The following is a 57,801-nucleotide window of genomic DNA, read 5'->3' on the forward strand; positions in this document are numbered from 1 at the left end:
TTCTTCGCTATTACACCAAAGGAAAACAAAAGTTTTCGGAGCAAATCACTTATGCGAACAAAGGCTACAGCTACTGGACTCCAGTGCACACATGAGAAACTGATCTCCAGGGTTACTGGCGGCATGTGAACTGGAGCAACATTAACATTCTGCACACACTTGTCATGTCTTGCAAATTCCAAGGTCCCTCTGACAACAGAAAAAGGTGCATTTAAATAATTTTTAGCATTTCTTCATTTCCATAAGCCATCATTAGTACATGGAATGATAAATATTCTTTATAAGACTTAAACAGTGGTCCCAAGGGTAACTTCTGACCCCAGCAAACAGAACTGATAAGCATAAAACAACTAAAAATGCGTCTTACTTTAAAAATCAAAGGTTAAAAATACTACCAAATACACAGAAAAATCAACCGTTAGAGTCAAATTTCATTAGCTCCTTTAGCAGCCCTAGATTTAGAGGGAATGTACCTCACCACCACAACCTGCATTCCTCATGCTTCTCCCATTAAAGTGAGCAGAAAGGACATTTTGATGAGAGCAACCTCGAAAAGAAATAAGCATGATTCTGAGACCTTATCTGTGAATACAGGACTGTCCAAGTAGCTACAAAACCTACAGGAAAAGCACTACAGAAAGCTGATTTCCAAATTCATCGTGTAAAATCTATTTGCACATATAAAAATGAAAGATCCCAGGGCTCCCATAAGATTCTTAAAAAAAATGGATCTGCTTTGCTTCAAGCAGCTGAACAGATTTCACAGATTCTATTGGGTTCAGGAACTGTTGTCATACACTTGGACTGTCTGTTTTTAATACTACTTATGAAAAAAACTTCTACCCAAGTACTCCCAAGGAAAAAAAAACCCCACCAAAAACAAACCAAAAAACCTTGAGAATTTCTCCACAGTCCAAAAATGATGAATAACATGAACTCTGCTGTATACTTGTAAGCTTGTTTTTTGTCAAACACCTTACAATGCAGTATCTGAACAGGAAGGGACAGAAGAAAGCTGACTTAGAATTATACCTAATGTGCTCAACAAGCTTTCCCAGTGCCCAACCTCAGAAAGCAGCTTTCAGTCAGAATACCTGAGTCTAACTGATGCAAATAATATATAAAACGCACGTGTAGTTTCACTTGTGTTTCACATTATCTCCTGCATTCCTGCAGATAAGTTAAAAAACTGCAATAGCTCTACAAAATTATATACCACTTTGAACCAAAGCAGCAGCAAATTCTCTTCCATCATTCATTTCAACCAAAGTGCTCTATAAAACTAAGATGCTGTCCAACAGACGCTTTGCTGCTGCTTCCTCCAACGTGACGCAGCATAGCCGGGATGGTCGGAATGAGATCAGTGTCAGTAGCAATACTGACAGCTTTGCTTCTACCTGGGACAATGTCACAGTTCTTGGCTTATCCGACTTAGCACCTTAAACACTGTATGTTCTCATGAAGAAACAGCGCTGTAACCGAGTATTTCAGTGAATCCAGAACTAACCAGACACCTGTAGGCTTATTCCTTCTCTTCAGGAACAAGCCTGTGCTGTCAGACAACTCTCTGCATTCCCAATATTTAATGAGCATTTAGTAAGACTGACGTTGAGTTCTGGTTCACCAGAACCCCATCATTTCATGGTCCATTATTCTGTGAACCACATCATTAATACCAGGAAAACCAGCCTAGTATGGCACAGCTTGTCCATCCGAGAACCAGAGATTACATTTAAGACTGACACGACTTCTTCAAACCAGAGATGCTTTCCTAAAGGTTTTGTTTGTTTGATTTAAGCCAAAAAAGGTGCAATAGAGCATCTCTCCTCAAACCCTGAATAATAAAGTGACTTGAAGATAAAAATGCCACCACTGGAAGGTCTACTGACACCCAGTCTATGCTGGCACCCAGATAGGGAGTGGATGAGCTTCTGTGTTAAATACATATTTGTCAAGGTTGATTAAGTCTATGTCATCTGAAAACAGCAGAAACATGTATTTGAGCGTTTCCCCAAGGAAGAAGCTCTCCATTTTATCTCGTGGCTCTGGATTACTGGGATTCTGGACGTTATTAATGGAGGTATAACCACCTGTAGGAACCTGTGCAGAAAAAAAAATAAAAAATATATCAGAAATGTATATTTTGACAATCTAAATTATTTTCATTTCTTAATATCCAGATGCACTTGGAGAAGATAAGTGCTAAGACTGGCATGTTTTCATTCAATGCTTGTTTTTCATTCAATGCTTGTTTTTCATTTGCATGTAAAACTTCAGTTACTGAAAAAAATCTGTACATTTTGAAAGACGCCACGAGGTTAAAATGAAACAAAATGTCTATTTATATTTCATTTAAAGAAGTATCAGAAAAAATACATGCCCTTGAAGCATCTGGACAAATGTACAGGAAATAACTAAAGCAATTTCTGCATCAGAATTGGCCAACGTACCATGCCTATTTCTTAAGTACAGACCATGGATATCACTGGAATCTAGGCCACCCTTTACAGCATGTAAGAGTGCCTGTATCTCCACAAGACTGTAGTCAGAATGAATACAAAACCCCCTCTATAAAGGAATTAATACAATTTTGTGGCAAGTATTTTGGGGGGGTGGGGGGAGGGGCAGGGTGGTGGCAATTTTAACCAAATGATTTTTCAATCCAGCCAGGTTCCCCCCAGCTTCTTAATTCTAAGAAAGACCACAGTAGAGGTTCTAACAGCTTCCAAGAGGACACAGAGACACTTCGGTAGTCTGCATGCAGCTTCTGCATTTTGCTTTTTAATCAATCTAATGCAAGTTCTATCCCTGAATGTATCTAGTAGTGTATCTCAAACAGTAAGGCATTTCATGAACTGAGTTTCTGAGTGTTGTTACTAATTTCCCTGCAGGTTTTTAATGACTGTTTAAAGATAGCAGGTTACTAAAGTTCTTGTTAGAGAGCAAGTGAGCAAACACAGTGCTGACAGAACAAGGTCATTATAAGCTGGCCTTACCCGTGTGTATTTATTGAAGTTCTGCAAGATTTCCCAGCCCCAGTCTTGGTATTTCTTATCACCAGTGAATCTGTACATATAAAAAAGGCTTTCCACAGTTTCTGGTCGCAGTAAGTTGTGCCTGTCTGCAGGCTGCAAGAGGAAAGAAAAATGGCAAGAACAATTCAGACGTGGAATTTCCTCAAAGGGGGCTGAACTGGATGACCTCCAGAGGTCCATTCCAACCCTAACAATTCTGTGATTCTGTGACTTATCCAGGAAGAAAAATAGTGATTCCCATATCCATCTACTCCAAAGAGTGTTATTATGCATACCCTCAGCTTCTATATATACTACAGGGGTAATTAAAGACAAAGGCTAGGGTGCATCCAGAAAGCAAGGCAGCAAAAGAACAAGCTACTCTACATCAAAGCACATCCCCCATACCCAGGTGGGAGTTTCAGCCACAGAACAGAGACACAGACGAACCACTGAAGTACAGTTCAGGCCAGCTATCTGTTCACCTTGATTTCCACATCTTTGTGGCCCTTTTGTGCATGAAGATTGAAGTGTACAATCTCTGGACTGAGGCCTGTCTCCACTTGAGCATACATCTGGTAACAGGTTTCTATAAGGGCTTCAGCCAACTTCATATGATCTGCAGTCAGTCCATTGTGAGCTCCCAATGCCAAAGTACCAGGCAAAAAGCAAACTAAGTGATCCTGCAAGACAAGACAACCTTTATTGAGTAAAAAAAAAAAATAATACATAACAAACAGGTATTTGTATGTGTCTTTTTTACCCCCTTCATTACCTTCTTCAAAACACAACTTCAGGTACCAAGAACGTGAAGGTAACTTTTTAATACTCTGATGCAATGTAGCACAAGGCAGGAAGCACTATTCCAAAGACATCAATAATTTGGGAAAAGTACAAGACTGTTTTTATGTTTCTGGACAAGAGGTCCCAGATCAGGGTAAGGGGGAAGAGACTTTCTTTTGGTTTACAAGAAGTACATATCTCGTACCAACTGATGAAGCAAAATCACCTACAGGTTATTCAGAAGAGACACCTAAAGGGACATCATGAAGGACAAACTGACCTTTTGCATTTAATTTTAAACTTAAAGATGGGAATCAGAAAACACAGCTTTGGGGAAAGGCAAGAGATCAGCTGAAGGTTTTCCTCATTCTCAAATAGTCACCTTAGCATTACTGTAAGAGAGACAACACCTGCCAGAAATCAGTCAGATCCACTGATAAAACCAGGAAACACTGATAAGCTTTCAAGCATACCTTCATCTGAAAGCTTGCCTCCTTCTTTCAACTTTGTTATTTGGGATATGAAAAGCTATTACCTCTCACACCTCTAGAGCACCAAAGGTGCAAGAACACCACTGTTCTAGAGAGACTGGAATGCTACTAGCTCCCATCCCCACAACCAGCTCTCCTAGACTCTTGTTTACAGCCAGCTGAATCTCACACATTCCAGGCACCTCGAACAAAACATCTTTGTCTCTTTGTCTATGTAATGGAAGAGGGGCACCAGACTGCATGAAGAGCATTCCTGCTTGCTTTCTTAAGACAAAGCAGAAGCAATGAAAGAACTGAAGGGACATTTCTTGCTTAGTTTTTACTTGCTACAGCAAGCTATTTGTTCAAAAGGCAAGAGAAGTATTACTCCAAGAATTGTACATTTGTAAACAACAGAAATTAACTTCATTTTTCAAGAAAGCTCAATCACCAAAGTCAACTGAAGAACATGTCAGAAACCAGATAGTATAAAATGACCAAAACTCAGTTTCAGCAAAATTCAATTTGCAGTACAAAACTGACTGTCCTCTTTCAGCAGCTAATCCACAACTTATATTGGGAATGTAAGAACTGCAGATTCCTGTCACATACAGAATTTCAAATGATTCGTATCATTCAGAATGAAAGCTTAGCTCTCATCAATCAAAACCATAGTAACACCACTCTGGTGCAAAAGGAGCACCCTAAAGCTTTGTCCAGTTCTCAAGGAAATATATCAGGGTGGTGAAGGTCAGCACAGACATAGGAGACAAACATCACCAACCTTTCCAGGGTAAGATACCTGTCAAGACTTTCACCAAACCATCACTGATTGAATACCAGCACTTTGGCTCGCTGGAACAGAAGCAAGTGTACAGACACATGCAGGAGCCTAAGCCAACTCTAAGAATTCAATTCTGTCACATCTTGGGATGGGGGACCTCCCCTCTCCCCAAAACCCAGACTCCAGTCTTGCTCACAGCAGGTTTGGAGAGACCCTATGAAACTCAGATGCAAGAAACGCCAGCTGAAAACCAGAACTGAACATCTCAAAATCACTACATTAAGAACCAAACAGGTCACAGAATTCACTAAAGATCACTTCAGGTATTGAAAAACTACGTGTAAGGCTACACATACACTGGTAATACACCACTCATCTTCAAAAGAAATCATACACGATTTTACATTTGCATGAGACCTTTAACAGAAAGGTCATAAAATGCACTTTAAAGAGTACTGGCTGCACAAATTAAGAGCAGGAAGTTGAGCTCAATCAATTCTTCCTATAGCAAACAGCACACAGTTTACTGAATAATCCTACATGTAGGAAAAGAAACAAGTGTCATGGACAGAACTCTCCACAATTATCAGTAACACAGTATTAAATCACCTTGTTCTTTTTTGAAGGTGAATACGACAAGCCCACTGTGCAAGTGTCCATGTACACTTTTTAATTATGGAAAATAAATACTACATACAATAGGCACTGCCTTAGCAGTTTTAGACACTGGGATGTTATGACCAAGGCAGAAAAAAAGAGAAAGAAAATTTGACTCCAGCCCCAAAATTTTCAGTCTTACAGGAACATAAATTGACTTACTAGAAGAACTCAAAGAAAAGGCCCCTGGTTTGCATGGATGATTAGTATCTACAAACTAGTTACTCAGCACTGCCATCACACTGGCTATATATGTGTCTATCTATGGAGGAGGGAAGGGGGAAAGACAGCACAGAACCTTTGTGTTTGCCTATCCCCTTGTTGATTTTTTTTGGTGGTGGTTTTTGTTTTCTTCTATTGTTTTTTAAATGCAGCTGTACTTCTCACCATCTTGGCACTGAAATGGCCATGAGCAAGTTCTCCTACAAAAGTAAGCTTCTTCGGTTGAGATCTCTGAAGAAGATGCTGTTTCACTCCTTCTATGGCTCTCATATAGTCTTCCAACAGCCTGTGAATTAAAATCATTCACAGTTGGCTCACATATTTAATCACAGATAATGTTCAGCACAATCCTTGTGGAGACTCTTATTTCAGGCTAAACAACAATATTTGACCAAATGTGAAAACTGACCTAAAAGACCCTCAAAGTCACCACCAACTGGCTATTAATTAGGTATCACAGTATCACAGTATGTTAGAGATTGGAAGGGACCTCAAAAGATCATCTAGTCCAATCCCCCTGCCGGAGCAGGAACACCTAGATAAGGTTACACAGGAACGTGTCCAGGCTGGTCTTGAATGTCTCCAAAGAAGGAGATTCCACAACCTCCCTGGGCAGCCTGTTCCAGTGTTCTGTTACCCTCACTGAGAAGAAGTTTCTTCTCAAGTTTAAGTGGAACCTCTTGTGTTCCAGTTTTTACCCATTGCCCCTTGTCCTATCATTGTTTGCCACTGAGAAGAGCCTGGCTCCATCCTCGTGACACTCCCCCTTTATATATTTATATACACTAATAAGGTCACCCCGCAATCTCCTCTTTTCCAAACTATAGAGACCCAGCTCCCTCAGTCTTTCCTCATAAGGGAGATGCTCCACTCCCTTAATCATCTTAGTTGCCCTATGACTACCATCTAGCAATATTTGGTTTACTTTTCAAGTAAACCCAAAATTTAAACACCAAAGAAAACAGATCTCCAACTATGTTTCTAGGCAATAACCAAACCTTATTTCAGGAACACTTAGAAGTACAGTAATTGAAGTAAGAGAAAAATCTCAGCAGGTAAGGAGCTCTTGGAGGCCTCTACTTCAACACTGTGCTCTGAAGCAGATCCAATTAGATCAGACTGCCTGAGACTTATCAGAGCAATTTGTTAGTTTCTCCATCCAGAAATGCAATAGTATCTCCATCCAAAGGTGGACATTCAACAATTTTGAGCAATCTTTCCCAATATTTGACTACTATCATTGTGAAATTTTGTTTCACAGTATTTCATTAAAATTTCCCTTGTTTCAGAGTATTTTTATGTAGAAAAAAACACCTCCTGAATAATTCCATACTGAGAGTCACAAAATGCTATCATTCATGGTCCCATGGTCTGTTTACAGTGAGGTATGGCTTGGGAATAGCAGTGATCAAGCTTTCTTTGTAGAGATGCACCTGCTCAGATACAAAGAAAATGCCTCAGAGAGACACAGTGTCACTGCATGAAACCCCTCAATGTGAACAAGCCCAACATAACTGGCTTAGAAGCAGACAAAAACTGCTTGGATTTTTTTTACCTTGTTTCGGAGGAAACCTCCTTTTCCAATACCTCTAATTCCTCTGCTCCTTGCAAACATTTTCTTTCATTTATCCAGTGCAGATAAAAGAAACATAAGAGACCTAAAGCAAAGTTTACACAAACATCAAACTTCAGACTTCTCTTCTTCTGAAGGGAAGTTTTTCCTTATGGATTATATTTCCCACCTCAACCATCTTGTAAGACACCTTTCCCTGACAGACCAAGGGGAAACACATGGCTGGTGAAATTAAGTACCATCAGTATTTCAGAAGTGTCTATTCTCTGCAAAGACTTAATTCTCCTCTATGTAACACTCCTCACATCTAACGTGAAGAAACATTTGCTGAGGAGAAGTTCTGTGACTAAGCCTAACTCTCACCAAGCTACCACAGGTTCTTCTTGCTTGCTTTTAGCTTGCTTTTAAAAACAAGGATATTTGCAGTTGACTGTTGGGCACACGAATTATTTTTCTTTAAGTAGCAAACTATGACAATGTTTTACAGCACATACAATTCTCACACCAATATGAGAAGCAGAAAGAACTTACTCATTTTCTTTTTTCCCACCCTGAATCCACTGCTTGAGCAAATACTCATAGTAGCTGTCAGCTCTGGCTCCCAGAGTATACACACCCAAGTGAGTGAACTGCCCGCTGTTGGTGTTTATGAACATAGGCACTAGTCCATCATTTTTCCCTGAGAGGGTGTGAACATGCTTCATCACCTCATCTACAGCTTTCTAAAAGAAAGAAAACAGAAAATATGAATTACAGGTATAAATGAGGCACAAAACTGTGGCTTGTAACTTCAGGCCAATAACAAACCTTTAACTATTCTTCCTCAAATTACCATCAGGGACCTCAAGTTCAGCTTATGCAATATATTATATACAGGATTTTATGCAATATATTATATACAGGGTTTTATGCAATATATTATATACAGGGTTTTACGCAATATATTATATACAGGATTTTATGCAATATATTATATACAGGATTTAAAACTTTCTGACTTTCAAATCATGAAGTTCTGGGTACACTTAAGTACTCTGAAATAATTAAACTATTTCCTTTCCATCAAATAAGCCCACTTGAAAGCCAGTACTATGGCAAAGGACTCTGATGTGACTTACTCATATTTGCAAAATAGAAGTCCAGCTAAAGTAACAGCTACATGAAACAAACAATAGCTAAAATTCCCTTAAATAACTGCAGTCTTCAAAACTTGAGCTGTGGATAGAGTTTAAAACAATAAAACAATTTAGCCAAACAAAAGAAGATTGGAAAATATTGTTTTCTCTGGAATTATTTTTATTTCAACTAACTTTTCATTATACTGTGACCTGCTGTCAGACCTTTACCTCGTGAGACACATCTAACTTCTCTGGATAGCAACACTATGGTTTTGTTCTTGGTATTTAGATAATGACATCAAGAAATGGCTCACAGGACTCTAACATCTTAAAAAAAGAATTTTAACAGTCCCCTGCTCAGGGGAACCTATTTTCTCAAAATCTGACAACCTAGTGTTAAACAAAAATGTCAATGAGAAAAAACTGGGGGGCTGCGAGAGGGGAAGGATGGCATCTGCTCTCATTTTGTTGTGGTCTGAGTTTGCTGTTTGTTTTGTTGTTGTAGTTGGTTTGGGTTTTGTTGGTGGTTGGTTGGTTGGTTGGTGTTTTGGGGTTTTTTTTGTAAATCAAAATCTGTTTCTGAGGAGAAAAAGTATTTACCTCCACTAATCCTTTTTTAATATTTAAGACAATAATTGGAAATTCACTGATTCTTTTCCTTCCCTCATCTAGAGTTTCACAACTCATTTATCACTTAGAGACTACAGAGACCATGTGTATTGACGGAGAGTCAGTGGTGGAGCTGTAGAGAGGTGGAAAAAGAGAAAAACATCAACTGATTCTTCCATACCTGGAATTTCTGATCGCCAGTGAGACGAGAGAGCTCCCTAAACTCCAGCTGAATACTAGTCACCTCTGCCACAGTGCTGTCAGATGTCCAGCGAGGCGGATGTGCAGTGCCCCGGCCAATGTTGACATCAGAATATGGTATCTTGGAGGGGGTCTTGAATGCTGGCATAAGCCTGTTTCCAATGTCTTTCTAAAGAAAACCAAAATAAGCAGGACAAAACAACAAATGAACAAATACACACACACACACCTTTAGATTTGCTTTCACCAAGCAGAACAAAAAAAGAGAGAACAGCAGCTTAGTTTTATATGGTACAAGAAAGCCAAGAATTAAAAACGTCATGGATTTCCTCATAATAACGACTACAGACTTTCTACCTTGTTTCTACCATGCCTCATCTGAGTCTGCAATCCCTGCGCAATGTGAAGTATTTTGAAGTCAACTTCACCTAGGCAATCTAAAGAGGTGACTGATGCTCTTAAGGCACATAGAAAAGGTGACAAATGACAACTATTACTCTTTGCCATTTATTTCTTTTTATGTTTTATCAACCTTATTATGCTCAGCTCTTCATCAGCAGAAGAACAGACATATAAGAGTACCTGATACAGCACAGATCTGAAGTTATCCAGAGACAAAAAGAAGCACAGGCTTAAAAGAATAATGGTAAATCCCTTCCCCACCACTTTAAATATGAAACTGTCAAAAAAGAGCAACATTTAGCTTGTTGATGAATACTTCCTCAACTTTGTCCAATGTGGAATACATAATCCAGTCCCACTTGTAAAACTAGTCACTCACAGCTTTTTCCAGGAAGAGGCTATCTCCGGAGAGATGGTAGGTGCTCAGCAAGCCCCCCAGGATACGAATGGTGCTCTCAAAAAGGTTCACATCCACATTTTTATCAAATACTAAATTGTTTGCTACCCATTTTCTTGCTTCTTCAAACTCTGCAAAGTATAAAAGTAGTTCAGTTATGAACCTCTGGCATGTTCCAGACACTAGAGGTATCAGTACTCCACATATCCATGACAGTTACTTATATCTATTTAGAGTGATCATAATTTTAGATGGAAAACTAAAATGAAGAGCACATGCTAGGAGGAGTTTTACTACCATTGGTTTAATTCTTACTCAGTATACATGACATATGCAAACACAGAAATACCTAGGAAAATAAAGAGTTCCTAGTAGTCTAAAAAAAGAAGAAATTGAGGAATTCTTTACTAAAATAGTCCAGAAAATGACATTGCCCAAGTTTGTCCATTTGAGTTGTCAAAAGAATTCATTATACTTCCACAACAGCCTTATGAACTTTTTAATTAAACCTTTTTAAACAAAAGCTGTTACCTACCAAGGTAACAGATAACATTTTCACTTAAGAGCCCTTACTGCCTTTAGTCTAGCCATGTCCTGGGGAGCCTGCCTCCTGCTTCAGAACTTAACCCCTATAATCCCAACAGTCTGCAAGTTTTTCTGCAGAAACAGAAAGAGTTGCTTACCATGCTACGAATTCAAAAAGGAATGTAAAAAAGACAAAACAACCCATTTTAGACTCAACAGTCAGTTTAGCAGCAGCACCACTCAGTGATTATTGAGCTCCATGGCACAGATGAGTTGGCTCACACCTCGTAACTGTGAAGACTAAGCTATCTCAAACTCTCACACCTTCCAGGAACTCCTACTTGTGAGCAGCTGCAGAATAATCACCAGCTTCCCAGAAATGGAAAGCATTCCATAGGAGCTTAACTCCAAAGCAAAAAGATGCCTCTGTGTCCCCATGAGAAAAAGATGTCTTGGATGTTGGGTAAATACTGGATGTTGGTCCACTGAGAACCACAGCAGAAACCACTGTCAGATGCCAGCACTATCCAGTAGTACAACAGAAAATATAAGTTCCTCTTTCACACAAACATCAACATTTACCAGCTTATAAGAAAGATTAACTTTCATCTATATAGCATTTGTTATTCAGAAGAATCCCAGGAGCTCTCTAAGGCAATCATAAGAATAACTGCTATAAAATATGAAGAAGCCTTCACCAAGAACTCATTTTCAACACACCTAAATTACTAATAATTTATTTTAAAAGCTCTATGCAGTTAATCATTAGATTTTTATGAGGAAAAACAAAGAGCAGCCCACTGTCAGTGTAGTGAAACTTTAAGATAGGCTGCTCAGGACTACAGCTGCAGACACATAATATGGAGTTTTCATTTGATTGAACATTTTACACAAACTTCAAAGTTAAGAGAGACAGAACCATGAAAATTTTGTCTTATTATTGTCCCCTTGTGAGCAGCTCTGTTCTTCCTATCCCGACACAAGAAACTGCATGATCAATACAAGCTGACAGAGGTGGCCATCTACCAAAGTTAAATAATGCACTTCCAGAAACTTTTAAATTACCACTAAAAAAAAAACCAACCCTGCACCACATTAAAACAACCAACCCAAGAAAAACACCCAACCAGCCAACAACAAAAAAACCCTCTGAACTACTGATTAAGCAACTTTTTTGCAAAAGAATTGCAGCACCTTTTACTAAGTTTTTAAAATAGGTTTGAAAGTCTTCAAACATCACCACTTCCAGAATAAGCGTGAAAAAACCACAGAGAGCAGAACAGTTCTGGAAGGAGGTACTGAACACCCCCTTCTCCATCCTTTGATTCCTTACAGAAACAGCTTTCTTAAATCCAGGCATGAAATACTGATATTAGGTGTGATAAAACACAACCTAGGAGCTTACAGAGCTACTCAAGACTGAAGGGAACAAGGACAGCACTAGAATCTTAGTAGAGAAGCAAAAAATCACGAGGCTTATTAAAATGTTCCTCAGTTTCTAGCAGATATAGCCCCTGCTAAAATGCAACAGTGAAATATTTTCTTTTCTGGTTCAAAATGCTATTCCAAGAAAAATGGTGTCCTATAATATAGTTGTTGGGGGGAGGGAATTTATTTTTATACTTCTATATATGTGTGTATTTACCCTCACAGGAAAACTAAATTCATTGGCCACACATAATAAATGTTACCCTCAGAACTCAGAACTGTACTACCTGAACAGAAAATACAGAATTCTTTTGGAGGGGAAAATATGGAGGAAAAAGAAATAGCTACCTTCTTTTAAGCCTAAAATCCACATGGTATCCAAGGCGTCTATTAAGGTAAGCCCAAGTCCAAACCACTCGTTGTAGGACTTGGACAAAGGCTTCAGCTCATCATGGCCCCAGGCAAATTCCTTATATCCTTTCCATGCATGGCGGAATGCTTCTATCACAGCCATCTGACGGTCATTTATGGGCACTGCAAAAGGGAAATAGCAGCTTGTTCAAGACTTCTGCAGGGGAGTTATGCAGCTATACATAGTTATGGAGCTATACTGGACACCATTTTGCTGCATTCTACCCAAAATAAACTTTCTTCCAAACTCAGTGATCAGTGTAATGGAAAAGCTATCCTCATGTTATTCTTTCCAGTACAGCCTTTCTTCTGTGGAGTAATCAGTGTTTCTGCTCAGCAATTCAGCCAGTTGGAAACCAATATCTTTCCCTGGCCAAAAAAAGTCACTTTTACAAATAAAAACATTAAAATAATCACAAGCAGAGTTGTTAGGTAAGTGTCAATAAAGCTCAAAGACTTGAAAGTCAGGAAATACTGGAATTAAGATTGCTTAGATCACCTGTAATTCAACTGCTAGATACCTATGCTTAACAAAACAATCCTCAGCTAATTTACCACCTAGCAGTTTTGCTTCAGCTTCCCTGTCTTATTCATTGCTTTCTGCTAAATTTAAAATCACTTATACAAAATGATTTCTCTTGTGTTTTTCATTTAATGCAAAAAAGAAGGAAAATTTACATTTTCCATCTTGGGTAAAGCCATGTCTTTTTTCCATGGTTCCACTGAAATTTTTGCTTGCAACATGCCATGAAGTTGAGCTCATCTTAAACATCCACCATGAAAAACTTCAAGCCTACTAGCTGAAATTTTCAAAAACGATAAAGTTTGTGTAGAGTGGGAAACACCAAGCAGCATAACTAATCCCTTACATCTTCTGCTAGCAAGAGTCAAATATATAACAGGCTGTATTTATCATATCAGAACTTCCCTGCCTGAACCCAGAAAACAGAACAACAGGCTCTTTACTCCACAGGACAGCAACTGCAAAACCAGCTTCTACAGCCTTCTGTTAAGCGCTAAAACTACTTACAGTTTGATTCAGGGAGGAAGTCACTTTCCCTGTATTTGAACAAAAGGAAACCACTGCTGAAAAAGGCAGCTGGACCCTTCAAGCTCTCTCTCTTCAGAGTATCTTTCCCTGGGTAAAAGATGGGAATGTCTGCTTCCTCCCAGAGGCTATGTTTCAAAGATTTGTCACTAAAATTATTTTCAAATTCTGAAGGTGAGTGAGAGTGAAGGCTGTCATGGTGGAATATGGATACTGAAAGGCTTGGCTGTTTGGGGTAAATCATCTCTCCTACACTTTTTGTTTCCTTTAGTTAAAATAAATAAATACAGCAGATTTATGTGGGGAGGAATGGCACAACTTCAACCATAAAAGTGAACAGATATAAAGGTATAATTAACTGTACTGTTTACCTGGTTCCTTCTGGTCTTCAGCTTCCACAGATGAAGGTTTCTCTGATTCCTTTTTTTTACTAGAAGGAGGTTCAGTGCTTTGGTCAGGTTCTATCACTGCTCCTCTCCAGCTGCAAATCCAAGAGATTATAATTAAAGACTTAATCTGATACCAGAAAAGTCATGCAAATTAATGGGACTTATTTCTGCATTTCCTTTTTCTCACAATACTTTGATAAAACAGGAGTTAGTTATTTTGATTCATGATACGAAATCCATGTTGTCCACTAGATAATTTTTCAGTTCAGAGAAAATTTGCATCAATTTTACTGGATTAAGAAATTTTACAAGTTCTTGGAATTCCATTAAATATCTTGGCAATGGAACTTAATAAAGTACTTCTAAAAAGAATTAAAACGCTTGAGAATGGTGTATTAAAAGCACAAACACTAAATGGTACCACAAAAATGATCATCATAAAAAAATCATGAATAAGCACAAAGGACAAGCCACTTAAAGCACCTGCTTTACTACCAAGGGGTTCACAGCTTTCCCTACCACCACAGATGCGTGTATCAGTTCTTACAGTGTTATATTAAGAATCTCCTGAAGGGAAAGTCTTTCAGAATCGACTTCAAGCCAAGTCAAATTCGTACCAAGCTGAAACTATCTCAACCTTGCTGTTTAATATACAGGTGTGTTGCCTTTGAGTTCATAATACACCTCCTAAGGGAGCCAGGCTTACAGGACCTCTGAAGTTTGTTGTTTACTGTCAGCACACCTTATGACTTACATAAATCATATCATTTCATTTCTCACTTTCATCCTTGAAATTTGTAGCTAGTCTTCACTATGCTTTCATTGCTCTCCTAAGTTTTCTTGTTGACTGCCATTTAACTCTATGAGCTTAGCTCATAAGTTTCTGCTTACGCTACAGGAATAAAACAAAGTCATTCTGGGAGGTTTCAGACACCAGCAGCCAAAATGCTGATGTAGGCATGGTTCTAATGCTATGATCAGCTCAGCTGTGCCAGTGCTGAAAAGAACACAAATATAATAAAAAACCAAGCCTAGTGTTCCAAATCTTGAGAAATTCTGCTGAACATGTAATAATCTTCTCTATATCCAAGATACATCCCTTCAGTTATTCTCAAATCAATAGATTTAGATCAATAATATCCTGGGGAATAATTTTGTGTAAATATAATATGGCATCATAGACCCTCTGTAAAAGATATTACTGTATATGCATAAAGGGTCTCTGAACTTAATATTCTGTAAGAAAGGAGTAAGCCTACATGTACAGCTACATGCATACAACTACATACACATGTACAGCTTCTGCCAGTTGAACTTTGGCTTAAGCCCAAGTGCTTAGTGGCATCATACCCTTAAGAAGCACTGACACCGGTGTAATTGTCCAAGTCTGGCCCAGGACACAGACACCTGTGAGTATTAATGGACTGACAATGGTTCATTAATATTTACAACAAAACAAATGTCAGAAACCTAGAGTCACTGAGAATTCTCCTAAGCATTAGGAGTATCCAAGTGCATTAGAAATACAGTCTTGTAGAGCTCCAAATCACCTGCACCTCTGTGGTTCAAACAGTAAAACCAGAAAAGCTGCATGTTCATCAAAATTACATATATCAGCCTAGCAGTATCAACAGCTGTCAGGCCAGACCTGAGAACAAATACCATAGAATCACTGACTCACAGACTGGTTTGGGTAGGAAGGGACATTAAAGCTCATCCAGTTCCAATCCCCTGCCACAGGCAGGGACACCTTCCAATAGAGCAGCTTGCTCCAAGTCCCTGTGTCCAACCTGGCCTTGAACACTGCCAGGGATGGGGCAGCCACAGCTTCTCTGGGCACCCTGTGCCAGTGCCTCAGCACCCTCACAGGGAAGAACTTCTTACTGAGATCTTATCTCAGTCTCCCCTCTCTCAGTCTAAAGCTATTCCCACTTGTCCTGTCACTACCCTTGTAAAAAGTCCCTCTCCAGGAAAGAAATCAACTCCAGGCAACAAAAAGCTCTTACAATTTTCACTCTAATAGCCAATGGATCTGAGTGGGGGTGAGGAGGGAGAACATTGTAGCCTGCTGGAAACATTTTTACCTGATAACAGATTTCTCTGTTTTCTCTTCTTTATCGGCCTGAACCAGCTCTTCTACAACCCTGCTGCTGCCATGTCGGGTATTCAGCCTCACATCCTTCCGTGCTGACTTGATCTGGAGATTGGAAGGACCACGCCGAACATGGGGAGGTTTTGGCGGCTTCTGACAAAATGAAGAAAAAAAATATTTTGCTTGTTATGTTACAGAGATGGTGAAATTTCAAACCACAAATCAACAGCATTCCAGTGTCAAACATAACTTCGGATAAATCTGATTTTGATATAGTATCAGCACGCAAGTTCTGCCCTGAATGGAAGGTACATTAAAGACCTTGGGGTTTTGTTTGTTCTAAACCTGTGGTAAAATTATCCAGTTAAGTTTACACTGATAATTTACTTTTAAACTACCTCTGCTGCTATGCTCTACATTAACCATGAGTCCTCTACTCCACTAATCCACAGTTAGTTCATGTTTACTTCCCATCGCACCCCCCACAAATGTAACCCTCCAAAACCTGTAACATCTGTTCTATTTGTTGCTATTTTTCAGGCTACCAGAAAAGCTGTTCCAGTTCAGTGTGACACTGTATCCTATGTCTCATATTCAGGCACAACTCTGTTTAGGCTCCTCACTGACATCCAAGTCCAAACAAATTAATCATAGCAGGAAAGAAGCCTCAAGTAAGAGGTCACTGTGACCTGAAGTCCTGGCTCTCCTACACATATCAATGATTGAGAAATAGTGTAGTGAACACTTAAATAAAAAAGGTAAAGCCAAGAAATACTATACCAAAGGCCTTCCTGAATGGAAAGCATTACACTCACAGCAGACTTTTTTTTTAGACAAGTTGTAACTCCTTTCTCCTCAACAGCTGTTGGAACCAAGCACTATTTACAGCTTTCACAAACTCTTTGGCAGCTTTATAAAACTCATTTCTTCTCATAGTACCTGTGGTGAAAGCTCTGGGTAGTCTCCAAGGTTGGCATCTGCTTTCTGGGGTGCTGGTAGAACAGCTGGATTTGCCAGCTTTAATCCAGGAATTTCTGGTTCTGAATTCTGATCGTCCGACGATTTGCTTGTTATACCTAAACACACAAAACTGCTCAGCACAAGGAATCGATAGTTTAGGCTCTGGCCAGAAATTCACAACAGCTTTCTGCATTCACATACTACATGCACATCCAAAAAGTCTTTCCATTCACAGAACACTGAATGACACACACTAATTGTTAGATACAAAGTGTCTGCTGGTATTAACACTCTCCCTAATATACAAGGGGGATGCTAAAAGGCACACGCTTTTTATTAACTGCTGTTGGTTTAGCTTCTCAATACAGGCAGTAAAAGAGTATCAAAGGTAAATGCGCCTTTGTATTGTAGAAAAGCTTGGAATTTCTAATCTGATGTACATTCAAAGCCAAGAGAGGATTATCTTGGGCCTACAAAGATGTTGGGGAGGGACTCTTCATTAGGGATTGTAGTGATCAGACAAGGGGTAATGAGTTCAAACTTAAACAGGGGAAGTTTAGGTTAGATATAAGGAAGAAGTCTTTACTGTAAGGGTGGTGAGGCACTGGAATGGACTGCCCAAGGAAGCTGTGAATGCTCCATCCCTGGCAGTGTTCTAGGAAAGGTTTGACAGAGCCTTGGGTGACATGGTGAGGTGTTCCTGCCCAAGGCAGGGGGGTTAAAACTAGATGATCTTAAGGTCCTTTCCAACCCAAACCATTCTATGATTCTACGATCTTATTCTACTGTTTAGACTTGGGTTACCAATATCTACACACAAATGTAAAAAAAACCATCCCCATCCTCCAAATCTTCACCAACTAAAACAAGACATTACTCTAGTCAAGATAAACCATGAAAGGGCAGATAAAGAGTATTTCTGATTAAGTAGAAACCAGTCATCCAAACATAAAGTCCTGCACTTTAATTGATACAGGCAGTCATTGTCAATAAAAATAAAAAACTAGTGATAAGAACTACAACAGTCTTTTAAATAGAGCATGGCATTCCGTAATTCCAAGCTATACAGGACACCTACTTTTCCATGGTTCCCCCATGCTTGTGTATGAAATGACACCACAGACTGCCAAGAAGGCAAACAGGAAGAGGATTACGCTCCGCTGCAGTCGAGACAGCTGCTTCCATTTCTTTAGGAGGGAAAATAAGTAAGAGGAAGAATACTTAATATGGCATAAAAATCCTACTTAGTCAAAAATAAACACAAAACTGAGTAGGTTTAATTTTACCCTCTACTTCCAACTGCAGACATCCACTGCTTATTTTCTTCGATGATAAGAGAAAACAAAAATATAACATGCTAGCATACAGCACAGCAGGCTCAGAGAAACATCAGAGCCACTTGCTGCAAGAACTTCAGAGACTGCCAAACGTTGAGGCTCCCAGAGAGCATCACCCAGTGTGCTGAGTTCCACTGCAACCTCCGCTGCCTGACCTGTGCATCTGCCCAGGTGTCACGGGAAACAAGCCAAAAGCCTCTTTCCTCCCTCTGGCTGCAGAACACACATGCAAAATAAGAAACAGGAGAAAGTGGTACAGAACCTAAAAACGTTACTGCAGCAAAGAAAGACTCGCAACAGGCATGTACCAGTCGCAGGACAAGAAGAGTCAGGCCTCCTGCCTCTGACAGACACAAACGGAACTGTCAAAGTCACAACATGAAAATGAAATAAGCCAACAGAAAAACTGACAAGACAAAACCACAATGTTTTCAAGTTTAGTCCTGGGCAAAAATGTGTTTTCAAACTGAAGTATATACAATAAAATCACTAAAAGTCAGACAGCAAATGCTACATTAGCCTAATAGAAAAGTTTCCTCCATTTAGAGAAAGAGAGCAATCGGAATTAATGTTTAACTGCTAAATTACCATTTTGTTAGTTTTCTAACAGTCTTATCAATATTCCCCAGAGAAGCATTTCACCTGTAATTACTGGTTCTGGCATAAACAGAGTGTGATTCAGTCCAACACTACACTTGGGAACAACCTGCAGTTCCCTACGAATCACTCTACACCCCATAGCACTTCCCATAGTCCTCAGTGAAGAACTGTCCATGTACTCACATTGCCAAGCCCCACAGCTCACATTTCCTGATGTCCTCCCACAGTGCCAGCAGTACAGTAACCCTGTAAACAGTGCCCTATGCACCCATCAGCAAGATGCTGATCCCACTCCTGCACCTTCATCTCTACCTGCATGGCAAACCATAGCATCATCTCCCAGTTGCAGAAGGATGCTTGAAACCCAGCAGCCCTATTTCTTCAAGGCAGGATATGAAAAGAGGCATTGACTATGGTGTCTTGGGGTGGGTAGGAATGAGGCAAAAATACATGAGAGTATTTACCACCATCTCACCTTTTTTGCCAACATGGAATAAGGATAAAAGGAAGGGTTATCTTGTCCTTTTGACTCACATTTTCCCACCCTGCCTCTCCAGCCCAGGACTCCCACTGTGGTAAAGCTGCCTGCCCAACTCTCACCCCCAAGTGGCAAGAAGGTCACTTCCATACAGCTTTGCTGGAGCTTTGCTATCTCCTCACACTCAAGTCTTCCCACAGAAAGCAGAACCATCTCCTTTATTCTCCCAGGGAAGAGGACAGGGCTTCAAGCCCTAAAACGGGGAGCAAAGGCACCGAGACCACATCTCCCCACTCTGCCCGTGCCCGGAGAGTACAGTGTTGCCTCTCAAATGCCCCCTAGCAGACGGCAGGATTCCCCTCAAACACACACCGTGTTGTCCTGCCAGCTCTCTTGCAAAAACTGAAGCTGTGACTTCGAGCACCCTCACTCAACCTGTGCCCCACAAACCCCAGCCAGGCACGGAGCTGCCACCCAGCACTACCGAGAGCAGGGCCCTCGCCACGGGCCGCCCTCCCCAAAGACCAGGGCATCCCCATCGTCAAGCGCCCACAGCTCTGGCCCCATACCCGACTCGGAACGGGGAGGGCGGGGCCAAGCCAGGACCCTCCACACACAGCCCAGCGGCAGGGACACTCTCGACCTTCCGCTCCCTCAGCACCCCCCCGTCCCCAGCCCAACTTCCCCATTGCTCCCCCCTGCACCCAGCCGGGGGTACCCACCACCACCCTGCCGCCCTCCACCCGCGCCAGGCCGGGCCCCTCTCAGGGCGCGGGTCCCGCCCTCACCCGCCAGCAGGAGCGCCGCCTCCAGGCCTTGCTGTTGTTGTAGCCGCCAGTCTCCACCGCCGCCTGCTCCGGGCTGAGGGTGACGGAAATGAAGTCCCGGCGAGGCGGAGAGGCGGCGGCGGCAGCAGCCGAATACATGGCGGCGCCTCAGGGCCCGCAGCCTGCCCGCCCACCGCCCCTCGCGCCAGCCGCCATCACCGCGCCTCCTCCCGGCCGCTTCCGGGCGCCGCTCTAGGCCGGGAGCACTTCCGGGATTCTATGGCAGCGGCAGCCGCGGGGAAAGGGACGCGGGAGTTGGGCTGGTGCCAGTTCCTGCGGAGCCACCGGATACCCTGGCACGGGCCCCGCTTTCGGGCCGAGGGCAGGTGCTGTTTGGGGGGGGAACGGCTCTTGCTCTTTCCGCTCGCTGTCCCTCACTTCACCCGTCTCACTGGGAGGGCCCTGCCCAGCGGGACTTGAGCTGCCTGCGCAGGAAATGGGATGTAAGGAGAGGCTGGGAGCCCCTCGCTTTTCCTCCGTGTTGTGAGACTATAATGTAGAGACCAGTCACAGTAATACTGGCATGAAAGAAACATAAATGGAAATGTGCATGTGGAAGGTCTTCAGAGAAAACAACTTGACCGGAGAAGGGCCTCTACACTCCCATTAGCCACAGAATCCCAGAACCATTAGGGTTGAAGGGACCTCTGGAGATCACCCAGTGCAACCCCTTGCCAAGGCAGGGCCACCCAGAGCAGGTCACACAGGAACGTGTCCATGGTGGGTTTGGGATGGCTCCAGAGAGGGAGACTCCACAACCCCCCTTGGGCAGCCTGTGCCAGGGCTCTGCCACCCTCAAAGGAAAGTTCTTCCTCATGGTGAGGTGACACTTCTCATGTTTTAGTTTATTGGCCATTGCTCCTCATCCTGTCACTGGGCACCACTGGAAAGAGTCTGGCACCATCCTGCTGGCACCCTCCTTTGAGATACTGAGCTGCACTGATGGGATCCCCTCAGCCTGCTCTTCTCTAGGATAAACAGTCCCAGCTCCCACAATCTCTTATCATTGGAGAGATGAGAAGATCCTGATGAGAACCTCAATCATCCTTATTGGTCTCTGCTGGACCCTCTCCAGTAGCATCTTAACTGGTCATGCTCAGGAAGGGGTAGCACCCACCCACCTTGGGGGACCTTGCTCCAGTAAGGCCACAGCACCGGACACTGCACCCTGATAAGAGGATCAGCTCCATTCCATAGCTCCTCCTGCACAGCAAAGGAAAACCCCAAACAACTATTGATTCTGAAAAGACAGAGAAGAGCTGTCTAATGTCATTATCACTCACCAGTGAGAACCCCAGAGACATGCTTTACAGCTGGCATCCCTCATCCCCTGCATCACACACAGAGTCCTGGGCAGACAACACAGGCCTGAGAGCAGACAGCTGAAATCTGTGAAAGGATGCATGTCAGCATCTGAAAATCAATGTAAGCAGTTGTGTGAACAACCCTTCCATAAGATCCTGCACTGAATTTTGGTGCTCAGTAAGGTCCCCTTGTCCACGCAACTCCTTCCCTCATCTGCTTCCCCAGAGACCCTCAGCTGTCAACCCCTGTGCAAATAGTTCTCTGCATCTTCATCAGAGAGGAGGAGGGATGTTATGAGTGGGTGCAGAGGAACAGGGAGGAGCACACTTTAGTGATGTACACATTGAGAGCCACAACATGACTGGGTTTGTAATAATGATTACTTCTAGATTGGGTTTGTAGTCCAACAGGAAAAGTAAAGAACTGAAGCAGTGGCTTTAAGTGCTGTCACTGCATTCACCTTCAGCTGTGTCTAACTATTTAGTTAACATGCATCATTTCAGCCTTTAAATTTGGAATCTACCTCCACAACAGATTTCCAGGAAAAATGAAAATTTGTGGGTTTTTTTCTGAGCAATTCATGATCCAAAAAAACTCAAACAATTCTGACAGATGCGAACACTCTGCACAGACAAGTAGAGGAACAATTTAACAAAAGCCTGAAGCATGCATTTATTTTTAGTATTTGTTTTCCTATCACAAGAAACTACTGGTTCATGTAGCTTAAAAACATATTAAAAACCCAGCAGCCTTCACGGGTGTGCCAAGAGATAAACATGGAACAAAATAGGTAAGGAAGACAGAATTATCTACTTCTGACCTTTGCTGGGTTCAGCACTAAGCCCCTAAAAGAGGATGATCTGTCATTTGTGAAAAAATGCCAACTTCCACCAAAGATTGTTCTATAAATAAAGCCCAGTTTTAAAAGTGCTGTCACTGGGAAGCCAAGCAAAAGCTGTGTTACAATGAGTGCTTATAACCTACAGAGCAGCTGTGAAAGCCTGACTCAGATTCAGATTGCTCAATTCTACTTTAAAGAAAGGAAAAGTACAAACCACCCACAATGAAACTCCCTCCCCTCAGTATTCTGTGTTTAAAAGCTTGAAACCCCCCCCCACTAAACAAACAGGAATGCAGGCAAGAAGAATCTTCTCTTTCCTGATGAAAATAATACATCCACAATGTCAAACCCCATCAGGAGTTACCCTCTGCTGAGTTCCACATCCCCCTGTACCTCTGCAGCAGGGCACTCCAGCCAGGCCATCAGTGATACGCAGTGTCCTGCAGCCGTGTTGACAACACCCATGACGTATAGGGACAAAGACAACCAGTGTATTTTCCTCATGGACAAGAAACACAGACAGACACATAGAAATCACAGTAACAACTTTATTATAAAAATGCTTAGGTGTCCAAAAGTTTCTGGAGTACTAAGGGACCTCCCTTTGTTTCAGGTACTTTTTTCATTTCACAGTGCGTACTAGAATTACTTTGCTACATACAGAACAGATACTATTTTTTATGTTCTCTCAAAATTTTTTCTATGTTCCAGTTTAAAATGTGAGGAGTTACAGAAAAACACCCTAACAGACAAGGCATTCAGTATTCTAATTCGGCTTCCCCTCAAAAACAAGCTCTAAAAGCAATCAACAGCTCAGTCAGTGTACACATGATTAAAGCCCACAGGAACTGAGTCTCAAAAGAAAGCACTTTATAAAGAGCAATAGAAATATGCTTTCTTCATAACACAGTGCACCTTAAAAGGAGCATGTGCCTGAATCAACAAGCAATACTCACAAAGATGCAACACAATTTGTTGGCAGATTGTCCTGAATTCGGCTGGCATAGAGTCTACTAGGAAGAAAATTAACTCTATCCCAGCCAAAACCAGGGCACAAATATAAAACTTGACTGACAGGAATGGAATGATCCATAGAAACACTGTGAAGAAAAATACAGAATTGAGCATCACAGGCAAATGCTTAATTTATACTAAAAATGGGAATTACGGATGCACGACAAACACAGGTAATCAAAACTGTCATGAGCTGGTCTGCACATGCAAAAGGCTCATTACTTCAGTGCATATACACCTTAGACCTGAAAACGGCCATTGACATTTAGATGCTTTCTTGGGACAACATGAGCCTAGTTACAAACTATTAACTCTCAAAGCCATTTTTATACTTCTCCAACATTCTGAATACAGCTTCACATCAGGAATCACATGTAAGTTTTTTCAAAGCCATGTAAGTTATTAAAAAGATTTATGCTTAATAAAACAGCATCAGCAATTCCTCAATAGAAGCAGATGCATGAAATAACAACATTCAAATGAGGCATCTTCCTCCCCACCTTCCTTTAAACCTGATTTAGGGAAGAAGTATAAAGTGCTCTTCAAGCAAAGGCCACCCAGCAGTACACCTGAAGCATCCTCATGAGGGTGAAACCACTTTGGTGTGTTCTGTGCTTGCCTGGCACAAGCTTGCCAAGGCAGTGCCAAAGGCTGAGCAGGAGCAATCATTTGTGGCTCAGAGGCACCCTGGGATCCCTTGGCCAGGGCCGAGTTCACATGCTACATGTGTTCTGACTATTAGTGTCCTTAATTAGATGACACTTATCTCTGCATTACGGTTAGTAATGTATTTAAAAGGAAGGCATCTAAAGGCTGTCCAGAAACTGTAGAAGGAAAAGCTGGTGTTTTACTGTGTGCAGTGGTCATACAGAGATTGAGTCTTTTTCATTTGTTTGTTTTGGTTGAGCATTAAATTCTACCATCAGGATTTGTGCCTCTTATTACTTTCAGGTACTTTAAAAGAGTCCCTTTGAGGGATATGGAACACATTAAACAGAAAAATGGAAAGTAAAATAACTGTTTGTTATAGACAGGAAGAGCAGAGGACTGCTGAGGAAAAAAGAATAATTTTTTTTCTTTTCAATAAAGAAAACCTACAGCTGTAAAAAGCAATCAGTCAAAGCTTCATATTTCCATAAGTTTTCTTGGAATGACACCAGCAAATCTAGATATGCATACTACTCTGATCTGCTTTGGAGTCCAAAGCTCAAGCAACACTTAGCACAGCAGCATCCCTACCCACTGCAGACTCTGCGCGATCTGGTTAGAGGATGCAATTGCTGTACTGGATCTTCTAACCAGCACAGCATTAGAGTAAAGATGGATCTTTGGAAGGAAAGGCCCCGGTACACAAAGTCATTCCATACTTTTCAGTATAGGGCCTCAAACTGATTCTTCACATGTGCACGCAAATTAAAGAAAAAAAAAGTATCAGAAACCACCGACACCTCACCAGCACAAACAAAATCCCTAACAAGGCACTGAAGTGATTTAGTCTTCTTGAATGCAAAGCTGATTTATCAGACCCTGTCTCTTTGACATATCTGTATGCACAGCAAATAAAAAATATAAAATGTGTTTGGTACCCAGAAGGTATTAATAATCTTCATTTATATCCAAGTCTACAAAACAGACTGAGGTAAAAGGCACAGCCTTCGAAGTTACCAAACAGAACTGCTGAGCACCCATGTGTGTGCAGACACAATTGCTGTAATGATTTGGCATCAATCAGTACTGCAAAGCAATGTTTTATATAATGCACTTCATAGCTGGTATTTTAGTAATGTCAGTTCTTACAATGGACCTGACAGACAGTATCTGATTTGAGAGAAAAGCCTCCCTCCTTTTCAAGAACTTCCTAGCATTTGTGCTTTGTTTTCATCAAGTACAAAGGGAGATTGGAAGTCTCTGTTCTTCATGTACACTTCCAGACCCTAAGAACGTGTGAAAACAGTATGTTAGGTTGTAAATGCATCAGACTGGTTCTCTGTAATATCCTAAAAGAAAAACTGACTAGCCAAAGTCAAAAGATCACTGGAAGGACAGACAACAGCAACAATTTCCCCATTGACAGGCAAAATGTTTCAGCCCCATGCCTGGGTTTCATAAAGGAGAGGCACCAATAAGCTGTAGAACAGTTGATCTCAAAAACAAGCTTCCTGGGGAGGGGCAGGCAGGGGAAGATGTATCCTTAACTCACATTAGAATAATATTAGCAAAGAAGAGTCAACTTAAATTGCCTTGTTTTCATTTTGTTCTTACAATGCATCAATTGCGACAAATCCACTACCTGCACACAGAAACCCAGCAAAGATTTAGTTTTATGAACGCCCTTCTTCAGGGCGTCCACATATCCTCCTGCAATTCACTATTCCTCAACCTGTCTGTCCAACACAGGGAAGCTCCTCTTGCTACTAAATGGAAGCAGCTTTCCCAGGCCCAGTTATTTGCAGAGGGATCACTTGAGAAATCTAAGATGTGGTTTCTCTAAATCAAATGCACATATCACACTTCTCACTCAGCGCTCACTCACTGTGAGAGACAGACACAGACCAGCACACACTGAATACAGTGACCCCATGAATTTTGTAATTTGGATAGTCTGGGATTTTCATTCAGAAGATCTCAAAGTACTCATAAGTCTGGATGAAATTTTGCAGTCTTGTTGTGAATCTCATTTTACAGATGGCTAAAACTGAGCATGAACAAACTGCTGAAGAGTAAATCACAGTGGAACCAGTAATGTAACACTGTCGTAGTTTAAGCGCTGAACCCAGGACAAATACAAAGCCCAAAACCTAGTTCCCTTGATCTTACCATTTCTCAGCAAGCCCAGGCTAAAGAAATCCCCCATGTTTGGAATGAAATCAGATGTATACCAGCATGCTTAAAAATATCTCCATAGACAGTTATTCTCACCTCTCCAAAGTAAGACACTAATGGGGATATCTCACACACAGCCGGAGCATTTTCAGTTCCTGAGAGACTAAAGAAGAGAACACACGATTAACTTCTTGCTATGCTTAGAAATCAGTGCATCTTCTTAGAAAGCTCACCCAGAATAGGACATCCAGAAGACATTTGTTACATTCACATGCACCAGACATTATCCAAACACAAAGTGTGAAAGTACAAGGGAATTAACAGGTCCCAAATATTTCTCACCAAAACAAGAACATCACTTTTATTGGAGTGCTTTTCAAGTAAAACAAACAGCTTGGGGGTTTATTAAACTATGAGCTGATGAAATAATAGCCCCACAGAGTAAAAGCAGCTCCCATTTAGAATGATGAAAGAAGTATCAGAATTGGTAATTGCTATAATAGCTGATCCTTAAGCCCTCCTGAAAATCTTGCTGATGAGGACTACAGATTACAATTCCTTGGCCTGGCTAAACCAGAATGATGGAAAAGGCTGCCCCTGCCTAAGGAGCTGCTATAGGAGGAGCCAACTCATGACCCCAAAGGCAGGAATCTCTGCCAGACACAAAGCCCTGAGCACTGTGCATTACTGTCTGGAGCACTCACAATCAGTAATGGAGCAGAAGCTGTAACGGACAGTACTCTGCATGTTCAGAAATGACCAGCTGAACAAGAATCACCGTGAGTCACCCTGGAGTCAAACTTATGCCTGCCTTTGTAGAGCACAGTACATGCCATTAGCTGAGCAGCCACAGGCAGGGAAGATACAGATCACAGAGGTTCCTACCTGAGTTTCTCTGGTATCCTGCAACCATTTTCATCCAGAAATCTGGCCCCAGCCTTGAGAGCCCAGAGGTAATGCTGGGCCAGGAGGGCTTGCCGTGCAGTGGTGGGAGTGTCTTTGTCAGCTGTGTCTGCATTTTTTAGTGGCGAGAACTCTTCTTCTCTCAAAACTTCGAATGCCACAAAATTCCTACCAGCAAAGGGGAGAAAACAACGGTAATGAAAAAGCAAGCTAGCCATCAGCCCTGCTGATGCAACAACTTTCATGGGGAAAGGCTCATACACATTTTAGGAAGCAGCAATGTATGCAGCCTGGGACAGTCAAGCTGAGAAAAGCCCACCTCCCATCTGAACAGCAAAGAAGCACTGGGGTTGTATGATGGCAAAACACAAGAAGCAGCTCAGTGTCTGGGGACATAAGAGCAGCCTCACAACAGCGAGGCAGAGGTAAGAAGAAAAACAACCATTCTGCAGAGATCCCACACACAGCTCTTCAGGCTCTGGGGGGCTCATGGACAAGAGCACAAGAGCACAAGAAGATGGAGAGAGGAACGATGCCTGATGCACAGACACAGCCCTGGACACTTCAGAGCACCGCACCCCTGCTGCAAGAAATCGCCACTCCACTTGTGATCTGTAGGCAAGGATCAACTCAGGACACCAGTTCCCAGGGATGAATGAGCAATATGGGAGGATTCACACTGAATGTTAAGTGCAGCCATTTACCAGAAATGGGAATGCAAATTAAAGCAATCCCGTGGCAGCATCCATGTGCATTTCATATGTGAACAGGAGCTACCAAGCCAGTTTTGCAGTATTATGAAAAAGGCACAAGGAATCGCTGATTACAAGTAGGTCCTTTCCATGCTCAGGACTTGCCACTGCTTCCATCACACCGGTTTTGGCTTTGGTGTGTGACACTTTATTGAACATATGTCAGGAAACAAAGACTGATTCAACCCTTGAGCTCTCTATCCTGAAGTAAATCATCTGAAGAGAAAAATACTGTCCCCAAAGAAAGGTAATTCAGTTTGCATGAGGTCTTTTTCTAGCTATTTAAAACTACAGCAGAATACTTACTGCTGAATTCCAGACCTCTGAAAACAGTTTTTGTAAGAACACTTATGCTAAATTCCTAAATTATTAAAATCCCACATTGCTTAAACACAAAGTACCTCTGACTGCACCAACACCAGGGCAGAGCACCCTCAGCGCTTGGCAAGTCAACACTGACAATTCCACAGCAACTAACTCGGCCCCACAGTGCTTAAACGACTTGTTTTCTTTCTGAGCACTAAAGGTGTGAGCACCTAACCCATAACCAGAGCTGCAGTTGCCATGGAAGCCAGAATCCTAAAAGACCCAATTTTTGCAGTCTCAGCATGGGCTTGTACTAAACATTGGCTTTGTGCTCAATTTCCTTTTTATTCTTTCTTTAACAGGGCTGGCAGAGGCTAGACCAGCCTCCACATCCCCAGTGGAATGAACATGGCCCCTCTTGGAGCCAGTAGCATGACTGTGGTGCTGGAGCTTGATGCAGATCCAACAGCCTTTCTAAGCCACCCACAAGCATACACTCCCTGGCAAGGCCCATTACAACCTAGTCATTCAAACAAACATTGAGGAGAGAGAAGAAAAATTAAATCATGTCTGCCACTAACTTAGAGAACTGGAACACATCAAATACAAACTTCTCCAGCTTTATCCCGTTCGGTTTTAGTGGTTTTACCAGATTTCCCTCCTCGTCAATGTAGGGCACTTTCTTTATGGCAACATGATGCTTCAGCTGCGGCTCATATTTCCTGCAAAAGGAGAAGGAACAAGTTCATTTACTTCATGCCCACTTAGGAAAAAGTACTACACTTCTGGGAAGGAGATTCCTTATTACAGCCCTGGGTCATAGAATCATAGAATCATAGAATAGTTAGGGTTGGAAAGGACCTTAAGATCATCAAGTTCCAAACCCCCTGCCATGGGCAGGGACACCTCACTCTAAACCATATTACCCAAGGCCTCGTCCAACCTAGTCTTGAACACTGCCAGGGATGGAGCATTCACAACCTCCCTGGGCAACCCATTCCAGTGCCTCACCACCCTAACAGGAAAGAATTTCCTCCTTATATCCAATCTAAACTTCCCCTGTTTCAGTTTTAACCCATTACCCCTTGTCCTGTCACTACAGTCCCTAATAAAGAGTCCTTCCCCAGCATCCCTATAGGCCCCCTTCAGATAGTGGAAGGCTGCTATGAGGTCTCCACGCAGCCTTCTCTTCTCCAGGCTGAACAGCCCCAACTTTCTCAGCTGATCTTCATACGGGAGGTGCTCCAGTCCCCTGATCATCCTCATGGCCCTCCTCTGGACTTGTTCCAACAGATCCATGTCCTTTTTATGTTGAGGACACCAGAACTGCACACAATACTCCAAGTGAGGTCTCACGAGAGCAGAATAAAGGGGCAAATCATCTTTCAGCTGCTGTGGGTGTTCCTCTCTCCAAACTGATCCAAGCCACATCCAGGAAACACTGAGCAGAGCAGCCCAGCCAGCAGGACCCCCTGTACCAGTGGGACACGACAGGGTAAAGCAAGAGGAGAAGGAGGACCTAGCATGGAGCTGAAATTGTTACCTAACCAGAATGACAACAGAGCACAGCAGATCCCACATACAAGGGTGGATCAAGCTCTTCAGGAAGGTCGTACAGCTGCTCACTGAATGCCCAGCATCACATCTCCATCTCCCAGTACCAAGGAGCACAGTCCTCCCCCAGCTTCACCCTCTCCCCCAACCTCTTGCTATCCCAGGGGAGGCTATGGGTGACATTGGCACTGAAAATCCTCAGTGTGAGGTTTCATCACTGACCATGCTGCAGCCTACATGGCTGCTCAACCTTGCAGGCCCAGGAAGGTCATGCACTGGTATATCTCTTGATTTAGCTACAGCAAAGCATGCCACTTCTTCACTGGGTAAGGCCTGAAGAGCACACTGGGGCTGTCAGAAAGGGGATATAACTGTTTTGAACTGTTTGGAGAAGAGAGGAGGTGAAGAGCACTATGGGAGGCACCCATAGTGAAAATTACAGTGGGAAATGAGAACACCCTTGGAGGCACTTCTGGGCTGCAGAAGTGTTAGCAGATCTGCTGGAACTTACTGGGCCACTGTTTCCAGGAACTCAACCGTGAAGAAGTGGTTACAGATATTGCCAGCATTGTACATCAGTCCCCCATTGGGACTCTGCTGCTGTGCAGTCTCCAGGCTGATCTCACTGTACTCCACCACTTGGTAGACCCCATCCACAGAGCATACCACCCCAACAGGCTCTGTGGGGTAGGCCTTCTCCACCACCTGTAGCCATAAGACAGAGGGCTATGACAAGGAGGAAGAAAACCCCAGCACTATTCCAACTCTAAACAACAAACAATCCTATAGGACTGTTTTCCACTGATCCTCTGGCACCTCAGGAACATGGGCACGACAGTACTGGTGCCCAGAGTAGCCTGGAGCCACATTCTGCCCACCAACTGGGCATAAAACCCAGTACTGCTCAGAAGACAACCCAGTTAAAAGAAATCGAGATACTGTGGGACACTTTTCTTATCAAAGACTGGGACCTGGCATTAAATGGAAAATGTTTGCAGCTATTAGCCTTCAGTGTTAATGATTAAAGTAGTATGCATCTTTCCTCAGGCACCTGCTGCTTTAGGGTGACAAAACTCAGGCGGGTTTGGCTTTCCCCATCTTCCACAATAGGGCATCAGGAATGCTTTCATTAGTCTTAAAGGTGTATCTATAAACCACAACCCAGTACAATACAGCTTCTAGATAGGACAAGTGCCTTTGCAGAAAGGGCAGGGCATAAGCAGGAAGCAATTCCAGTTTGTAATTCCCTGTGCAGTTACAGACCCTGCTCTGCTGGAACTTTATTTCCCACTGGACTCTGGGAAGAACAGAGGACACCAAAAGGTAGGGATTCTGAATGCAACACAGGCAGCGAGCAGCTCCTCTAACAGCTTGGAGCAAGGTGCTGTTAGAGGTGTGAACACCTCCGTTCACCTAAGCACACCCAGCCAGCAGCTTCCAGGCATAGTCAGACCTTAATTCCCCATGGGACAATGTCCCGGTGTTAGCACCGCTTCACCTTTGCACCGCAATCTGCCCCTTTGGAAACACAGAATCCTATGAAGACTGGATCTGCCATTTTCACGAGGATATTGTCCACACAGTATACATGGACGTACTGGATTCCACGCTGCTTCATGTCATCCAAAATCTTATTATCCACCAAAGCACGGTATAAGCCACCATTGCCATCTATAACACAAGAGAAAAGAGAATGACCTGGTTAATTAGTGCCTTTGTAAGGGTTTTGGAGCTAAAAGAGCTATTTAACAGCAGAGCAGGGAATGCTCTCTGGCCAAGAGTCAGTGCTACCAAGTTTTATCACCAGCTTTGCCACACAGTTCAGGCAAATCTCCCCTGCACACCTCAGCTCGCTCACTGGCAGTGGGACCATGGGGACCAGCTTCACAAAGAAGCCTTATGATGCTTTATGATGCCTTATAAGATCCTCAGAGAGGAAACACTAAAAGGCAAAACATTATATGGAGGGTGGGAAAAGCCTGTTACATTCATTATCTTCCAGTGCATATCATACTATATTTTTAATCATATTAAAAACTCAGCTTGGAGAAAAAGACCAGAATAAATCTTACTCTCTTTTTATCTTTCCCCCATGACTTCCCAATGCCTTTTTAAAGGGCTTGAACTGCAGCTGCACAAGATAGCTGCACATTTGCTCCTCAGAGATCACCCTTTCAAAGTTGTTCCTTTGACACTCCTGTCAGCTCTAGAAAACCACTTTGCAGCCACAAAACTGCATCACTGCAACATGGCCACAGCCAGACTGGCTTCACTTGCTCTTGACCTGTAGCTGCACCACTCCTCACCCTGCCAACGCTGCCAGACTTTCAAAACAACCTGCTGTGGGTGAATCTCTGGGAAGAACAGAGCAGAGATTGCTGCACTTTTGATCACCAGCCTGAAACACTGAACTGAACCCTCCCACGCTAATCAGAAGCACTAACACTGACCCTGTTGGAGAGAGATTTGAGCAAGCTGCTCTAGTGGAAGGTGTCCCTGCCCATGGCACGAATTGGAACTGGACAAGCTTTAAGGTCCCTTCCAATCCAAACCATTCTGTGATTCTATGACCTCCAAAGATTGCTCCATGTGCCAAGGCTGGTAGCAATTATCAACACATATTACATTACTGTACCATGTAAGAGGAAACAGTGGGGTACCTGGAGCCATGGCAATTTTCCCTTTCTCCTCCAAGATGGCCTTCCCATCAAAGGTGACAGCGGGCAACATTCTCTGTTCAAACATGACCACGTTGGATCTATCCAGATTGAAGTAGTTGTGTTCTACAAAGAATTCCTCTGTCGGCCCCAGCGTGAACTCACTTGTCATGATGTACCTGGGTAGGAATGGGTGCTGAGTAATGAGCAAGAGCATAAGCAAAAGACAAAACTACAAATGGAACAGAAAAAGGAGGAAACCCAAAAGTGTTAAATGAGAGACACTACAGTGTCCTGCAATTCACAACTGAGCAGCAGAGCTCTCCTCCAGAACTCATCCCACAGGGACACTGCACAGGGTCTTGTGCATGATTCTACCCATAGGCTTAGCTCCAGCCAGGACAGAATGTTCCCTACATGTGAATGACATCTGGATGAACTGGAAAACAAGGCAAAGGACAGTACAACAACCTTATTCACCCCAGCTTACAGATGATGTTAAGTGCATGAAGAAGCACTGAACAGCATGAGGTGCTCAGAATGAGCTGCAAGTCCTTAGCAGCTCAGCCTGCCAGTGCCTCTTCTGTGCCAAGGCCAACAGCAGCATTTTCAAATGCTGGCTGCAGGAACTGTTTTTCTCTTAGCTTTATTTCCTCCTTTCCTTCCAACTGCATGTTGCTGCTGTTTTTCATTCCACTACCTTCCCTTTTCAACAGTATCTAAGAGCCATCTTCATCATCTACCTGTCAAGCACTCAACTATTGCCAGAGGTATATAACGTTCTCTGCCAGCATGCCAGGGGAATCAGTCCCTTGCACAGAAGAGAGCCTGGACCTCATACACACCCCGATGTACATCTTTGCAGCACATGATAGCCTAGCCTCTGGTGTGCTGTTGTAGCCAACTGCCTCCTCAGCCCAGAGAGAGGAACTGTAAACATCAGCAGGTGTTGCATCTTGCAGATAATCCATCCTGGGTTCCACCAGCCCCAGGGATGGTGCATTTGCAGCTCAGATCATAAGGGTATCTCTCCAGAACCTAACAAAGACCACTCTGCAGAGAACAGTCCCGGAAGCCTGCTGCAGCACCTTCCTCTCTCTCACCCACCACATCCTATAGGGAATTCATATTTTGCACCATACACAGAGCTGGTGTCTTTTGAAGACTTTTGAAGGTTTTTGAAAGCAGCCAGAAGAGACAGATGACAGCCAGCTGTAAACAACAACAACAGGAGGTGGCCTGGAAACGGAGCATGACAAGTATTTACTACTCTGAGGGGAAGCCTTTTTTGCTGTTGCAGAAAGTACGGGCAAGAAGGTCTTAGAAGGTGAACTCCAGGTAACCTCTCCCTCCATGCAGTAACTTGAGAAGGCACAGCACAAGTGGATGACAACTGTTGGGAGGCATCCAGAACAGGCCCTGAAAATTGCTCTGCAGAGTGTTGTCAGGGACTGTGCTTAAAAAGACAACATGGTACAGCAGTGAGGGTAGTGGTCAGGGGTCCACGGACAGTGCTCAGACCCTCAGATGTGCAGACACAGACCTGCCACTTCTCACCCTTGTGCACCCTCCCCCAGCTCCTGGCATGACAAATCTTGCCAACTAAAGGCTCTCTACAGCCCCCAGCAAAATGCTTCTAGAAAACCACACAGGCAGGACTGCAACACATGTCTGCAGAGTAGGTCTCTGGTTCCAGGTCACCTACCAGGGTATGGCACACTTGCAGTGGTGTCTCTGGCCAGCAAGCTGTTCCACTTTGTGGATTCTTTCTGCTTGGATCTGATACAAGGTCTTGCCACTGGGCAATCCCACGTTGTACATGCCCTTAGGATAGCTCACTCCCAGGCGAGTTCCTTGTCCTCCAGCCAGGAGCAGCACTGCCACCTTGTTCTGCGAGATCTGATGCAAGCCTGAACAGGAGAAAGAAGCCCAAAGGAACATAAGAATCACAAAAGCAGTCAACACCCTGCAGTCTTCTGAGCCTTTGTGCAGAGATGAGGCAGCAGCTAGAAGCTGCCAGTCCAATGCCCACTGCTGGTGGTTCAGAGAGAAACAGGATACTGCACGCAATGAAAACATTCATTTCACCTCTCTGATGCAGCAATTTCCTCACCTAAAGCAGCAAATTGTGTAACAACTGGAAACAGCCACGAGTTACAGCTCAGGAGGTTCAAACTGGAAACTGCGATAAAAACTCTTTACTAGGAAGGTGATGCTTGATAAAGCCATAGCTGACCTGACTTAGGGCTGGGTATGGTCCTGCTCCAAATAGGGGCTGGAACAGTGACCTCCAGAGGTCGCTGATCACCAACATTTCTACATCCCAAAGAAGCAAAGTCTCATCTTCAGTAAAGCACAGGCATTTCTGGAAGCTGCCTTGGTCAAATCTCTGTACTTGTGCTCCAGCTCGTGTACAACTGCGGTCAGGACCAGTAACACAGCCAAGCCTGCAGAAGCCACAACTCTCATGATCTAATGAAAAGACAGTATCACTTCTCCCAACAAACCAGGAAAGTCCAGAACTTGGGGAAGAACCAGAGCACATAATAAACCCACAGCTCATCCACAGTTTTTGTTCCCTGCCTTCTCTCAAGCCAGCAGTCAGTAATGACTGACAGCCATGAGTACAACCTGGCACAGAGGCAGCCAACTCGCACAGGACACAAGCCCAGCACTGGGCAGCCCTGGGGAACACAGACTTGGGTAAAACCTTCCTTCTGACCAGCCCATTCTCCTTCCCCTCCTTTCTCCTCCCCATGCAGACACAGATTCAGCAAAGCAGCAGCCAGCTCAGCACCAGACCAGCCAGGGATGCTCAGCTCCCAGCTGGCCCCTTGAGTTCACATCCCTGCCAGGACATCACCTCAGCTTGTGCCTGTGCCTTGAAGCAACAGCAGTGGGATGGAGCAGGGAAGAACTACAGGCCAGTGGGGGTCAGCAGTGATAACAAAATTACCAATGGGAGAGGAGAGGAAAGTCACTGTGTTAGGAACCACAGCCAAACTCTCAGGTCACTCTGTTGTGGTAGCTACCCCATCCTGGGAATAGGCAGGGAGAAGATGGTAGCAGCTATAGCTGAGGCAGCATTACCATAAGCAAAGATGTGGTTACACGGATCCTTCCCATTCCCTTCCTAGGAAAAGGAGTAATAACTGCCGTGGTCCTGCTGAGCTCAAACAGCATGGGGAGCTGGTTCACCACTCCACAAGGCAGTGCCATTCTGTTGACAAACCTATCCCTGAGGAAGCTTAATCTTGGCCTCTTCACAGTGACGATAAGCCTCTCATAAAGCAAGATAAATAGCAGTGTCTGAGCAAAGGAAAGCCCTTAGCTATGAGCACTGGCAAGAGTGTACTTGCTGTCATGCTCACAGCCAAGGACAACACTGAGTGAGTCACTCTCCAGTGATTCCCAACCACATTCCAGTTAGGAAGCTCACAATGTCCGTTCTCAGAAGTCTCAGAAGCAATGAGAGGATGGAATCTGCCCAAGGGTGATTTGGCATCTCACACTCGCCTCTCCCAGAGGAGCTTCTTACTGCAGGGATCAAAATCTCAACCTAAGCAGAATGAACCCAAGTCCAAAGCAATACCACTGATAGCATGAACTGTGTCATTCTCTTTTTCTCTTCCCAAAATCCAACCAATTGACAGGGCCATATTCCTGGGAGATGCCAGCCCCAGCAAAGGGACTCTCCTTCCCGTAATTTATGATATCCCCAGTACTTATGGTGCAACCCTATAACTACTGGCAAGTTTTTCCTGATTTTAGGCCACCATAAAGATGAGTTATCTCCCCAAACCTGAGTAAGTAGGTCTGCTCTGACTTCCCGACTGTAAAACCACTCATATTCACATCTAAAGTTCATAGCAACTGACACATCTTGCTGCACATCACTCCTGCAGTAAGTGGAAATATTTATCCCTCTTCAAAACCAATCCATCTTATTTTCTGCAGTGCATGAAACACCAACAGCTCAACTAAACAAGAAAGGGAAGATGTTTTGGCTGTTGAGATACCCTCTAATGCTGCAGTAAGTCTTACTCTGCATAGAAAGGAAAAAACAAAAATAGATGTTGCAGGAAGAACAGACCGAATTCTCCCACTGAACAAGCATCAGCCTGGTTGTAAGAGCAGTCAGCAAAAGAATAATAAAGCAAAAAACCCCAAAACATTAATTCAGATAAGCAGGACAGCTCCTCAAGCCTCTGATGGAGTGAGAGCCCCACTGCAGCCCTTGCCTAAGGCTTAGATTCCATTAATAAAACATTTACAGAACATAAAAGGTCTGGGCTTGATTTACATCATCATCCCTGAGGCTGCCTGGAAAATGTGTTTAAGGTATGAGAACAAATCTGACCACGCTGAGTTTTATTGTCTCAGAGACAAGAACAATGACATCTATTTTTTCTAACGATCAAAAAATATCTCTGGTGTGCCCAAGATCATCACCACAGAAACGTGGTGGCATGATTCACATGATCGGAGTGCTGCAGTGGATGGCTACAGGCCCTTCAGAAGGGAGAGGCAAAGAAAAAGAGGTGGTGGGGTTGCACTGTATGTCAGGGAGTGCCTTCAATTCAGTGCTGTGAGTGAGAAGGCTGTGTGTTTGGGGGTGAAGATCGGGGGAAGGCCACCTAAGCTGATATCCTGGTAGAATGTTATAGACCTATATATGTCTATAATAGCTATAGACCACCTAGCCAGGATGAAGCTACAGATGAAATGTTCTCCAAACAATAGGGACAAGTTTCATGATTACTTGCCCTTATTCTCACAGGGGACTTGAACCTACCAGATGTCTGCTGGAATTACCACACAGGAGAGAAGAAACATTCCTGGAGGTTCATGGAGGGTGTGGAAGGTAACTCCCTAACCCAGCTGCTGAGTAAGCCAACTAGGGGAGACACCTGGCTAGATCTGCTGTTGGCAAATAGAGGACTGGTGGGTGATGTGATGGTTGGAGGCTGTCTTGGGCAAAGCAATCAAGAAATGATTGAATTTTCAATCCATGGAGAAATCAGGAAGAAGGTCAGCAAAACCTGCACCTCAGACTTCCAGAGAGCTGCCTTTGGCCTGTTTAGGATGCTGGTTGGTGGAATTCCTTGGAAAACATTACTGAAGGATAAAGGGGTCCAAGAAGGCTGGACACTCTTCAAGAATTAAATCCTTAAAGCGCAGGATCAGGCAGTCCCTATGTGCCAAAAATAAAACTGGTGGGGAAGAGACCAGCCTGGCAGAACAGAGAGACAGTGCTGGAACTCAAGAAAAGAAAGAGTTTATCACCTGTAGAAGGGACAGTTACCCCATGGAAAGTACAGGATGTTGTTAGGTTCTGCAGAGAAAAAGGTAGAAAGGCAAAGGCACAGACGGAACTAAAACTGGCCACTGCCATAAAAGATAATCAAAAAATACTTTTACAAATGTATTAGAATAAAAGGAGGGCCAAGGAGAACCTCCATCCTATGCTGGATACTAGGAGAAACCTAGGGACTGAGGACAACGGAAAGGCTGAGGTACTTAATGCTGCCTTTGCCTCAGTCTTTAAGAGTCACACTATCCCCAGGGTACTCAGTTCCCTGAGCTGGATGGCAGAAATGGGGAGCTAACTGAAGTCCCCATAATCCAGGAAGAAATGGCTAGATACCTCCTCCTCCACTTAGGTATACACAAGTCTATGGGGCCAGGTGGGTTCCATCCAAGAGTGCTGAAGGAGCTGGCAGAGGAACTCGCTAAGCCACTCTCCATCCTCTATCCACAGTCCTAGGTCAGTGTAGTGGGTAGGTCCCAGAGGACTGGAGGTTGGCCAATATGATGCCTCCACATAAAGCGGTGGCCTTGGCAGTGCTGGGAATGGTTGGACTGGATGAGCTTAAAGGTATTCTCCAATCCAGCTGATTATATGATTCTGTGACTAAATTTTGGGTAGCCTGGTCCTTTTAACCACCACTTTTTATCACAAAAAAGAGGGAATGGGAAAGCAGGAGACATCCCTTCAGCTGTTTAGTCTTTGCAGAGGACACACTGCAGGTGAGAGCTGCTGGGAATGCAGACACCCATAGACAGAGCTCGGATAAGCTCAGTTCAGGGGTTACCCTGACCTCACACCGGGGGCTGTGTCAAGCAGTGGGTCAGGGCTGCTCACCCTGCTCCCATCCGGCTCCACGCCACAGACAGCTCACTGTGAAAAAAGAGCCTTTAGGGGCCTGCATACCCACAGGGACCCCCAACCCCACAAAGCCTGTGCCACTGATGCCAGCTCCACTACGAAATGCTATGCCAGGGCACATGAACACTCTGGGATGGGGCCATGTTCACAGGGACACATGGCACAAAGTCTCACTCCCAAGTGCCCTCTGGAAAATAAAACCAAGGTCTGAATCCCATTACCAGCATTAAACTGGATCATAAAAACACACCAAAAGGAAACAGAAGGACAGCATGTTCCATGCTGGTAGAGATTAAGACACACTGCCTGCAGGGCTGGTGTGGCTCAGGGCCACCAGACCTCAGAGCCAGGACAAGCTGACTTCTGCACATGGCCAAATGCCCCAAACACACTAGACCTTCCAGAGTCTTGCAAGCATTGCAGTGCTGCAGTTCTGCAGTTCTGCATCCAGCTCTGGGGCCCCCAACATAAAAGGAATGTGTGGCTGTTGCAGCAAGTCCAGAGGAGGCCATGGAGATGCTGTGAGGGCTGGAGCAGCTCTGCTCTGGAGCCAGGCTGAGAGAGCTGGGCTGGGGCAGCCTGGAGAAGAAGAGGCTCCGGGGAGAGCTTTCCTTTCCTTGCTACAGACAGGCACAGGGCAGATCTGCCGGCTGCTCATTGGCCCAGCAGGCTAGAAGATCAAGAAACCAGTTAGTTAAAACTCTTAACTGCAGCCCTGACCTAGACTCCTGTGCCTCTGGGATTCAGGGGTCCTCTTCCTCCTCACCGCAGTACCCTCAAGCAAGAGGCTACAAGCACCATCCCAGCAGGTTCCCTGCCAAAACCCACTGGTTACATCTGGGAGGCTGCTGTGGTACTGGCTGGCCGCTCACACCCTCCTCGGCTGGGCTGCAGATGTAAGCATGGCTGCTGGATCCCTGGTTGGACCAGTGTGGCCCTCAGGTTTCCTCTCACTCTGCCCATCACTGCTCAGCCCCATCAGTGGAGTCTGACATGGCAGAGAAGCTCCCTGTGACCCTGTCACTTCTGTTTCTGCTTTTGCTTGGAAATGTTTACTCCCCTGCCCACATAACCCCACATCTTCACTAGAATTTTTAGGTTAAGGCTGTGCAGATGCTTGCGACAATTCAGCAACTGTCTCTCTGACCATAGCTGTTTTCTTCAGGCTTCCTTTTTTAACGATGATTACTTTTTAACAGTACTGTTTTATTTCCCAAGGAAAGAGGGAAGACACATCCGAACCTTTGTAAACAAATAGAGCACACACAGGATACCCATGTACAACATGTGGTCCCCTTCCTGTGGAGGGGAGCACAGCTCACCCCAAGGCACCACCTCCTGCATCAAGGCCATCTTTCATATGCCTATGGGGTGACCAGGGAAAGACACCAACATATACCAAGCTCAAAAAAAATGGATGCTGGGCTTTCCAGGCTTATTCCACACCACCCATCTTCTCTGTTCCCACATTCCATCTCCTTCTGCACCACACATGGCACAGTCTGGACAGGGCTCCACACTTACATGAGACCTGCCTCTGCATCCATCAGTGGTCTGAAAGATTGTGTGTAGCTCCCTATTCCAGCAGCAACACAGTCCCCTTTGCAGGGACTTTACCTCTTAAATCTGGGGCCCCCAGCACAAAAGGAAAGTGGAGCTGTTGGGGGTGTCCAAAGGAGGCCATGGAGATGCTGCGAGGGCTGGAGCAGCTCTGCTCTGGAGCCAGGCTGAGAGAGCTGGGCTGGGGCAGCCTGGAGAAGAGAAGGCTCCTGAAGGGGAGACCTTAGAGCAGCTCCAGTGCCTAAAGGGGCTGCAGGAAAGCTGGAGAGGGGCTTGGGACAAGGGCCTGTAGGGACAGGCCAAGGGGAATGGCTTGAACCTGCCAGAGGGGAGACTGAGCTGAGCTCTTAGGCAGAAGCTCTTCCCTGTGAGGGTGCTGAGGCGCTGGCACAGGGTGCCCAGAGAAGCTGTGGCTGCCCCATCCCTGGCAGTGTTCAAGGCCAGGTTGGACACAGGGGCTTGGAGCAAGCTGCTCCAGTGGAAGGGGTCCCTGCCTGTGGCAGGGGTTGGAACTGGAGGAGCTCTGAGGTCCCTTCCAACCCAAACCATTCCAGTATTTATTCTATGATTACATCCACCCGCGGGGCACGCCGTTATCCCCGGTCCTGCCAATCCCGTGCTCTCCAGCCTCAGCCTCTATGTTTAACAGCTAACAGCGGAAATTCAATGTCACAGCCCTAGAGTGCCCCCTCAGCCCCTGCCGTGCACCGGGATGCGGCTGCCCGTGCCTGGGGCCAGGTGACACTGCCATAAGCCCAGATCTCCCCCCACCGCCGCTCCACTGTCCCCGGTCTGCGCCCGCACGGAGCCCCCAGCCCCGCACCAGGGCCGGATTCGGCCCGTTCGGCCGCGCTCTGCTAGGATTTTAGGGCAAAACTCGGTATTTCTGGCACCGCATGGCGGACATGCCGCCCTGGGGTACCCTTCGGAGCGGCGCTGGCACAGACGCCCTGTGGTCTCCGCCCCGGCTGACGGGCTTGGACCGGGAGGACCCTCCAAGGGCCCGGGCCCAAGGCCAAGCTTAGGCCCCTCTCCGGGACCACAGCCCCGCTCACCGCTCACCTTCCGCTTCCCAACGCTCCAGCACGGCGGGGCCGCTGCGACGGGCGCTGCCCAGCAGCCGGGCGGGGAGCGGCTCCATCCGGCCGTCCAGGCACTCCGCTGGCCCCCGCTGGCGGGCCCCGGCCGCCGCCGCCATGCGGCAGTGCTCTCCCAGCCCAGGCGGCAAAGCGGCCAGCAGTGCCCCGCGCTGCTCCGGGCCCAGTTCGGCCCAGAACCGCAGCAGGTGGCTCTGCCCGCACCGCGCCAGCCGCTCCTGCACCTCCTCGGGCGGCCCCATGCAACCGGCCCCTACCCGCCGGATCGAGCGAGTACAAGCGGCTACAGGGAGAGCGGCGGGACCGCCCCGCCAGGGCCCCGCCCCGCCCCGCCGAGCAGCTCCCTCCTCTCCGGGCCCCCTTGAGGACCCCGGCGTGCTCTGCCTTCTGCTGCCTTGTGGCCTGCTCCGGCCGGGGGGGCCTTCCCTGCATCCCTGTGTCCAGCTCTGGGAACGTGGAGCTGCTGGAACGAGGCCAGAGGAGGCCAAAAAGATGCTGCGAGCGCTGAAGCAGCGCTGCTCTGGGTGCAGAAAGTTGAAGTCATAAAATTCCAGACTGTTTGGGTTGAAAGGGACCTCAAAGCTCCTCCAGCTCCAACCCCTGCCACGGGCAGGGACACCTTCCACTGGAGCAGCTTGCTCCAAGCCCCTGTGTCCAACCTGGCCTTGAGCACTGCCAGGGATGGGGCAGCCACAGCTTCTCTGGGCACCCTGTGCCAGCGCCTCAGCACCCTCACAGGGAAGAGCTTCTGCCTAAGAGCTCAGCTCAGTCTCCCCTCGGGCAGGTTCAAGCCATTCCCCTTGGCCTGTCCCTACTGTAACTGTTCAGTCACCCCCAGTACAGGTTTGTCCTGCTGCACAGCCCCCTGAGCTGGTTCCAGAACCCACTGCATCCATGTGGGTAGAAATTTTCTTCTGTAAAGCACTGCAAATAGCAGCAGGTGGGATCAAATACACGAGGCAGGACAACCTGAGGGAACATGAAGGAGGTACAAAACTGAAACATGCAGGTGGAACAGGAAAGACATTCATCCTTAAAAAAGCTCCAGCAGCCTGAAAGCAGATAGACAGCAAACCGTGCTCTGTCAGGTGTAAGAAATTCCACCAGGAGAGAGGCAGAGCTGCCTGTGTTTAGGGCCCTACATCAGTCTTCCAGCTGTGGCAGGACTGTTCCTAAACACTGCCTTGAGGCACTCCTGCAAGATGCCTTCAGTAGCAGCAAAGCAAGACTTAATAGGACAGAGCAGTTGCTGATAGATTCTAACTGGAGGCCTTGCAGCATCTGTCACACTTTGATTTAAACCCCAGATGATTCCCTACACTTAAACACATTGTGTGAGACTCCATCAGCAGAAGGGCAGGAAGGTGACACTGCACAGGAGTGACTGACATTTCCTACCAACACAAGTCCTTGCTTTGCGGATCAGGCATGTTGCAGTGAGCAAACAGAACCCCTACCCTCTGGACAGCTGATTTCAGCTTCTCCCAGCCCTCGTGACAGGCTGGAAGCCACTGGGCAGCCACCACACTTCCTGCTCGAGGCCCTTTGCAGGGAAAAACAGTCAGGAGGAAAGAAAAGCAACTTTGTGAGAAGCAGCTGGCCCCCTCCAGAGCAAACAGAGCAGATCCTCAGAGGCCCCGCAAGCAGCAAGGTGGAAAATGAGATGTCAGTGCAGAGCTGGGAAGATCAAATAAGATAGGCACCCTCCAAGGGAAGATCTGCTGTGTCTCCCCTATCACATGGCCCTTGCCACTTTCAGCCTCTGCCCAAAGGTTTCCTGGGTACAGATGTGTTTCTGGGTTAATATTTTGGTACCCTACTGGAAATGATTCCCGGCACTCCTTGGCTCTGGGGCTGAAAGAAGAGGTTAACAGCAATTGTGCTGAATGAATTGGACAGTTGTGGGGAGCACCAGAACTTGGCATCTGGACTGCTGTGTGCACAGCTCCTGGTCTGGTCTTAATCAAGCCCTGACTAACTGTTCCTGGGTATGGTCTGGTAACCTGCACTGCCCGAGGACCAGCTCATTTTGGATGCAGCACTGTTGAGACTGTCAGTACAATGCACAGAGGAGGGCTGTGCTGTCCTGTGCTGGCTGGTCCAGCTGCCAGGCAGCAGCAAGCATGCACAGAGCACACAGACATGCAGCTGGTTCCCCATCAGACCTTGCTCTCCCCCAGAAGAAAGCAGCAGCAGAGGCTCACAACACAGAACCCCAAACTAGTTTGAGTGGGAAGGCACCTTAAATCTCATTCACTTCCAACCCTGCCACGGGCAGGGACCCCTTCCACTGGAGCAGCTTGCTCCAAGCCCCTGTGTCCAACCTGGACTTGAGCACTGCCAGGGATGGGGCAGCCACAGCTTCTCTGGGCACCCTGTGCCAGTGCCTCAGCACCCTCACAGGGAAGAGCTTCTGCCTAAGAGCTCAGCTCAGTCTCCCCTCGGGCAGGTTCAAGCCATTCTCCTTGGCCTGTCCCTTGAACAAGAGACATTAAGGTCATATTGAATTCCTGGCTGTTCCAGCAAGTCCAGATGTGTGAGGAACCTAAATAAAAACTCGCTTTCCTGCAGATTTATCTTTTGCTGAGCAGAACAGCCCGTGTGCTGATGCTACCAGAGCTGAGCAGCATCACATTCACTGCCTTGTTTCTGGAGCAGAAAGGGGAGGGCTGATGCACTGGTTCCTTCCCCCTGTATCCTGATCAGGTGTGAACCTGTTCAGTCAGACACGACTATGCCAAGCAGAGATCTCAAAACAGGTAGGACAGGTCCTTGAAATTTATGGAAATAAATGGTTTGAAGACAAGCAGGCAAGGGGAGACTGAGCTGAGCTCTTAGGCAGAAGCTCTTCCCTGTGAGGGTGCTGAGGCGCTGGCACAGGGTGCCCAGAGAAGCTGTGGCTGCTCCATCCCTGGCAGTGTTCAAGGCCAGGTTGGACACAGGGGCTTGGAGCAAGCTGCTCCAGTGGAAGGGGTCCCTGCCCGTGGCAGGGGTTGGAGCTGGAGGAGTTTAAGGTGCCTTCAACCCAGATCAGTCTGAGATTCTGTGATTCTATGTAAGGTATTCAGGTATCTCTGCTTAAGAAGAGAACTGCTTTCCTTTCGGCAAGGTTACAGTGTCTTTGAGGTGCAAAACCCCAGAAAGCTCAGGAGGGACCTTATCACTCCCTACAACTATGTGAAAGGAGGATGGAGCCAGGAGGGGTGTGGTCTCTACTAGCAAGGAACAAGGGATGGGACAAGAGGAAATGGCCTCAAGCTGCACCAGGGCAGGTTTAGATGGAGCTGACGAACAATTCCTGCCCCAGAGGGTGCTCAGGCATTGGAACAGGCTGCCCAGGGCAGGGCTGCAGGCACCGTCCCTGCAAGTGTTCACACAGCGTGGAAATGAGGCCTCAGTGCCATGGGTTAGTGGTGGCCTTGGCAGTGCTGGGGAATGATTGGACTGGATGATCTCAAAGGTTTTTCCAACCTCGTTGATTCTGTGATTCTATTTATTGCCACCGGCAGCAGAAGCACTCGCTGCAGTCGGGCGCGGGCAGTGGTACCCGCAGTTCTGCCGGTCAACGGGAGCAGCGGTGCGGTTCTGCCGGGCGGGGAAAGGGGGCTTGATCGGGGCTGAGGGCCAGGCAGGGGTTGGTCCTGGCGGGTCCCGGAGCCGGCACCGGGATGGGGGAGCGGGGCCTCCCCAGCTTAGATCCTCCCCGATGGAGCGTGGAGCGGGCACCGCGCGGAACTCAAAACCTTCGTCCTCCCTCTCAGCCAATGGCCAGCACGACCGGCCGCCACCAGCCAATGAGAGCGCGGGACCTAACGCCACCAACCAATAGGAGCGCGGGGGCCGGAGAGGCGAGTAACGCTCGGGAGCCGCGGCGGCGGTGGCGATGGCCCTGGAGCGCGGAGACCGGCCGCTCCCCGCCGGCACCGAGGGTCTTCCCCGGGCGTTCTTGCAGAGCCTGCGCACCCTCTTCGACATCCTGGATGACCGGCGGCGCGGCTACGTGCACCTGCGGGAGATCGAGTCCCGCTGGCGGGGAGCGGAAGCCCGGGAGCTGCCCGCCGGGGTGATGGAGGGGCTGCGGCGGGCGGCACCGGCCAGCGGGTACCTCACTTTCGAGAGGTTCGTCCTGGGGCTGCGCGCTTCCCTGCCCGGGACTGACCCCCCGGCGGATGGCGGCGGCCGGCGGAGCGAGGAGAAGCCGCCGAGCCCACGCTGTGCCGAGGAGCGGCGCCGGAAGAGCAACGGGCAGCGGGAGCCCGGCCAGCACCGCGGCCGAGGTGAGTGGGGACCGGGGGAGGCGGCTGTGACACTGAGGCTCCTGCGGAGCCTGAGCATCACCTCTTACCCGCGGGCCGGGTGCCGAACTCCTCAGAAGTTACCGGTGATTCCGACCTGGGCTCCGGTGCCGTTCCGCCTGCCTCGGGTTCCTGCTGCCTTCCCTTCGCAGCCCTCCTCACGCGGGCCTGTCTGTTTATAGCAGTGACAGGAAGACTTAAGGGCTTTATCATAACGTGTTCGCAGTTGTCCCTGGCGTAGTGGCTGTTGGTGACCTTTTGGTGCTGCCGATGGGCATCTCGGAGTGTCGCCTGCGTCAGCAGGAGCCCCAGTCCCGGCGCACCGTGAGCTCGAGTGGGTGCTGTGCCGTGCCCTCAAACACTGGGTTCACCATTTCATCTGTGTTTGGGACCAAAAAGATAGGAAAGCCTGATCCAGCTTTTTTGTTTCAATAATACCGCAGCACTGATTCTGAGAACAAATAATTAAGTGACAACTAAATGGGAAAGCAGCATCAGAGAGATCACAGAATGGTTTGGGTTGAAAGGGACTTTCAAAGGTCCTCTAGTCCAGCACCCCTGCAGTGAGCAGGGACATCTTCAACTACATCAGGTTTCTCAGAACCACATCCAGCCTGGCCTGGGATGTCTCCAGGGATGGGGCATCCACCACCTCTCTGGGCAGCCTGTGCCAGTGTTGCACCATTCAGTCTTTCCTTATAAAGAATTTCGTCTTCACATCCAGCCTGAATCTCCCAATTTTAGTTTAAACCCATCACCCCTCATCCTGTCGCAACAGGCCCTGCTAAAAGGTCTCTCCCCATCTTTATTATAGGCCCCTTTAAAGTATGGAAAGGCCACAGTAAAGTCTCCCCTTATTGTGCTTTGCTGTCCCCCAGTGGTGTCCTGGTGGCCAGGCTCTGCAGAGGCCACCTGAGGTCCCTGTGAGCTCATGGGGTCCCTGTGCTGGGTCTGCCACCCCCAGTGGGACCCTGACCCTGGGAAGGGGCAGGTGATTTCACTGGCATCTTGGTTTGTTGCTAGTCAGTAGGCGATGTAATCAGGAAACCAGGCTCTGGGTTTATCTGATGTAGGTAATAATTCTTTATCTAGATAGAATCATGGAATCCCAGACTGGTTTGGGTTGGAAGGAACCTTTAAGCTCATGAAGTTCCAACCCCTGCCACAGGCAGGGACACCTTCCACTGGAGCAGCTTGCTCCAAGCCCCTGTGTCCAACCTGGCCTTGAACACTGCCAGGGATGGGGCAGCCACAGCTTCTCTGGGCACCCTGTGCCAGCGCCTCAGCACCCTCACAGGGAAGAGCTTCTGCCTAAGAGCTCAGCTCAGTCTCCCCTTGGGCAGGTTCAAGCCATTCCCCTTGGCCTGTCCCTACAGGCCCATGATCTGTGAAGTGCTTTGAGATCTACAGACATGAAGGTCTGTGTGAGGACCTGGTGTTTGTTATTTCAACACTGGAGCGCAATGACTGCCTCAACCTTGGGAAAGTTAGGCTGATTTGCCTTTGCTTCTCACCTGCTCCCTCCCAGTCCTTTCTTCTGTTGGGTGGAGAAGAAACTTTTAACTTGGCTGCGGTTCTCTGCTTTCCATTTTGCCCCCAGACTAATCACTGGAGCTTCGTCTAGGGCAATATTATTAAGCAGGCTGGTTCTCCTGTTGTCAACAGAGTAAATCTGGAAAAACCTGAACAAAAATCCTGCAAGGTAAATAAAAAGCAAATGGAAAGCTCTGCCCTGGAAAGGAATGAGCAGGTGATTACAGCAGCTTCATGGTTGCTGAGGATCTTCCCACTATAAGCTTATGTTATACTGATGTCTGGAGCCTGCAGATAGGGTTTGTGCCACAGCCTTTGCTGCCAGCTTCCTGCAGCACAGGGCCCTAGTCTGGCAAAAGGCTGGAATCTCACTTTGATTCAGCAGCTTAGCAAACGTCATAACTCAGTGATTCTGTTTCTTTTAGCTCCGGATCCTGCACAGCTGCCCAGTGCTCCCTCCTACTGTCGAGGGTTTCCCAAGGTGTGGATGAATGGGTAGATATTCTCCTCACCAGGCTGCAAGGCTGAGTGCTGCTGTGGCAGGACACAGCTCTTGCTGAGGAGAAATGTGCTGAGAGCTGCCTGTGGATCCCGAAATACCAGTCTCCACTGAGGTTATATCATTTGGGGTTGAGGCTGCTCTGAGCCTTCAGCTGCCTGAGGTAGTTTCTGTAAGAACCAAACCAAGGGCAGCGAGATGGTGGATCAGTGCTCATCAACTACACAGTCTGAAGGAAGTCTCCCAGTCTGCATTTTGGGGGAAGGAAGTGCTCACAGGATGCCACCCCAGCTCTGTCTTTTGGTCCAGGGACATCTGCCTGCATCAGAGGTGATTTGGATGGACCCACAGCAAGATGACAGAGGTTGGGGCTGTCATCAGCCCAGCAGTGCTGGGGCAGCCCATGAACCACTGCTGGCCACCAGCCATGGTCTCTGGGGAGCCAACAGCATCTGCCAGGATGGTGAGGCTGATGCTGGAGAAGTTGCTTGGCATGAAAGTCACTGTGATGGCTTCCCTGCTACTGGTGGCCTGTCACAGCAGCATCTTAGTGTCTTGGTGTTGGGGTCTTTACTGTTGTTGTTCCATTGTGAGCTGAGACCTGAGGAAGTTCAGATACAGATTAGGATGTGCCTTCCCAGGATGTCTGTGGTGGCCTGGGTGCTGCTGCCTCCTCCCTACACAGCACTGGCCCTCACTGCTGGGGTGGGCTGGCTCTGTCAGCTGCCTGGAGTGTCTTTGGCCCCTGCAGGCAGGAGGGGATGTTTTGTAGGGAGCAGTTACTGTCTATTGCCAAGGAGAGGTGTGTAATGTGTAAATGACCATGAGGTGTCTGCTCAGTCCTGGGCACTTGCTTTGGCTGGAGAATGCTGGGCCTGTGCCCTGCAGTGGCAGAGGCCGTATCTTGTGACAGAATCGCATCCACCCATGGTGAGCTGGAACTGCTCTTTGCCAAAGATGAAACTATCTCAGTTCATTATCAGGGGTCCTGGTTTAGCCACTACGTTGTCAGCTCCGGTACACAGAGCTCAGTTGTTTGACCAGGGAGCACCTTCTTATTGCAGGTTCAGCTCAGCTCAACCTGCTGCTTCCAATTAACAGCCATGAAAACCTACTTAACATGTTTCCCAAAGGTGTTCCTAGCTTTGCTTTGGGATTCTGCCTGTTGAACCTAGCTCTAGTTTTGGGGCTGTTCCTCAGCTTCCCAAACTGGATGTGCTACAGGTCTGCTAGGAGAGCATGTGTGTATTTGCACTGGTCTTGCTAGGTAGATACGGGGGTATGAAACAAAACAAAACAGATGAATGGGTGACAGTGAAGACTTTGTTTATTGACATGCTGGAGACCTGTCTATGATGATGCTGTTGCTGGTAGGAGAAGCAGGATGCCATGGTGAACCAGAGGAGGATTTTTCCCATGCCACAGTAGCTTCTTTCCTCAGTGACACAACACGACAGGCTGAGCAGGGCGCTTGTGTATCATGGCCTGTTGCCCCCCAAGCTGGGGTCCAACTCCTCTTGCTGACACTGGCAGTACAGGCAGCCCCAGTATGGTGCAGCTCTCCTAGACCTCATTGCCTTCAAAGTGAAGGAGAGTGGCTCCTGCTCCCAATGCTGTGCTTTCCTGCTCTGTACCCCTCTTTCATTGTGTCCATGTGCTTGGCTGAGGAGCCCTGTGGAGCTGTGGGCTGGGGGTGCTATAGCCAGAGAATGCTACTTGCCCTGTCCTGGCAGCTTCTGTGCTCATGCAGCAGAGAACACACTGGACCTGTGCCTGGTGGTGCTGGTGCCTGGGAGCCTGCATGGGGGCGAAGATGTGGCGATGGGTAAGGGTGTCAGGGAGATAGGTGGGCAGCAGGCCTGAGGAGGAGGTGTGCTCCCTGGCTGTCTCTGCCTCCCTGCTGATCTTGTGCCATGGCCAGGCTGGGAAAGAGACTCTCAAGGAGAGGTGTCTGCAGCAGCAAGGGCTGGATACAGGACAGGGTCTGCCTGGAGCTGGCACAAAGGGAGGTGGAGCACTCGCTGCCCAGGCATGTCGAGATGGTGCTGGCTGCTCTGTGGCTGCCCTGGTGCTGCAGTTTGGGGCGGTGCTTGGCCAGAACCAGGCTCTGAGCTGGCCTTGGCCATGCTGCAGGGCTTTGTTCCTGGTGAGTTCTCCAGGGTGCGTGATGTGGGGCTTGTACTGACTCTGCTGCAGGTGCCCAGACAATACCTGCTTGGGCAAACAGGCAACATGGGCAGGAGGTGGCTGATCTAGCCTGAAAAGTGCTAGTATGAAAACCTGCAGAAAGGTCATGCCTGGATTTGCACCAGTGTCATGTTTGTAAGAGATCAGTCTCTTGCAGGGTGGGATGCTGGGATTTGAATAACATTTTGGAAAACCTACAGCCTGATCTACTCATGGTTAGGCCACAGGCACAGGGTTTGGGGAGAGAACGTCTGCATGGCCAAGCCCATCACCAAGCAGGAGATGCCTTCAGGAGTCAGGCTCTGGGCAGAGCCTGTGCCACTGAATGGGATCCAGGGGTCTCATGAAGACAGGACAAGGGTAGCCTGTGTCACTATTGGTTTAGTTGCCTGTGCTGGGACTGAGCACTGCCTGGAAGCTGTCTGCTTTCTGCAGATGACCAAGGTGTGTTGCCAGCCTGGCACTGCCAAATAAGTTGCTGCTGAAGCCTGCTCTGCCTGCAAGCAGGCACCTGGTCTGGTGCTTTGCTCAGCTGCTCCCTGTCATGTCTGCAAGACCATGCTGCAGATAGCAGCTGGTGGCCTTATGCTTTCCTTTGTTACAGGTGGTGATGCTAAAGCTGCTGGGCAGTCCCAGGGAGACAGTGGCCATCCAGGGGCTGGGGATGCTCGGAGGCATCAGAGAGGACGTGCAGAACATCGGAGACACACCATCACCAACGGTGTGGACTTCAGCATGGTAAGGAGACAGTCCTGCCACGGGCTCCAGTGAAGGGGACCTTGGTCATATCATAGAATCCCAGACTGGTTCAGGTTGAAGGGACCTTAAAGCTCATCCAGCTCCAACCCCTGCCACAGGCAGGGACCCCTTCCACTGGAGCAGCTTGCTCCAAGCCCCTGTGTCCAACCTGGCCTTGAGCACTGCCAGGGATGGGGCAGCCACAGCTTCTCTGGGCACCCTGTGCCAGCGCCTCAGCACCCTCACAGACCTTGGGGAAGTCCTGGTCCCTGTGGAAAGGGGGGTCACGGGGTCCCTCACCACTGACACCAGCTCTGGGCTGTGGCTCCCCACTGCCCAATCCTGCATGGGTGTTGGGCAGATCCTGATACTCTGCATACAAAGCTCTGTTGATGTACATGGAGGTCCTGCTGTTACTTCTGAGGTGCTTTCCATCCTGAATCATGCCAGACAGAGCAGAGGCATGTGTTCCCCTACTTTCTCTGGAGTGAGGTCAGTCCATGGAGCCAGCATTTGACTGCAGAGGTGCCTATCAGTGGGCAAAATCCTGGGAAGGGAAAAGCAAACATGTAGGTGTAGGAGCAGGTGGATCTCTGGGCCCCTCAAGTACTCAGTGAAGGTCAGTATGCTCTGTGCTGGGAAGTGGTGGTGCTGGGCTGGGTCTCCCACCGCTTGTGCTCTGAAGGTTGGAGCTCAAGCATGCAGATTCTCATGGCTCCTGAGAGGTTGTTTGCCAGTAATGCAGAACAATCAGCACTGAGTTTAGCTGGGCAGCCCAGGATGGAGGGATCTGCCTTCCTCTCCATGCGTGTGTGGAGAGGCTTGGATCAGAATCCCTGGATGAAGGGATCTGCAGTGCTCTGAAACGGGATGGAAGAGCTGCCTGGGCATGTTGTCCACAAGCTCAAGCTGATTTTCCCTGAGATGAGAGCCAGGGCCCAGCCTGCAGGATGAGTGCGTGACTGGGGGCATGAGCTCTGGCTGGTGTCAGAGCTGCTGCTCTCACCTCTGCGCTTCCACTCCTTGCACCCTGCTGTCACCCTGAGCCCAGTGGGGCTGACCACTGGCTTGGGCAGCATTGATTACAGCCTGGCCTGGCCTTGGGGGACATAACGTGCTGTGGAGCCTGGCCTGAGGAGAAAGGGCTTGTGCACACTCATGGTTTGTTGGGCCTGCAGCCATGCAAAGGGTTGGGGTGCTCTTGGGCTGAGGAGGTCTCTAATGAGAGGCCCTGGCAAGGAGTTAAGTAGGTGTGTGTGTATCTGGGATGGGACTCTTTGGTTCTCTGGGTTTTGATGGCTGGAAGTTGCTGTTTTGGATAGTGGAAGGTCCCTCTTTTCCCTGTGAGTACAGCTCCAGGCAGGAGCCCACCACTGCCATGAGCTCTGGCTTGCCTGTTTCCCCAGGCTGTTGGGGAAGCAGTAGGAAGGAGTCCCTCTGCCTTTCTTCCCGATGCTGGAGGATGATGGGCCCCAGAAGACACAAGGCTCTCAGCTGTGATTAGGCTGATCTGTCTAGTGCCTAATGGGGGTTGGGAATACCGGTATCCATCCAGCACTCTTAGGTGCACCAGGGTTGGTTCATCCCAAGCAGCAGCAGCAGAGGTGTGGGGCTGCACTGTAGCCCAGGACCCTTTGCACCACCACTGCTGGTGTCTGCTTAGCTGCTGTTCTCAGCCAGTCCATCATTGATCGGCCTCATTTCGCCATGGCCACAGGGGTGGCTGGATGAGATGTTCTGCATGAGGCTGAGCGCTTTCATTTGTCTGCAGCCCAGAATACAGCACTGTCCCCTCCCCTCTTACCCTGGGCAGCAGCAGCCAAGTGCAGCGCTTTGTATTCCTCCTGCCCCAGAAGCTGCCACTGCCCCAGAGCTTCCCATCCTTAGAGAGATGCCCTCTGTCCCTGGTGATGTTTCATTGCTCTATGGGATGCTGCCTCTTCCTTCAGTCTCCAAGCTGGCCAGCAAGCCTGGTGGGACTGGAGCAGGCCTGGGGGTGGCTGCTTGCAGCCCAAGCTGGTTGAGAGTCCTTGCCACATACAGCGCCTTCTTCATGCCCCTCAGCAACAGCCTGCATAGCACCAAGGCTCTGTGCTTCCTCCTCTGGATATGTCCCCTTTGGTCAGTCTGTCCATCCAGGTGGGGGGAGGCTGGTGTGGGGCACTTGAGGGGCTTCAGGGCTGGCACTGGGGTTGGGAAGTGCTAGTGGCCTGAGGAAGGTCTTGGTGTGGTCTCACATGTCTCCAGGGTAGGAATCTTTTACAAGGGCCTGTAGGGACAGGCCAAGGGGAATGGCTTGAACCTGCCTGAGGGGAGACTGAGCTGAGCTCTTAGGCAGAAGCTCTTCCCTGTGAGGGTGCTGAGGCGCTGGCACAGGGTGCCCAGAGAAGCTGTGGCTGCCCCATCCCTGGCAGTGCTCAAGGGCAGGTTGGACACAGGGGCTTGGAGCAAGCTGCTCCAGTGGAAGGGGTCCCTGCCCCTGGTAGGGGATTGGAACTGGATGGGCTTTAAGGTCCCGTCCAGCTCTTCACCATTCTATGTTTCTATGATCTGTTCGGGGCCACTTCTGAGCTGAATCATCCCTCTCAAGATGCTGTCCAAAGCAGCAAGAGAGGTTCCTGAGCATCCAGCAGCTTCTGGGTGATCGAAGCCCCACTGGTGCCTGGAGGAGGTTCTCCTGGAGCCCAGTCTGTGCTATGGGCAGTGGAAGCCAGGCTGTGTTGTGGCAGAGGATGCAGCAGAGGCAGCAAGGCAGACAGCTCCCCATGCTCTTGGCATGGAGACATCGGGGCAGGGGCCAGTGGGGCAGCATTGCTCAGGGGAAGGGGAGCAGGAGCCCTGGGCTCACTGGGTGATGGCTGATGAAAGGGTTCCTGCACTCTGTTTCCCAGGATGTCCCTTCTTGTCCCACCACCTATACAGTTGCCGGTGGCAGCACAGTGCTGAGGGGCAGCAGAACAAAGTGGCAGTGGAGCAGGGTCCCTGCGCCCCCTGTGGCACAGACCCCAGCTCTTGGTGGAGGAGCTGGGCTGCCTGTCCTACAGCAGCCTTGGCTGCAGGCTGCGCCTGCTCTGCATGTCCCAGGGGCTTGTCTGTGGACAGGAGCCCCAGACACCAAGCAGCAGCTCTCTGGGTGTATGAAAGTCCCCGCATCCCTCTCCAGGTGATGCTTGTGCTTGAACCTGAAAGACCAGCAGAGATGCTCGGCAGAAAGGCATGCTGTGCTCTGCTCAGAGGTACCTGCGGGGTAGAGTGTAGCTTCCAGTCTGCACATCTAGCTTGGCTCTTTACTGCTCACCCAAAGCCAGGTGTGTTTGTGCTGCTGGCTGAGGTTCACTGTTGGGAAGTGGCTGTAGGCCCTGCTCTTGTGTCACTGGATAAATATGAGGTGGAGAAACCTGCTTCGTCAGTGGGGAGCAAGAGGGTAGAGATGGCCTGATTGTTCTTCACCTGCCTCAGTTGTTCTTCCAAACCAGAGAACTCTTCTTCTGAAGCAGCACTGGGTAGCAGCCATCAGCCCACTCCTCTATAGTCTTTCATGGGGAAAGGAGCTGAGACTGTATCCTCATCCCTCTGTGCCTTATGAAGAAACTAGCTCCTGGGGCTTGGTGGGAACAGGGTGCCACATCTGCATCCTCTGTCATGCAGCTGAAGCACATGAAGGAGCTGGAACAGGAGAAGGATTTCCTGCTGCAGGGTCTGGAGCTGGTCGAGTGTGCCTGGGAGTGGTACCACCAGCACATCCAGTTCATGCAGGAACGCCAGAGGCTTCTGGGGAAGAACAAAACCAGTGTGGTGAGTAGGGGACTTGTTCTTGAGGCACTCACTTGCTTGGGAGGGTTTGGGGCTGCTCTGTGGGTTTGGAGAAGTGGGCTGGGACTTGGCTGGACCTGGAGCCAGCTCCATAGTAACCCCCAGCCTCTTCTTCCTCCCCATCTCCCAGGACTTTCCTCCTGAGGGCAGCCAAAGCCACTTGGGGCGCCTGGTCCCCAAGCTGCAGGAAGTAAACCGCTGCCTGGGTGACCTCCTGTCCACTGCTGGCAAGGTGAGAGCACCACATCAGCACCTTGTGGTTGGCTGTGTGAGCCTGGGGCCCGTCCTGTGTGATGGGTCCTGAGCTCGTGTCCCTTTTGTCGTTGTCCTCCCAGTATCCTTGTCCTCCCCTGCTGTGGTGGCTGGGCTGACATCGGGGCTGCCTCCTGGGCTCTGGGGAGGTGACTTGGCTCTGTGGGCAAGGGAGGGATGGGGATGGCCCAGAGAACAGCACAGCCAGGCCCCAGCTGGGCTGAGGATGCTCAAGGTATATGGGGGGCTAAAGCAAATCCAAAAGAAGGTGCGGACATTAAGTCAATAAGGAAACAATCCTGCTGAGCTGGCTGTCCCACTGGGCTCCTGGCAGAAACACTTCCCATGTGTTCCTGCCTGCCTGACATCCTGTGCTGGGATCTTAGTTCTGTGCTGGGCTTCTCTCAGTTCCCTGTGTGCCACAGAAACAGATTCTGGCTTTGGAGAAGGGCTGGGGTGGGCCCCCGGGAAGGAGACTCGGTGTCTCATCCCTTCCCTTCATCTTTTCTGCAGCCAGCAAACCCCTCCTCAGCTCTGAGCAGGCTGGTCCCTTTGGTGTCCCCAGCCTCAGCAGGCTCCCAGCAAGCCATCAACATGCTGAAGGAGCAAAACCGGCTTCTCACCAAGGTGAGGGATGAGAAAGGGAAGGAGATTCCATGGAGGGGGGGCTGGGAGAGGAGGGGGGAATGAGATGGAGTGACAGAAGGAATACAAGGCAGTGGAAAGTGCTCCTTCAGCTTGGCCCACCTTGGCCATCTCAGAGAAGGGCATGTGGGTTGCACATGGAGACCCTCTGTCATGCAGCTGTGTCCAGCTGTTTGCTGGGTGACGGTCCATGGGCAGGAATGGAATAAATGGAGGCCACAGAGAGCGCAGATGCTGCAGCCATTGTCTGTGAGCAGGGCTGCTGGGGAAGTCGGGGCCATGCTCACTGCTGGGGTTCCCATCCCAGCACCTGCAGCACAGCCGATGGTGGTGCTCTCCTCCTGAGCAGCGTTTTCCTCTGTCCCACGCAGGAGGTGACTGACAAGAGCGAGCGCATCACCCAGTTGGAGCAGGAGAAATCTGCCCTGATCAAGCAGCTCTTTGAGGCTCGGGCCCGCAATAACCATGAGACAAGCCAGCTGGACTCCACCTTCATCTAGCACCCAGCTCCCACCTCCCTGGCCTCAAGCTTTCCTGGGGCTCTCATGAGACTTCTGCCCAAACTCACCACATCCGTTGCTCTAGGTGTTTTATCCTGAGGTCTGGAACTGCTGGTGGCATCTTTGCAGGAGGAATCCAGGAACCCTTTGGAACTTCCTTGGCCTCACCTGGGAGCATCCCTGCACTGCTTTGCCGCGGGGCTTTTCAGCTGTGCTGCTCTCAAGCTGCTCCTTTCCTGTCTCTATGGGGACTGCAGAGACCGTGCCCCAACCCCAGGTCCCTGATGTGCTGGAGGAAACAGCCACTGCCCGTGTAGGGGGAGCTGCTGTGCCCTTGGCCTCACTTGGGCTGGATTTTGGCTGCTGTCCTACAAAGGACATGTATCTTCAACACTCCTGCTGGCACCTCCAGGCAAGCGTGGCCTGACCCCTGCTTGTCCTGCTGTTAGAAGACAAGATTGCAAATCCAATGGGGCATACCTGGCCCCTCTGCTGCCTGAGTTGTGCCTGACAGTGACACTGTTCTGGGCCAGAGCAGTGCCTGAGCTGGTGCTCCTCTGGTGCAATCCCTCTTTCCAATTGCAGTAGTGATGCCATAGTCGCTGTTTACATGTGTGCAGGCTCCTGTAGCTCACGAGCCATAGACTCAAACGAGGTAGCCCGTACATCTGAGCTGCTGTTCCAGGCTCTTTGCAGATTGAGGCAGACACTTCCACGTCCTTTGATCTGCCTTGACCTGGCAAATGGATTCTTATGACTGCCAGACTTTATTTTTCCATGATGACTTTCAAAGGAAAGGGGATGTCCTGCAGCAGGAGGATGCTAACACAAGCCTGACTTCTGAGGAGGCTTCAGGATAGGGTTTTGTAATTAACTGAACGATGGAGTGGGGTTTGATGGGCTCTTTCCTTTGCATATCTCCAAGTGGAGAAATGGCAGCTTTGCCTGTCCTGGTGGTGGATGCTGGATTCCTGGGGCAACATCCTGAGTAGGAACTGCACCTTCCTCCAGGTCTCCTGGGAGGGTGGGGGTGGTCTAAGCATGGGTCCTGTTAGACTGGTGCATTTCAGGATACCTCTTCTTCACACCCAGCTCAGTGATGATGCTTGAGCTGAATGATGTCTTCCGCTGTGGCTTGGTACTTGATATTTATGGTACTTTCATAGGAGATCCTTGTAGCAGAAATCTGGCCCTTTGTAGCTCCCAGATCAGGACCTTTCTCTACAAGATTGTTTCCTGCTCAGACTCTCCTGACACAATGCTGGAGCACAATGCACTGAGCTGGGCAGAAGGTGCTGGACCTGCCCTGCCCTGAGCACCGTGCAGACCAGTTCCTTTCTTCTTTGTGCTTTTTGTCTGTCCAGTGCTGTCTGTCCCATTCAGCTCCTCTCTTTGAGGTTGATGTTGACTTGAAGGCATGGATTCCTGCTCTACCCTTGTGCCTGCTGCTCTGTGCTAGAGTAGGGATCAGCAGAGTGCCAGGGTGAGGGAGGTGGAGCAAAGTCAGGACTAGTTGTGGCCTCTAGCTGTGGGAGTAGGACATTGGTTGTCCTCTGGGCAACTTCTGTGATGCCACCTCTGGTGTTCAGGGCTTGTTTTGCCTGAGATTTAATTAAATGTGACCCTCTTTATGAGGAGGGTCTCTTGTCCATGGGAGTAATAAAGCAGGGTGAACTATTTAATTTATCCTTCTCTGTGCTTGAATCAGCTCATCTGCTGCTGCGAGCCCTGATGTTTTCAGTATCCTGTCCCAGGGGATGTGGGGTGAGCTGAGGTTACACAGTCACAGCCTGAGAGTCTCTGCAAGGGGTCCCTGCTCCAGGCCATGTTCCCATGCCCTTCTCCATCCCCTCTGAGCTTCCCCTGGGGCTGGGATCCCCCCCCCCGCCGCTTCTCCTCACCACTGTGGGCTGGAGTCACAAAGCCACCCACCCCTCTTCCAGTGCTTGTACCTTCACCCAGCTGCTCCTCCAGAAGCTGTGCTGGGGGCTTGTGCTCCTCAGGTGGTGCTGGAGTCGTTCACAGCCCTCCCT

The 57,801-nt window shown here is 47.7% G+C and overlaps 3 protein-coding genes across 7 annotated transcripts; 1 reads left to right on the plus strand and 2 right to left on the minus strand.

Moving 5' to 3' along the window:
• Positions 1-216: 216 nt before the first annotated feature.
• Positions 217-21,517, minus strand: MAN1B1 (mannosidase alpha class 1B member 1). 2 transcript variants are annotated; one of them, XM_061353006.1, is made up of 13 exons: positions 21,447-21,517; positions 18,162-18,270; positions 17,063-17,199; positions 16,116-16,276; positions 14,014-14,123; positions 12,532-12,717; positions 10,213-10,361; positions 9,412-9,600; positions 8,035-8,225; positions 6,096-6,216; positions 3,500-3,697; positions 2,997-3,128; positions 217-2,100 (listed from the first exon to the last, which is right to left on the minus strand). In XM_061353006.1, the coding sequence occupies exons 1-13, from the start codon at positions 21,513-21,515 to the stop codon at positions 1,897-1,899; spliced, it is 1,956 nt and encodes a 651-aa protein (XP_061208990.1). In that variant the 5' UTR covers positions 21,516-21,517; the 3' UTR covers positions 217-1,896. The 2 variants fall into 2 exon arrangements, with proteins under 2 accessions (XP_061208990.1, XP_061208989.1); XM_061353005.1 differs by lacking the exon at positions 21,447-21,517 and adding an exon at positions 20,287-20,467.
• A 1,488-nt stretch (positions 21,518-23,005) lies between these two features.
• UAP1L1 (UDP-N-acetylglucosamine pyrophosphorylase 1 like 1) lies at positions 23,006-41,640 on the minus strand. Of its 4 annotated transcripts, none has more exons than XM_061353009.1 (9): positions 41,272-41,640; positions 34,186-34,390; positions 32,484-32,659; positions 31,322-31,494; positions 30,335-30,528; positions 28,851-28,991; positions 27,194-27,379; positions 26,405-26,471; positions 23,006-25,419 (listed from the first exon to the last, which is right to left on the minus strand). In XM_061353009.1, the coding sequence occupies exons 1-9, from the start codon at positions 41,546-41,548 to the stop codon at positions 25,333-25,335; spliced, it is 1,506 nt and encodes a 501-aa protein (XP_061208993.1). In that variant the 5' UTR covers positions 41,549-41,640; the 3' UTR covers positions 23,006-25,332. The 4 variants fall into 4 exon arrangements, with proteins under 4 accessions (XP_061208993.1, XP_061208992.1, XP_061208991.1 ...); XM_061353008.1 differs by having other exon boundaries at positions 26,365-26,471; XM_061353007.1 differs by lacking the exon at positions 23,006-25,419 and having other exon boundaries at positions 25,476-26,471.
• Positions 41,641-45,150: 3,510 nt separating this feature from the next.
• Positions 45,151-56,186, plus strand: SAPCD2 (suppressor APC domain containing 2). Its single transcript, XM_061353012.1, has 6 exons — positions 45,151-45,583; positions 50,425-50,558; positions 54,207-54,353; positions 54,502-54,603; positions 55,137-55,250; positions 55,640-56,186. The coding sequence occupies exons 1-6, from the start codon at positions 45,190-45,192 to the stop codon at positions 55,766-55,768; spliced, it is 1,020 nt and encodes a 339-aa protein (XP_061208996.1). The 5' UTR covers positions 45,151-45,189; the 3' UTR covers positions 55,769-56,186.
• The last annotated feature ends 1,615 nt before the right edge of the window (positions 56,187-57,801 follow it).

The sequence above is a fragment of the Neopsephotus bourkii genome, unplaced genomic scaffold, assembly GCF_033783945.1.
Source record: "Neopsephotus bourkii isolate Nb327-2 ecotype Australia unplaced genomic scaffold, CSIRO-AGI_Nbou_v1 NB_659, whole genome shotgun sequence".
Lineage (NCBI taxonomy): Eukaryota > Metazoa > Chordata > Aves > Psittaciformes > Psittacidae > Neopsephotus > Neopsephotus bourkii.

Bases quoted from the DNA above. Each gene is read 5' to 3' on its own strand.
- MAN1B1 (XM_061353005.1), bottom strand. From the start codon at position 20,424: ATGTATTCGGCTGCTGCCGCCGCCGCCTCTCCGCCTCGCCGGGACTTC. The intron at 14,124-16,115 runs GTAAAAATGTTT...TTGGATTTGCAG, and splicing joins ACAGAGAAATCTGTTATCAG to CTGGAGAGGAGCAGTGATAG. The intron at 12,718-14,013 runs GTAAACAGTACA...TCCCTTTTGCAG, and splicing joins TGAAGACCAGAAGGAACCAG to TGCCCATAAATGACCGTCAG.
- UAP1L1 (XM_061353007.1), bottom strand. From the start codon at position 41,548: ATGGGGCCGCCCGAGGAGGTGCAGGAGCGGCTGGCGCGGTGCGGGCAG. The intron at 34,391-41,271 runs GTGAGCGGTGAG...TCTCCTGTTCAG, and splicing joins GGAGCGTTGGGAAGCGGAAG to GCTTGCATCAGATCTCGCAG. The intron at 27,380-28,850 runs GTTAGTGGCAGA...CTTTGCTGGTAG, and splicing joins GATGTGTTCCAGTTCTCTAA to GAATTTTGTGGCATTCGAAG.
- SAPCD2 (XM_061353012.1), top strand. From the start codon at position 45,190: ATGGCCCTGGAGCGCGGAGACCGGCCGCTCCCCGCCGGCACCGAGGGT. The intron at 50,559-54,206 runs GTAAGGAGACAG...TCTGTCATGCAG, and splicing joins ACGGTGTGGACTTCAGCATG to CTGAAGCACATGAAGGAGCT. The intron at 54,604-55,136 runs GTGAGAGCACCA...TCTTTTCTGCAG, and splicing joins TCCTGTCCACTGCTGGCAAG to CCAGCAAACCCCTCCTCAGC.